General features: G+C 42.4%; 1 protein-coding gene across 4 annotated transcripts; it reads right to left on the reverse strand.

The window, feature by feature from the left end:
- Window positions 1–5,448: 5,448 nt before the first annotated feature.
- On the reverse strand, window positions 5,449–50,121 carry LOC117243532 (netrin receptor UNC5C-like). 4 transcript variants are annotated; one of them, XM_033511102.1, is made up of 12 exons: window positions 49,603–50,121; window positions 34,327–34,529; window positions 19,113–19,523; window positions 17,772–18,053; window positions 17,139–17,306; window positions 16,259–16,291; window positions 15,609–15,773; window positions 15,021–15,062; window positions 10,101–10,241; window positions 9,018–9,515; window positions 7,582–8,539; window positions 5,449–6,632 (listed from the first exon to the last, which is right to left on the reverse strand). In XM_033511102.1, the coding sequence occupies exons 2-12, from the start codon at window positions 34,406–34,408 to the stop codon at window positions 6,461–6,463; spliced, it is 2,952 nt and encodes a 983-aa protein (XP_033366993.1). In that variant the 5' UTR covers window positions 34,409–34,529; window positions 49,603–50,121; the 3' UTR covers window positions 5,449–6,460. The 4 variants fall into 4 exon arrangements, with proteins under 4 accessions (XP_033366993.1, XP_033366992.1, XP_033366995.1 ...); XM_033511101.1 differs by having other exon boundaries at window positions 19,113–19,526; XM_033511104.1 differs by lacking the exon at window positions 16,259–16,291 and having other exon boundaries at window positions 19,113–19,526; window positions 49,603–50,120.
- Window positions 50,122–72,089: the final 21,968 nt, after the last annotated feature.

Consider the following 72,089-nt stretch of genomic DNA (forward strand, 5'->3'; position numbering starts at 1 on the left):
AGATACCTAAAGGAGTTTCGTAGAAAATTCCTGCGGTGTACCGAGAAAAACGTGGTTCGAGATTGGACAGACAGGATTGCAATCGTCCGTCATCCCGTATCGCCAGGGCTTTCTCGCGTTACCATGTCACGCGTGTCTACTCCAACGCCCAGAGACAAGAAAACCCGTGACAAGAACACGGAACGTGACCGCGCAACAAAAATTCACGACACCTTGTCGGCGAAAGAAATGAACTGGACCGGACGCGGCCCTTAATGACGATTCGACATGCCAATAAGCGGATGACGCGAAACAGCAAACGGAGACTCGCGAAAGCGTAACCTTCACGCCACGTTATTATAATTTACACCCGTGTCGTGTCCATGGACAACGAGCGTTGCATCGGCAATTGCCAGCGAACGATGGAGAGATCGGGGCTTTAGATTGTTACGTGGAGACTGATTCGCGTGGTTCTTGGATCTAAACGGAATAAAAGTAGTGGAATTAACACGTTACGTATGCTTTATTGGCTGTCTTATATTGTTAGGTAAGACTGGACGTGTAGTAACAAGACGAGGAATGCATTTAAAAGAGGATAAAAAGGATTTGATCTTAGAGGTAAATAAGATTTTATTTTCATTGGATCGTTTAATAGGATTTTAATTGGAATTAACAAATATCGAGGAGAGGAAATGTGAATTTGGATAATATTTATTACTTTCGCTAGAAGTATAAAAAATGGAGGTAATAAATGAAATATAACGGGCTACCGTGTAATTTCCTAGTGCGCATACAAATATGTTGTGAAACCTTTTAACATAAGACAGTTATTTATTGTATAACACATATATATGTACATATAACACGGTAATTAAGATTTACGGTAATAAAGTTTAATCTTGTTGAAAAATAGAGTTTATTATATACTTCTCACCAGAAAGCTAGTAAAAATTTTACGAGCTCTGCTTGTTAATTAAAACTTGAAATTACTTTCTTTCCAAACTCGACCAGTTTCCATTTACTTCTTGCCATGGACAATAAAATCGAATCGAAAGGAACGAATCATTGGATCCGTGATAAAGATTGAACGTGTGGCGGTCGATCCAGATATCGTGGCGAATTGTCGAGCTGTGTCTCAAGTAGTCACATAAAATTCGCTCTCGGAACGACTCTACTTTTCGTCGATTCGAAACCAGTCTGTGCAGCTGGTTGATCAACCATTCGGTGAACATTTCGTTTGAACCAGGTAAGCTCTCTTGACTGCCTCGGAGCGAAACGAACCTATTTTCGTACGATGATCGTTGGAAGATCCGCGTGATCCAGCTTGGCATGTAATGACGGGTATTTAGAAAATCTGACCGTCTAATGGCTGCACATTCTTGATCAGCGGTTGCCAATGTTAAAATATGGTAGAAAAGAATCTGTACAAGGTACAAGTTAGGAGATTTTCTAATTAGAATTTTGAGAAAAGTTCATTTCTTTGAAATTTATTATTAAAGTTTGATTCGAGCCTAATCTTTTCGCTGTTCTAAGCTTTCGAAAAATTTGACAACGAAATATTTCAATCAGCCTTACTACATTATACGATTGTTCGTTAAGACAAATATTCAAACTTCTTCCAGTAGCGATGGAAATCGGAAGAAACGAAAGTCAAGAGTGAAATCTCGCTTAAGTTCCCTATGGAACTTTGATATATTCTTAACAAATATTGTACTACCTAAATGCACATTGAAAGAAATCCTTGAAAGGATCTAAACTATCCTCTATTCCTAATTCAAACTCTTCCCTCTTCCATCAAACGTTCGTAACAAAGAGAAAAGCGAAGAAGAACCAAATCTGTCAGAGAATAAAAACTACAGGATCGACAGCAAGGAGCAAGATCTGTTATCTAACGAGGAAGCATTGGGAACCTCTGATGGAAGGGCGTAATCGAGACACGTCTACCGGCAGACGCATATCAATGAGTGTTCGACATACCGAAGTGTCCAGTACGTTGCGATCACGCGAATAGTAAAAGCGGCATTGGCGGCTCATCTCTCGGCGACGCGACGGTTCGCAAAAGAGTAGAGGGAGAAGTAACCGTTCCTCTGTCGAGCTATTTTTATGACACTTAGACTTTCCTCCGTGCGGCAACATGCTGGAGCACTTGAAGAACACTTGTGCGCATTCCGTTACGTTTACGCAACGTGTTCGGACAGCGCGCCGCAATGAGTAGAAGAGGATCGAGTCTCTACGTTCCGCGAACGGAGATCAAGTGGAGGGCTTTTTAATTTTCTAGTAGGCGCGGCTTTCCACTCCAGGGCCCGAGTCGGACCCCTTTTTTCGAAGGCCCGCCGTAATAGTTCTCCTCCAGAGATCCTTCAGACGAGGCCGACCGCCACGCCGTGAGAAACTCGCTCACGTTTTCGTGCCTCTTCTTCTTTTTTCCCCATCCTTCCCACTTCCTTTTACTTCCTTTCTCCGTCGCTCTTTTTTCCATGTTTTCTGTATGAAGCTACCTATGAGGCATGACCGGTGAGTCACACAGATGGACGCTCTTTTCCTCGCAGGAATTTAAATTAAATATCGCGCCACTCACTCAGAGATTCCTATGATGGTCCAGGCATTTCGACGCGCTTTATAACGATATGCGTTTCGTACTAGGAAATGAGAGACCACTCCCTTTGACGTTTTCATTTTTAACCAATGTAAAGTTTTTATGCCAATATAAAGTTTGTACACCAATATAAAGCTTCCATCCGTTTGACAGATGAATATATTTTCGTATGACTTTTTCTTTTTTTTTTTTTTTGTTGAGTCGAGGATACTTCGCGGATCTTTCTGATACGTTCTGTGAGATGATACGAGCAGTTCGTCTAGCGGAACGTCGAGCTCCAATCGAGCTGTCATCGACAGATAGCTTTCACAGACGATTGTCTTATCTTTAGATGCTGGGTTATCGTACAGAGTTGTGTTTGGAGTTCGAAATCTACTGATTGGCTACAAATGACAGGTTCATCTTGTTGTCTGAGTAGAGTCGTTCATAAAAACGATACTTTGTGGCCTATCGAAATTTGTTTCATTCATAGGAAGTGCTTTATTCTCTTGCTAGATAGGTAAGGTTATCGGCGTTGACTCTGGTAATACAAGATTTCATAAACAACAGTCGTAAAACATCTCTGGTTATCAAGGAAAGTAGTAAGCATTGGGAACATATTTTTTGCCCCTGCAATGCTACATTTATGCATAATGTCGTTAAAACTATATAATAGAATTTTAAGCTGTCAATATTTGCGATTATAACATTGGCAAAAATTCAAAGAAAATTAATTATTACTTAAAAAGGAAGTCCTCTTTCTACAGAGTCATTGATGATTTTGACTCGCAATTGAATGGTTTCGATTTTTCCAGATCAGAAAATTGCAATGCTCTTTAAAAAATAACGAAACCAAAATAAATGAAATGTACAGTAACATAATACAATATCTCAAAATGAATAGAAAGGATCGATTGAAAATTGTATCAGAACGTTTGAAAAAAATTCCATGTGGCTAAACAACGACGTACCGATATTTATGAAGAAAAAAGTGCGTGTCCCATCGAGAAGACGAGAAAATGGCAGATTATAGGATGGAAAGGTAGGAGACAGCGCTCGCAGCTAGGCTGGCAAAAGCCGTGGAAAAGCTGTACGCGTGACTGGTATCGACATTTCAAAATTGCTACGTTCGACGTCCATTGTCGCGGGTTCTCTTTCCACGGCGTACGTACCAACACAGACAGAGAAATGGTTGGGTGGTGTGAAAAGTCGAGGAATATTCTTTGGTAGTGATTCTCGGGCTCGTTCGACTAAGAACGTACAGCTCGAGGAGGACAAAACGTTTCGTCTTCGTCGAATCATAGGCTCGGGGACGAGGAAACACGGAATTGAAGTGAAGTGTCTGTGTCGTCGATGTTGGAAGCAGTGGCTGGTCGGAGAATGGAAGAAAGAGAGAAAAAGAGCGCGAGAAAAAAAAGAGTGTTTCGCTGGAAATTATCGACGATACGTCGATAAAATGCATTTGCGGCAGCCATTGTGTCTTTCGTGAAAGACCGTGACAGACGGTGTTCCGTGTCCGATAGATCGCCTAGCTGAATCGCGTCTCGACGTCGTCTAGTTTGATTGAGCCGCGTTGCGTGCTCCTCTAACGGACATGAAACTGTATTTACTTAGATTTATGTGGCACGCAGACGTGCAACAAATCGTGTTCTGTGAAGCTATTACCGAAAGAAATGCAATTTTCTTTCAGCGTGCTTCGTTGAAATATGGAGTTTGCGCCTACGAATATCCTTTAGAAACGTCGATTCTCGAACGTGTTCATTGAAAGACTCGGTTATACGTCTATTCGAAAGTCTACATTTATAAATATATATGTTCAGGGTAGATTGATATTCTTTCATGAAAAATTTCATAAAATTGAAATATTATTTCACGTCAGAATTTAACGAGATATTTATTTACTTTGTTTTCGATAAATTTCATTAAATCGTGCAAAGTGATTCGTGGGATTTATTTTAGATTCGTCGAATCAGTGGAATAGAAAATGGTAATTTTCAAGCGAATGGCAAAGTAGTGCACGAATGTTCCTTGGTTAGCCGGTTTGTTGCTCCATTTTCGAGGCGTTTTACGCGAGCACGTTCGTAATTCTGGGAACGATGGCATCGAGGTAAAAGGTTTGAAACTAATTCGCGGTCGTATTAAGTGCACGCATGGCGCGCTGGAAACGGTTATTCGATATCACGGAATCGAAACTTGGTAATGGAGGAACGTGATGGTCGCCGTTGAAACTTTGCAACGATTACTCGTCAGAAATGTGGGAGTCCGCGCGATCGATGCTGACTCACTGGACCAGTGAAAGCAGCATTCTTTCGGCGTCTCTTTGGGTATTAGATGTGTTCGTATCGTGTTACTCGTTTCACCTCGACAGGGTTTCTTATTTAGGAAAGTTTTTCGCGTGAATATTAACCGAACCTTCCCCTCGTAATTATGATCCTATTACGCAGAAATTTAATACTAATTTGTTAGAGATACGTCAAGTCTATAGGGCTTCTATTTATGAGAGACGTTTATTAAATTAGGGACTTGAATATTTTACAAATCCTACCACATGAGAATATTTCTATTTGTTCAGCTTTCAATTACTTACCTCAGGATGTAGTTATACGGAATTCATTTCTCGTGTTTGTAGACCTAATCCAGTTCAGCCTCTATTTATTCTAACATACGGCACACCTAATCCACACTTATGTCGAATCGAAATTAAATTCGGCTCGTGTTAAATCCGACAGTTTCCTTTCTCCTTTAATCGTGGATTCGTGTTTTGACAATATCGAAAATTTCATTTATCTTAATTATTTCAACTTTCGTGAAAGTGGCGAAAAATTGGAAAATTGGAAATTTTTTTACGAAGGTAGAAGGAGCAAAAGAGGGATGAAAAATGAATGAACAACCACTCGAGGTATACAAGAATATTTTATTCGTCGAAAGTAACAAATATACAATTCTTCCAAATAAACTTCGATTTAAAAATTATCCGATTTTTACCGCGAATAGAGGTCGTTTTCTACGCGATCGAACTTCCGCCCCGTTCAGGTGTGCACGCGCGAGCGTGCATTATCCCTCGCCGTGTTGTTCGAGGGTTGAACGGGCCACGGGACAACGGTATTGTCGATGTGCACGAAAGAAACCACAGACGCATAGTTTTTAACAAACATCTGAATACAAACTTCAACGGAAACGGGTTCGTGGGTTTCGAAACCGAGAGTGAGAATTTTGGCACGATCATCCTTCCAGGAAACCGGTGGCCACTCGCGTGTGTGCTCGTGCATCCGTATATAACAAATCGATAAAAACATCTTCCATTTTTCCCTCCTTACCTTATGTTGTTCGTTTCTTTTTTTTCGTTTTACTTCTTTCACCGCGTTGGAACGATTTTTCTTTTCTTCGTTTTCGTAGTTCGTTCCATACTCGATGTTTCTCTATCTATCTAACTATATATATATTTTTATATATATTTATTTATATATATATATAAACATCCGTCTAAATGGATATATCCATTTGCATTTGCTCGCCAGTCCTTAGCACGATATGTACACATATATAACCATCTAAACGTATAGTCTCTAGTTTACTTCGTTTCACGATTATTACAATACGATCCTCGTATAGATCCGACGATGTCACCTCGAACAACGTTCATCTTACAAAAGAAACAAAATAGAAAATAAGGGAAAAGAAAGAGACGAAAATTTCTATGTACAAAAGGGGTAAGCGGGAGAGAGTCAGTTTCGACCCGCGCAAAATTAAGGCAGTGTTTCGATAAGTCCGTCCCGAAGAACCGGCTTCTCCACTCCAAAACAATGTTCGGTTCACCACTTTTCGTTTCTTTTTTTGTTCACTCGGTTCGTTCATGGACTTTCACTCACCACAGGGAACGTCACGTGGCGTCGAGATTCCGTTCGTTCAGAGCCACGGACCCAGTTGGGCCTCCAGGATCGTGGCCGCGTCGGTTCTGCCCATCACTCGAAGATGGTTCAGGAGGTCGGTCACCGCGGTTGGCTCGTGGTGTTTCGCTTCCCACAGGTCCAGGATATGCTCCGTGGGACTGGACTTGGTGGCGAAGTAGTTGATGTACCTGCAAGTCAAGGAAATCCACGCGTCTTTCGTTAGAATAGAAGAAAAGCTATCGGTGATAGATGGAAAAGTAGAAGCTGTTATTAGATGAATTGTACTGATCTTTCACGTGATCTTTGACTCATAGTCCTGTTTTCCTATGGTCAACAAATTTGTTGTTTTTTTTTCAGAAACAGAATCAGTTTTTGTGTTTGTCAAACAGAAATTGAAATATAGAAATTCATAGAGTAATATAATTAAGATAAATGTTCCCCGATTTATCGATCAAGAAAATTCGATAAAAATCAGAAATAGATACTATTCTACACTTGATATGGATATTACAGTACTGCTTCTCTCATTGATCTTGAAATTCTATCACAAACTTTTTAAATATAGTAGAATTATGTATGAACAAGTCGATCCTAAGTTTCAAGTATACGCATAGGCTATAAAGCTGAGTTCTTATTATCCAAAGTACGATTGAGGAGAACTCCAATCACATAAACGTATCTTCTTATGATAAATTAAGTATAAAATTACTTGTTTACGTGCATAATTACGTATGTAGCGGACAAGCTGAACATTCGACTTCGATTTTCTGAACGTTAGCTCTTACTATCAAAACTGATAAGAACGAGTGAAGAGGTTAACAAACAAACCTCGATAATCGAAACTATCAGTCTCCCGATATATTCAGATAAACATAATTCTACCGTAGTCTAAAACATTTGCAAATCCCTCGTATTGATTTCTGCATCGAAAATGGCCATACGATCCTTACAAATCACCGGCTGTCAAGAACAATCAACTCCTATGGGACGCGGAGCCTTGAAAGAGATACCCAGTAACGGTAGCATATAAAGAAACTATCAGTGTCCCCGGAGGATATATCCCGTCAGTCGATCGAATTACCAAAGTAACAGACAAGCATCTATCGAAGCAAATATGGAAATCTCAAGATTACCAACCTGTCAACTTGAAGCCTCTGCGCCAGCATCCTCCAGTCGTTGCCAAGAGCGTTCGGCGGGTCCAGGCATTGGCATAGCTGTTTCCTTAGGGACCTGGTAAACCGAAACGGTCTGAGGGTGGTGGAGTCGGTGGTCGCGTTATTAGCATGCCCGCTGCTGACCACAGTCACCTCTCTGAGCGGTCTAGTCACGCTTCCGGATGAGATCAATTGCTTCACGCCGTCGTACACGATCCTGAACACCTGCCTGGTGTCCGAGTTCCCTTGCGATACTTGGAGTTTGTAGCTTCTGCTGCTGGTAGGTCCGAACGCGGTGTCCAACCCAAAAGTTACGTGTTTCGTGTTCTCCTGGCAGTTCCACATGTCCCTGAACGAAATCTCCTGCCGTTCCGTGGGCGACTTGCTCTGCCACTCGTTGCCAACTTCTTCGAGGCTGACGCAGAGCGATTCACCGTTGTCTTGGAACAGCAGGGTTCTTGGCTTATCCAGCAAGTAACCTCTAATTTGAGATTCTCTGTCGACGATAGCCTTCATGGCAGCCTTCGTGTCTTCCACGGTATACACTCGGACGCAACATTGGCCTGCCTGGCTGGCGAACAACGCTAGCCGCAGTCTCTTCGTGGCGATCACGTTTTCGCAACTTTGGCCAGCTAGAACGTAGCCTCTCAGTTGTTCCGTCACGATGAAGGCTTCCGCGTGATCCAGCTGCGTGAACAGCGGTGTATTGATCGTCTCGTTGCCTAACGTTAACACTCTTGTCCACGTGATCGATTGATGATCCTTGGAAGAGGCAATCGCTGTACCGTCCTCGACGCTTAGACCATCGCTAGCCCAGACACTCAACTCCCACGTTGCTGGATGAAGCATCGCGCAGTGCTCGAACTGGAGGATTACTGGCTTGTTGAAAGTCGCCGACGAAGGGCCGGAAGTCACCACCGCGGATAGTTGCGTGATACCGTCTGGGGGAAACACAAAAATCTCTAGCTATTGCTTCCATGCGTGTCATAAGGGATAGAGGAGCAGAAAAGAACAGAATTATGAAAGTTTAAAAACGCGGAAATCTAAATATTCTCTTCGAGACAATCTTTCTTTTTTTTTATCGCGATCAAATTTCTAGTCAAACAATCGAACCTCTAGTCAGTCGCGCGGAATATAGAATTGTCTGTTTGCGAATATCTGCAAGAAACTGAATCTAATCTCTTGAGAAGCGATCTCACGTCTTTCCACGAGGATACACATCTATTACACGCGCCACAATTTGCAATTAGACGGAGCAACATCAGAGCTGGAAGCGTTCTCGCCTCAAAGACACCCAGACCGTTCCATCGAGACCGTCCGCGTCAATTGAATCGCAATCGAGTCGGATCGATGAGGTGTTCGTTCCGGCGGAACCGTCACGGACAGCGCTTGGCAATTAATAATGCACGCACCACTTACCGGGTAATCGAGGCCTAAAGCGATCCTCGTTCAGCACCGCCAAGTAGAGTTCCTCCCTGAGTGGCTTCGGCACGGCTCCCTCGGGCACCGACATCGATATGCCCGCGTCCGGAATCACCAAAAGCGCGCCACGTGTGTTTACCGCCGCTCCAGCAACGTTTCCGGTCTCAAGCTTCGGTAAACGGACGCTCTCCGAGGCGACGTTGTACGTCGAGTCGGATGACGGGTACGAGCTAGTGATGCTGTTCTCGCAATCGGAATGGATCTGTTTGTCGCTGCACGATTCCTGCGTCGACGTGCTTGGCGTTGGTGACATTGGCGACGGTTGTGGAGCGATCGATAGGTGGGGCACGTCGTAATGGTGCTCGGAGAGGGATCTCGACATCGACAGCTTCGGGTCGAAAGGATACTCGTAACAGGCCGGAACGCTCGTCGCTGTTACGTCCGGCTGTAGGCTCAACTTCTTGTCCTGGTCCGGGAAGAACTCCGGCTGGAATTCTGAAACGCACACCGCCGAGCCACGGCTCGTGGGTATCTCTGCGCGCTGCGGACAGACGCCGCTGTGATACTATTCCGATTTCAAGGGCTAACCACGTCCGCCACTTTCATCAGGTTTTTAGAATATTTGATGTTTACATTGCGATGCGTTCTGGCTAGGCGAGTTGAGTGTGTACACAAGAATCTGAGAAGTTTTCTTCGTTTCACCGATAAATTTTTCTTACGATGCGTGACGTTTATTCTTCATCGCTGGATATCAAATGATCGAACGACGATGAAGCATTCCATCCGAGAACTACGATTCTTCTATATTTAACTCACATAGTCAGAGCTATCGTCTCAAATTTTCTTGATACGTGGATGAAAGTAGCGAACACGTGGCGTCGATCACATTTCGAAATAGTATCATTTCGATCGAGCGTAGCGTGACGAAGGAACGAGAACGAGTTCAGCTTTCTTGAAAGACGACACAAACGCGAGATATAATTACACACAGCCGCGGAACGTCATGTTTCGCTCCTTCGTTCGCGAACAGCCAACGCGGTTGGCTTTCTTTCTTTTTTCTTCCATTTGTGAAATGCTTACCGTTACGGGCCATGGAGTAAAGAGAATGGTCCCGACCTTTGCGCCTCAGCACCTTCGTTACGAAAAATGCCACGCCGCCGACTAGTGCACACGCGATAGTCACGCCGCCGTACAGAGCCAGGTCGTCCATCCGTCGGTTCGCTGTGAACATCAAACGACGCGTTTCTTTCTTATTCCTGTCTCACGAACCGGTCACAGACACGTACGACATGGTAGTACAAGAATTGTAGAATGTTAATTACTTTATCATCGAAACTGATTTTTATTGTATTTTCTTCGCAACCTCTTGAGGGATACTAACTCATATGTGTACGTTTATATGTTGTATGTTGCTCTATAATTAAAGTCTAGTTTTAGAAGGTGACTAATTGACAATATTATTGCGAATAAATATTTCTAAGTGCATGGAATATTTTCATGAATATTTAATCTTAGCCATCCAACCTACGAAACTTACAGCTATCAAATCGTTCGTCTTCGTAATTATTAAAAAAATGTAGACACTTTCGACGAAGTTATCATTTGCGCGTAGTGTGTTAATGAATTCGTCCCTCAAGAGATTAAACACTGAAAATTTCCCACATCGAAGAGCCCATTATAGCATACTAAATTTTCTCTTTTTAAGCTAGTGAACATCCATCGGCACAACTAATTAGTGCCCAATTAAGTTCCACCACTTAACACTCGCGAATCGACTAGATCTCCAAGATACCGTATCTCTCGAGACTTTCTTTGAAACATGAGTCAACGCGAAATCATGCACGCGGCCGACCACTCACTGTCCAAACTCTGGCAGGTTTGTTTCCGGGGAACACGCTACAGAAGCGAGAAAGCATAGCCGCTAATTCGAGACTTTGTTACGGCATGGCGTTAAGCCGCGCGTCGAAAGATTATCGCCCGGTCGGAGATTACAGTAACCAGCGGGCGTTAATTCCTCGTTTTAAGGGGCCACTCCGCGATACGATCTCTCCGCCGCCGTTTAAGACGTAGCGTGCAAATGGCGCCGGTAATTCTCGCGTATCCGCGAAGTGTGCTCATCGTGGACGAGCAGAGCCGACCACCATTCATGAATAATTTACGCGGCAACTTTTATACGCTCTTCTTCTTTCTCCTCCTTCTTTCCCTCTTCCTTTTCCTTTTTTACGACGAAACGTGTTCGCGTGGACCAATGGTACGCACAGAGTTGACGACGAGAAGGAGACAGGCAGACAGAAGAAGACGAAGACGAGTTTTTAAACGTTTCCCGCGTACCGCTAAATATTACGAGCATCGTCTAAGGAAAGTTTCAAGCTCGGTTCCTCTCCATTTACGCCAAGGGAACACAACCTTCGCTCGTCTCCCTTCGTGTCTCCTGTTTTATCGTTTTACATCGTGGCACGTTTATTCCGCGCTTTCGACGATAAACATTCGGATCATTATTATCGTGGCCGTTAAACGGCCCGTAATAAAAACCACCACGGCAAGCGTGCAGAGAACTCGAACGGAATAATAATTTTAAGTGGTGTCGTGTCGCTCGACGGTCAGTGAACACAGGATGGCAACAAAGACGACGTGGGACGCGATTAAAACCGCGAAAAACGTAGTAGGAGGAGGTAAAGAGGACAGGAAAGAGAGATTACGTCATCGTACACCACAATATTCTTATCGTCCGTGTAAAATCGGGATTGAATTACGCTGTATGCAAAGTTTCACCGAGATTCGAATGGCATTTTATGAATTATGTAACGCAGGAATTCATCGGTGCTTCTTGCCCCGGTGAGCCGCGAATGGATCGCTTGTGAACGCTTCATTCGACAGGCGACGTGCCGTCGTAAATCGCGAAAGTTCGCGGATATCACTTTACGAAACGAGAGGAGAGTAAAGCAATTACTCGTGCAACTTTTCTCCTAGCGAATGTTGCTCAAAAGTCTCGAGACGGTTGTTATGTTTGATTAAAAAATGAAGAAGCTTAACGTGATATTTTATGTAACAATGGAGATATAAAGTACTGACATATTAATCGATTTACTAAGACAAACGTGCAATTCGAAGTTCGTGATATAGAATAAAGCAATGAAGTTTCATTAGACATAAAGAAAGTACGGAAAAGTTGAAACGATATTTTCCCTGTGAAATAAATTATTATTTGTACTATAGAGATTCCTCGTAAAAATGTCTAACATGAAACCAAGTTCAGCCTTTAAATTCACAGAGGTCCGTATTACCGTCGTTGAAAACAAGAGTAATCTTATTGCTTCATTACAAAAGTTCTTTATCAAAAATCTTGCAATATGAAACTTCGCTGAGAACTAGAACTAGCTTTAAGCAGTTGCCCCACAGTCTGCGAAAACTTTTAAATAAATTCTACAAACTATCACCTAATCGCCTATCAGCGAAGTTACTCGCTCTAAAACGTAAGAAAGAAAAAGGGGAAAATAATTCTTTCCACGGTGTCTAGCCTTCATCGTCTCATTGCCACGTTCAAGGTATCCGTGTCTGGTTCAGGAGATTTTCGACAAATACCATCAGATCTCCGACGCGGCGAGAAAGCGGCGGCTGACGTTCCTAAGCTTCTTCCAATTTTAGAATGTCAAAGCCATTCCCGGTTGTAACCCCGGTACGTGACTCTCGGAGGAGAGCCGGCTTCTTGTTCGCAGGATCATGTGCGTCTGCTTGGCGCACGCTGGTCCCGGGACACGTGCTTCGAACATCAATATACGCCGCGACGAAAACGCATACGAAGATCCAGAAAATAAGGGGGAGAAAGGAGAAAGAGGATCTATTCCCTGAAACGCAATAGTTCCACGTCGTTAGTCGGGTTACGCAGGCTCTCTCCTCCATTCGCCTGGATCGTTCGCGTGCTTCACCCTCCGCAAACTGAAAAGTGGAGCTAGTGCAGGGGGTCGCAGAGATTTATTTCCTTAACGGCAATTGATAACGCTTCATAACCTCGACCTAACGTATCTGAAGCCTATAATTCATTCGGAACCCCTTGAAAGAATTCTGGCTTCGATTGCCTTTTTCTTTTGTTATCTCACTTTCGTGAATCTTTCCTCGAAAGAGACGTAACTACTTTGAAACGCCGTAGGCAATAAAACACTGTAGGCATTTTTATAAAATACACATGTATTTTTATGAAAAAGAATTGGAAAAGATTCGCGAAAGAGAAAGAGAGAAAGAAAATTCGTATGTAAACTCGAAGTACGTGTATTCCACTTTACTTTAACTCTGGTACAGCTATTGGATATTCTATATTCCTTTCACTAACATTTTATTTTCGGCTTCTCTTTTCTCGTCGAAGTCTATGGAAAACTTTCAAATATCGTACCCGCAAACATACCTACACGTTCGTTGAATAATTTTAGAATCTTGGTTTTCTACCTTAGAGTTAACCATTTCGGCGAAAACTATCCTAAAACCTCTCACCAACCACCGGGGTGTAATTCGCAACAGTTTTCGCGTCTTATCGTGGCTTTCGACGAAAATCGAAGTTCCAAAGGGTGGTGGTTGCTACCCTCTCTCTTCCCTCTGTTCGACCATCCATATACTCACGTTCAGAGTTTCGCCACGGGATAATGGCACTTTATTTGCATGCACGATCAATTTCCCCTGTTGGAAGGGGCGCGGGAGGCGTAACGGCTACCGATTACATAATTTTCTTCGATATTAAAGCGAACCCACCCCCGTCGACGCGAGGTGGAATGGGGAGAGAATACAGCCTACGTCGAACGGTATCGCGTGCAACTTTGATGTGGTTCGGTCGATAGAATCGTCCAGCTAACGGGGGTTGTGTCTGGATCTATACGGACCAGTGGGCCACCCTTGACTAGCAGCAGCCGCCACCTCATTGTTGCGACTGTTTGGACCGCGAATCGGCCCTTCGACGATCGTCCTGCGGAGCGTCAATAATTAACCGGTCGCGTAATTAAAAGTAAATACGCGGAGGGGCTGTGGACCTTCGTCATTGGCGTGGAAAACTTGCTGGGTAAATAGCGGAGGGATGACGAGGGAATGAGGAGGCATTTTTCCTCGGGCTGGAAAACGATTATTAAACCGATGGCAAGCGACTGGAATTGTACAAGAGGTGGATGGTAAATTGGGTAAGAAGAAGAGAAGGTATTTGAGCGTGAGTTGCGAGAATCGAAGATCGCAATCCTCTTCTATAATAATTTATCGATTGTTATTCGTGAATTGACAGGTTGTAGATTACAGAATTGCATTGTACAAAATAGCTTTTAGAATTTTAGAATTTTAAACGAAGTAAAATTTGTTTTGTAAAACTTCACTGATAATTTTAGTTTATTCGTTTGAGAATTAAATTCTTTGACCGTTTTTTTTCTCTTAATATCAATAGTTTATTGGTTATTCTTCTTCATCGTTTCTGCATAAATATGGGTATACTCATTCGCTATTGGAATTATTTTACTCTACATCAATTGTTCGACGACGCGCAACCGTTTAAAGGCTCGTGACGCCTTCGACATTCGCATTAATATACCTGAATCGATGAATATCGTTCTTAGAGCGGCGCTCAGCGCACGATCGCTCTGTTCTATTTTCCCAACATGGGACGAACGATTTGAATGGTATCTGATCGCGAACCGAGCTCTACGGCGGATATAAACGGCGCTCACAAACCGTGAAGAATCCATCTAAGAATGTCGCGCGACGAGTTAGGCGCGTTTTCTTCGCGGCTGGTCGTGCCTTACGCCTACTCGCCATATTTTATTTCGATTTTCGCACGTCGCCACCGCGGAACGGATCGGGGGTGGGTCTCGAACGTTTGGCGAATCGCTATTGTCCAATCGTGACGTCGAATTCTTTGTGCCACAAACATGCCACGTACAAACATAGAATTATAACATTTTCTCAAGACTATACCAAGTTTTATTAAAAGAACTAAGTATCAAGGAAAAAGTGAATTTTTAAGTTTGAACTTACCATGCTCGGTCAAGTGTGCGCCGCCCATCTTCGTGTTACCATCTGGAAAAGAAACAAGAGGCTGGTAGAATGGCACGATTATCAAAGCGTTTGCGGCGAATGGTGAGTAAAGATTAATTTATGATAAGTATATTCTCTATGCGAGGCAAGAAGCAGTAGTCATAAAGATAATTATAGTCTATAATTATTCAAGAATGATCGACTTCATAAAACAGAAAACATAAAACTACTTGAATATTCATTTTACTCGGTCGTTAATCAACTCTAATTACACACTGATCACCTTCAACTCACACTATAGAAAAATCCAGAACTCTGAATCCCCAAACAGACTTTCCAAACACCACAAAGTTTCACTTTACCGATAAAATGGAGTCCAGTTAAACTCGAATCACCGAACATTTATTATTCCTTATCCGATCTACGAAAAAAGCTTCTACTATCTTCTAAGCCATTCAGCCTACCCTCGATCCACCTTAAAGGTGATTAGCTTGTGTATTCTCGCGAACAAGGTATCTTTTTCACGTGGATGAGCCGATGTGGCGCCGAAGCGAGTCGTGACAAGTGGGAAAGGATCTCGTGACTTACTGTTGCACATGCCGCCGGTGCAATTCGCCACGCTGATGTCCCTCCCTTGACAAGGTCGTCCACCGTGGCTGGGTGGTGGCTCGTCACAGGATCTTCTTCTTGTATGCGTACAGTCGGTGCCGCACACCGACCATGCCGACCATCTGGACCATCCTCCGTCCACCACTGTGTGTCCCCGGGAAAAGAAAAAAGAGGCGAACGGTTCGAAGGATCGTCTTTCTTTCGTGAGGTCGTTAAGGGGAACTCGGATCGCCGTTAAAGCGATGGGTAAAAAGCTACGTGGAAACGGGACAGCAAGACTCGTAACTCGTCCGTATCCCCACGAGCCTTTTTCGAAAGCCATACTCGTCAATTCGGTCGTGAGGACTTCGCTTCCTTTCCGTTTAATTGACTCGTACCGGCCCCGTGGAAAAAAGCAGTCTCTGTTCCGTATGCGTTCGATCTTTGGCTATGATTCGAGTAGTTCCGACGCGATACTTACAAATGATTCTTTTCCTCGAGGGAAATCTTTTTCCCTTTTCTAGCGTTTGCTTTGGAATAGGAATATTATGTGGATATTATACGTGGACGTTTTCTGTCTTTCTTTCTTTCTTTTTTGTTTTTTAATTTAATGGTTGGCTTTTGAAGCGGATTTACGAGTATACACTTACCTAGAGCGTTGGTAAACTCCTCCAGAGTGCCGGCTATTCCGAAGCGAGCGTTAGACAGAAAGACGTATAGGTGCATTATCGAAAGCAGGACAGACAGTTAGTGAGAAACACGTGCGCACACATAAGCGACAGTCAATAGTATCAATAGACTTTCTAATTAACTCCCTGTCTCGCCATTCTCGCCTTTACCAAACAGAAAATACATATATGCATATCCATCTTCATTTTCCAATTACCTGCCATTTACATTCAAGAGCTCGACTCTTGTTCGAGGATAACACTCAAAACGAGTAACCATATCAAAATTCTGCCAGTGCAGCGTGTCAGCGCGAACCACGAGACAAGGGGTTAATATTTCACTCGTCGATCCTCCGCGACTCCCCGCCACGTTTCCCGTGGACGTTGCCCCCGACGATTTTCAATAGCACTCGGCGCATGGCCGATCGTGCGTGCAGGTTTCTCCTTCGGGATGTCGCGAAGCATTTTCGAAAGGTGAATACAATTTAAGAGAGCTGAGAACCGCCTCCTGTTGAGACATCGGCGACATTCGAAGAGGGAAAGAGGGAAGCTCGTAAATCAAACGAGAGAGCCTCTCCTCTCCCTTGGCATCGGTAATATCGGTTTGTCGTGGTAGAACCTGCTTGCCCGACCGTCGCGTCGTTCCCGCGCAACACGACTCACAATCGAACGAAGAGAAGACGATGATCTCTTGCTCGCTCGTTCGCCACCGGATAGAAATAGACGCGTGGTAGGGACAACGTCGGCAAGAAATCTCTGTTCAGTCACGGAACCGAACGGCGCATCGACGTTAACGAACCGTGATGCTTCCTTGAAAATCTCATTCTGTCCCGGCTGGATAATGAATTCACGGGACACTTACCGGGACAGGCGATGTTGCAGTCCATCTTCTGTTGAGACGGACCCATGCAAGGTTGACCCCCGTTCATGGGGGCGGGATTCGTACATGTTCGAGTTCGTTTCTGGCCACCTTTCGCGCATCTCGAGTGACATTCGGACCATGCGGACCACGAGGACCATCCACCCTTCACTATAACCAAATTTTTATGGATATTTTAATTATTGGTTTCGTTTAGTATCTTGGAAAGAGTAGAAAATGCAGATATACATTCCTGATCCATTGAGTTGAAACTCCGATTTTTGTATCTATTATATATTATAGTATTATAGTAAAAATAGCTATTTTGCTTTGTTACTTCAACAGACGAACAGGTTCGTCAGCAATCTGTGTTTCATCGTCAAATTTCTTCGAGAAGAGTTTTTATTTTTACAATGAAATAATTATAAAAATAAATATTCAGGAGACAATTTTCAAAAATCAAGAATACTAAAATGTTTTATCTACCGAAAATTAAAAAATACATTTCGCCTATAGAGAGTTAATAGAAGTTCAAAGTCATTTACGTCTAATTACATCACGTATTCCTTTGAAATGGAATATGGAAACAAATCACGAGAAGTAACGTGCAATTATATGCCATCAAAGCAAACTTACCATAAACTGTCAGGCTGACAGGCTCGCTAAGCCTCTTGGCCGCGATATTCTCCGCGACACAAGTGTAATTCGCCTGATGGCTTAGCTTCGCTTGGCCAACCAGAAGGTGTCCCTCGCTAGACACTAAAAGCGTGTCCGACTCCGTGTCGACGGGGACGTTATTTCTTAGCCAGTACACCCTCGGTGGTGGCACTCCCACAGGAGGAAGACACCTGAGTTCGGTGCTCTGGCCTGCTTCCACCGATACCGAGTACGGCGGAGATTCAAATTGCTTCTTCAGGTCTGAGAAAATGGGATTTATGGCTGTTAGAAACATGATACAAACGGAGGTTCTTTGAGAAAAAGTAATAGTAGATATTTGGTGGATTCGACACATGGAAATAGAAAGAAAAATTATTACATTAAAGACAGTACATAACGATAAAGAGATCTTGGAAATTAAAGAAAATATATATACAATCTGTTGAAGAAAAAACTATGAAATTCGATGCTATGAAATTTGAAAGTGACTAGAAGTGGAAAGAAAAGTTATCATAAAGATTATAATGATAAAACAATGCTGTAAGTTAAAGGAAACTTTTGTGCAAGTCGTTGAATGTATCGACGAATTCGAAAGATAAAAATAGCAAAGAAGACCGTTAAATTAGCCATAAAGAAATATTGGGAATTTACAGAAAATTTCCGTGCAACGCTTTACCTACAAAACACGAGTATTGATAAATGTGTGCAATTGTCCTTAATCACGCTGATAACAAGACTAGTGGGTCGAGGAGGAGCTCTAGTGATTTATCTACGGCATTTTCGCGGAGCAAAAGTTTTTGTCCGAACGACAGTTACGTAAGCGCAAAGTACCGAACAAACGGTCCTTTCCTAAATTGATTCTCTTAGAAACTTCATGGTTGCCGGTCATTGTGTTGCCTCGCATTAAGGGTCGGAATTAAATAATGACCTCGCTTAGGAGAATCAAGATAATTACGAGGGGCCAGAAGTAAGACGAAAGTCGTGGCTGTCCCGACAGCGGAGCAAACAACTGTCCACAGCCGAATATTTATCGGCGAAGTTCTTGGAAGAATTGAGATGTCTCGCGTTACATTAAACCTTCTGTGCAACTCAAACTAACTAGTCTACGCTCGACTAATTTTATAATTCATTGGTATATTCAATAACCAGAATGCCAGAAATTGTTTTAAATTGCCGAGAAAGCTGTCTTTCAATTCGTGACTTACAAAAACACAGAAAGTCAATCTTACGAGACGTTTGAAAAATTAATATTATTCCAATTAATATTGAACTAATATTCATTTTGACAATACGATCGGACAATATTATTTTTGCACTTACAAGCAACATCGACAGTCGCAGGCTGACTTTTAATCTGTCCGGAACCAGACCATGCGATACATTCGCATTTGAACTTGTCTCTGCCAAAATATTCCTCGATGTGGTCTCTGGTTACGTTCAATTCGCAGTCGACTATTCTAGTACCGGTGTGAGGGTCTACGAAATCCTGTTGCTGCGAATCTTCCGCCCTCGCGTCGTTGCACCGGAAGTAGATCTGCAACGCGTGTGCGGCCTTGCAATGTAACGTGGCCGGTTTGTTCTTCACCACAAACGAATCGACTGGTTCGGTGAGAAAGACGGGCAGATGGCCTCCTGCCTCGGAAATTAGTTCCGTGTCGGTGGCTATTGTCGCTGAAGGTACGTCGTCTTCTTCCAGGAGATAGGAATCTTCGTCTTCCGCGGCGTCCTCGCCTTCTGGAACAAAATCAAACTTGTATTAAATAATCTTTGCATTTTTTCTTCGGCAAATATTGCATTAGACAAAGTTTTAGGACATATATATGTGCCAAAAATGATCTTCGACTATTGCTTACAATTTTGTGTGTATTTAATGTTTCTGTATTGTACTTTATAATACGGTTTCATCGAAGCCACGTTTTTTTCGAAAGAAGAAATTGTCGAACTATCGATGAACCTTAACATCCTTGTCGGCATATGACTCTGAAAATCGAACTTCCTCATCGTAATACCGCTTTTGCTCGTATTACTGAAGCAATAAGCGCCTATCGCAATGCGATAATAAATATAATATGCACATATATAGTACAATCTTCGCATGATTTCACATCAAATTAAAACCAGCCGGACGATAATCTCGAATCTGGTGGACAAATCAAAACGAACGTCGCTGGTTATTATCAGTTCCTGATAAATTCATAGAATTGGATTATCGTCATTAACATGTGGCAGAAATCGGAGCGCGGATGGGGGTACCGGCAATCAGGCAGGATCAGGCTGGGAGCGCAGTCAGTCATTTGAATTCTAAATACACGAACCCATCCCTTCTCTACCCTCCGTAATCGTAATTTACGATCGAGTTATTAATTCGCACGGACGTTATTCATCGCCCCCGGGGATTGTTCCATCGGAATCGTGAAAATTCTATATTTGCTTGTCAACAATAGCCAACGCTGGTTACCATCCCCTTGTAAATCCTGACGCCGGCCCATTACTGCCAGGCGTCTCGCTCGCCGGAACGTCCTGTTCGCGAACAATCGGCCCGTTTTGCACGCTCGCTCGCTCGCGAGAGGCTGCAGTAATGAATTTTCGGATTTACGCGGTGCACCGGTGCACAAGTCCGATGCATTTCCCGCCAACCAGCGGTTAGACCTTTATCCCCGTGCGACATTTGGCCGAGGGCCACAATTTTCATCGCGATAATCGTCCTCGTTCTCGTATATCGACTTCTCCGTCTCGCACCGCTTCCCAAAAGAAGGGGAAACGGAAAAATGAAATTGCCACTCGTGCAGCGGGATTGTGATGGAAACCGATATTGCAAAAACTTGTGTGCCTTTCTTCGGAGAAGAGCTTTATATCGGGCGTATTTCGTTTTATTAAGGAAATGTTCTGGAAGTGTAAAACTGCATCGAATACGTTTAGGACACACAATTAATAAAATATTCAAGAGTGACTACTTGTTACGGTTTTTATTAGGTGAAAGGAATTTCCATGTTCCATTTCTTGATTTGATAAAAATATAAATTTGCGTAAACATGCACTATTTAAAAAAGTAGATCTTGAAATGTCCAAGAAGTTCTCACGAGTCATAAAAATGTTGTTACTCAGATATACAATGTAATTCTCTTTGGGCTATATATTTTATAGGAATAAAGTATTTTCATATCTCTAAAAATGACGGTGGTAATCAAAGCGGTCACAGTTATCAACTCACTTTCTTTTATCTTATTTACGCTGTCTATAACGATTCGTATTATCTTCCCGAGGATTCTACAAGTATATCAGCGTCAATCATGCGAAACTTGAATATCAGCGACAAGATCCGCGTGCACATCGGATGGACATCGTGATCGACAGACTTTACAATCGGACGTCGCAGCCTTTTATCGTTGTCCTTGCTCGTTATTTTTCACGCGTTTCACGGAAAGCAGCCGGTCATCCGAATGAATTGGGAAAATACGAGGAAACAAAAATTCGCCTCTCACGCTGAAAAAAATTGTCAGAATTTATATTCGATGGCGGGCAGATACCTTCGATATCCGGCCCGCGGAGATGGGAATCGCACAACGAGCAAATGAGAAGCGTCGGCGGACGAATGAACGAACGAACTAAAAGAGGAAAAAAGACACGCTGACACGCATATGTATATATCGGTGAGAGAACGAGAAATGGTGGAGGAGGGGCAAGCAAAAATTTTCGGCGACGTGACGTACCGTGGTGAATCGAAGCGCAACTAAAAGAGAATTTTCATCGGTTTTCGATAATGGATCTCGATCGATTGGCCGATAGGGTAGAATCGTAGTGCGGCCAGTTTTTCCCCGAATCAGTTCGTACAAGAGTCGTCGTTAGCCACTTTGGACGACCACGACCGTGCCATATCGACACCACGCTGGCAACGTCGATTTTCTGTGGGTTTAGGTCGATTAAAACGAATATCCTGCACCATGGGATTCGTCCATCCACGATGTTTTCTTTTCACGCCTGCGCTTCCTTCTCTATTATCCCCTTTTTCGCCTTTTACGAATACACCAGGTTGTCGAACGTGGACATTGTGTCGATAAAAGTACGGATCGAGAATTTCCTAATCACAAAGTATCACGGATCATCATAAGAAAATTGAACATCTACGACATTTTTATATCATTTCATAAGATTTTCATTGTGATTGTTCGTAGTATAATAGGGAATCACGTTCAGATAAGTAGATTCAATCGGCATTTAATCAAACACTAAGTAAGGCTTCGTTCGAATAAGTGGATTTCGTTTAAACAGAATTTTTTATTCTAATTATGGAAGACGTAAAAGTTTACTTCGTCTACCTGAATTGTTATAAGCCATGTGCTTTCGTGTAATGCTATTTCCTATAACGCTAGACGTATTATACGAGCATCCATTGTATCGCATTCACTAAAAAATGTGCTTCGCTTCGTTCTCTTCCTTTCATTATTACAGTACTCTGATGAAGCGGCGATTTCCACGGAGTCGATTAAAACAAACGACCATCTACACGACTATCCATCAATCCACGGTGTTTTCTTTTCGCGCCTTCGGCTTCCTCTCTCTTTTCAGTTAGCTCAGTCAAAGCCCCGTTCTCTTTGTGTGCACACGTTCGCAAACACGCGATCCGTGGAATCGAGTGTAGTACCAACGAGAAAAAGAGAAAGAAAGAGAAACATGGAAGGAAAAGAAGACCCAGAGGACTCAATCGAGCGAGGCCAAGAGGAGACACGAACAGTCGGCGAAAGAGGATTTCCATCGATTTCCGATAATTCCGCTGATCGGTTGGCCGATAAAGTTCCGCGGAATCGTTTCCCCGTCTAATTCCTCGGGACGAGTTCGTATAAATTCCGACTGGCCATTTTCGCGCACAACCGGATCTCTTTTCCCTCTTCAATGTGTCTTTGATTGCTCGTGCACGCTCACCCAGTACCACGCTAATTCACGCGCGCCACCCCTCCCCTCTTTTCGTTGCAACCCCCGCGGCTGATTTTTTTTTCTCCTCGACATCGCGAGAGGCTACGAGAGAGGAAAAAATAGAGTAACCGGATGAGCGCTTAATCGAGCGATATAACGCGCGCACGAGCTCGAGAAAAAGAGAAACTCGGCTCGATCGAGGGACCGAACGGGGTGAAACAGAGCTGTTTTGCGCGTTTTGCTTCCTTTGTGTGGATTATTCCTACAGTCCCCCTTGGTTATTTAGCCGCGGATAGTAATTCTTTGATAGATGAGGTTTTAAGCTTCCGACGTGGATTCAAAGGAGAGTCGGGATAAGCTTCTGCAATTTAAATTACCGATCTAGACGTGAAACTCTTTTCGCGGGTACGATTCAGAGGCTGTTCCTGCTAGAAAGTTAACGAAGCCTCGTGTTTCGGAGACTGTAATGAATTTTCCGAATGTGGGACGATATCTCTTCTATAATTGTCCACATTAAGTTGCTATATGCGCGTGTTATCTAATTTCATCGCTAGGGAACTGAGATTACTGGAAGACGTTTAGAAGATTCTTGTAATTATTCACAGAAGATAACATTCAACGCGCGTTTGATTTTCTTTTATCAATTTCCTAAATCTTTCTTCGTCGACGAACATTTCTTAAAGATGAGAATTCTCTGTTCCATAAATGACTTTGATTCTTTAACCTATCCTTTTTAAGGACCTATGGTTTCATATATTGCAACCTAATATCTCGATCGTCTCTACGATATGCATAAACGTTAACGTAACCCGACACACACCAACCTAAAAACGTTATCCCATAGGATCTACAGCAAGGAGAACAAGGTTTCGAACACCTACCCCGAAACCTCCAACATCGACCCTGCCTCCACCACCGAGGCTGGAACCTGGGTTAATCTCCGATCTATCACCGAATCAGCCGCACCTCCCGAACAAGCCGACCTCCGTCGAAATCTCTTTCCATCGCGCCACGGTAATTGCTTGTGGCAAATACCCCCTAAACAACCCACCCCCGCATCTACGAGGGAACAACAGGGACGAAAAAGGAGCAAGAGTTCCGGGGTTGCGAACTTAATTGAGCAACGTCACGCGACACGCGAGCCGTGCGTTCTACGGAAAAACCGAGCTCATCGGTTTCCGATAATTCGGAACGGAACGGTGTAATCCGGTCCCGCCATCGAATAGCCACCACGAGATCTGCACGAGGCCCCTCGTTAGCCAGTGTAGCTGGATAGTTAGTCGTGTCCCTTGCCTGGATACAAGAGCTCCCTCTGTGCTTACAGGGTGATTCTAAAATTGCGATACACACAGCTGAAAACGACGTGGTTCGTCACGTAGAAATACAGAATAAATATGATTTATTAATATAACGATATATATATATAATGTTGCACATAAAATCTAATCAAAATTTAACTATATTAAATGATATAAAGATTTAATAATAATTTAACGACATGAAATAATATAAACATTTAATAATGACATAATAAAATATCGTATAATTTGCTTATTCTGTATAACATTTTTAATATTGACTGCATTTCAACATTCACGATATATTGACGCATTTCAACAAAAGTTTGTTCATGCAATGACTCGTTTTCGAGAAAGTAGAATTTGAACATATTTAGTTTATCCGTATATTTGAGAAATCTTTAAACATCCAAATGAGACGAACATGACACTTGCAAACGAATTTCTACTAACATCATACACGACACATTTCAAAACCCAATTTTCCTACAAACGAAGCGTCGTACGAATACATTTTATCCGATATCTTTTTCAATCTATTGGGTTGGCAACTAAGTGATTGCGGATCTTGTCATTAGGTGGTATTGACAAGATCCGCAATCACTTAGTTGCCAACCCAATACTTTTACGTAAAGAATCACATCCTTCAGATTTTCACGTACCACGATTTCAAAATCACCCTGTATATGTGTTTCTGTGTGTATGCATCTACACATGCATATATATAGGGGAAGTCTCGCGTGGTCACTATATGGGTTGACCACGTATTACGCCGGGCAGACACACGAACGCTAGCGTGTACAGTTTCAACGTGTACCTACGGCTGAGGGGCCACACATGACGCCTCTTAATTAACAAAGGTACCTGCAACACGGTTGGCTCTTGCCGGCTATGCGAGTCAATGGAACATACGCGCTATTGGGGGAGAGGCGGACGATGTAGATTAGAGAACGTGCTTCGCCAGAGATGGGGAAGATTCGAAGGAAGTGGAGACCGATGGGGAGAGAGATTCTGGATGGGACGCGATACGGCGCGGGAGATTTTGAGATGTGTATTTTTGTTTCAACTACGGATATGGAGAATAGATTTGTGGTTAGGTGAGGCGAGAGGTGTATGCAGGGTGTTAGGACTAGGTTATTTATGGCGGTGAAAGTGGCGAACAATGAGAACTTGAACGACGACGACTCTATTTCGAGTCGGCGGCTGGTCAATGTCTTCCGTCCTTGGAAACGAGTTCCATTCATATGGCGCTTGGTACTTTGGAAAAGAATATTCCCTAGGCTTTCAGGCAGTTCATTAATTGTTAATATATCCTCTTATGCTCGAGTTAAAGCCGTTGAAAAATGGAGAGATACAACAGAGAAACGGGGCTGAGAAACTTCTTAAAAGAGTGGGCTGGTGTAAGGATATTGATTTATGAGTATGGATTATATGACTGTCATGACGGTTACTAAACAGCGACATTAAATTTTATAATGACGGCTATAAAAGCGATCGGTGACCAATGATACCAGGATTAAAGAATTTCAATTACATAAACAAATAATACCGGTCACACTACCAGTATCAGTGTACTAAATGCACTAAAATGTACTAAATGCACTAAAATGTACTAAATGCAATATACAAAACGCGCCTGAACAACTTTACTTCTTAATACGTTGTATGTTATATATACCTTACTAATGCGTCAGTACTTCAACACACTGAATTTAGTAAACTTCTAAAACCAGAGTTTTATTTGCTTATGAGATAGGACCATGATTCATAATTTTCTGTAACCCGAAGACATATAGGCATGTGACTTCCAATTTACATGACATTAAGAAGAATCAACAAGAACGTGAACATCTTGAGAAGATTCGGTAAAATCTTCCTTAATCTCCTACGCGATACCAAAATACACAAATCGAATGGGAAGATGAAATAGGTGAGAGGGGAAAGATTGGAAGAGAAGCAAAATGGAAAGAACGAAGGTCAGTTGAAGCGAGAAGAGAAGAAAGACGGACGAAGGAAGAGACAAGAGCTTCCTTGTTTTCTCGCGTCACGTGCCTTGTTATTTTAGCAGGCCGAACGTCGGCCAAAGAGTAACGCTTCGTGCTCCGGGCTTCATTGACCCCGCCGCTTGACTCTTCCGCCTCTTCCGTAGCTACGCGTATATACAGCATATCTCCCGTGAGCCGCGCATCTAACGATGCCTCGAAATCAAGGTGCTCGCCCTGGCGACCCTCGTTGACACCTTGACACCGCGTCACCGCTGAAGGGTGCTAATTTGCGGGGAAGAAGGCCGAGGGAGAGAATTGAATTTCCAGGAAGTCCGATTCCGTAGAAGTACCCGATCCTCGCGTGATCGGCGTTATTACACGTTGAATGTAACAGGCTAGACTCTTTGTTACCTCGTTTTTCTTTTCTGAATAGTGAGAGAAAGGGGAAATTGTCGCGATGAATTTTGTAATGTGGCGATAATCGTAACGCTGTTGATTTTACGTGATTGTTGTTTTACGTTGTAGGGGGTTGTTGAATACGTTATGATTTTAGATTTTACTTATTTAAGTCTGGAATTATTAATCTGTCTGCTATATAATTTTGTTTAAAATAATATAATGAATAGGCATGAATGGTAACGGGCGTGTAAATAGAGAAATGCTCATTCATAAATTCAATTTAGTGTATTCCTTTATGTATAATATAGGCTTCAAAATTACATGATATTCCATCAGAAACACGATACAACATGGATACAGTTACGATAATAAATGCAATATTAATGTATCAAAATATGAAAAAATCATGCAATGAGGGAATCGCGTAGATGTGCCAGTGCCCTGGCAATATAAAAAGGTATTACAAAACAACAGGTCATACTATTCAACTCCATGTAAGTGAATGTTATTGTACTTTGATATCCCGATACATCAGAAGAATTTCAGTCATGAAAGACAGTATATCTCGACGTCTCACGTTATAAAAATTAATCGATTAATACGAACTTTCATATTGTCGAAAAAAACATTCAGATAAACAAAATGCTGCTCCTTCAATAAGTGAATGTTTTCATTAGTCACTCTAGGGTGGACGATTGAAAAGGGAAACTTTTTCAAGAGCGACTTCTATTCCCGGATTATCCGAAACGACACTTATTCCAGTCTAGAGAAGTCAACGCCAGGTGCGAGCCAAATATTTTGAGCGACTTTCGGCGAAAGGTGGCGAAAGGTAGTCGTTGAAGAATTAACGTTTCCCATGAATCGGTCCCTTGGAGAAAAAAGGACTACTTCCGGCCTGGAGGGTGTACTGAAATATACAATAAGACGGCGCCTGACCGCCTCGAGTTGCTATTGTGTTCCAGGCCATTCACGGTTCACGACCTTCGGGTCCAAATAATGCCAGTCAAGTCTCTACGAGTCGGGTTCCCTGCTCCCAGGGAATTTATTCTATCGTCATTCCGGTTAACGAGAGATATACATACGTCAACCACGAGTGGTCCTCTCGTCTGTTTCGTATCTCGATCGATCTTTATCGTAACGGACAAGCTGGTACGTAGATCGATACCAGGCCAAATGGAAGACAGAGAAACAAACGAAGGAGGAACCGATAAAGAGGAGGAGGATCTTTCTCTTTGATCGTTGGAGAACGATCGACACCGAGATGAAATCAGGTTGAACCTTCCTCGATTCGTTCCATTTGGACAGCCGCGCATTATCTTTGAACGGTGCGCGACAACAGCCCCGCATTGTATTCGGAATCAGAAGTCAGAGGTCAGAGTTAAAGGGCGGTCAGTGTACCCGGAGGATAGAGACTTCTCAGGTGGCTGGACGATCCAGAGCGACGACAGTGTCTTTCCGACTGTTGCGAAAAACGTTTTACATGAAAATGGAGATTAGGAAATCTTAGCTAACACGTATCTTATAATACCTGAAATTTATTAATTAAAAGCTTTACAAACGGCGACTTAGGAATTACATTCCACAGATACGTGATACGTCAAATTTCATCTCCTATTATCGTACAATTTACATCTTCATTCTGCACATAATCCTGGTTATAAAATTTTAACTATGATTTACAAACTAAATTCCACACCAATGTAATATATAAAATTTTGTTTCTTATTACAATTTATATCTTATAGTATTTCTCGTTACATAATAATTACATAGCATGGTTCAGTAAACAAAATTAACTATCTCTAAAATATAAGCTAAGGATTACAAGTGTAATATACAAAATTTAATTCCCCGTTACGATTTATCCCCCTGCTCCAGTGAACATTACCCACAGTTCGATCCCACGCTGTAACAAACCTACATCCTGCGAATCAACCTATTAACGATGCGCGTGATCGCTTAACTCAATCCGTTATCGAGTTTCATCCATCACGCGTATACCGATTGTTTTAAGCGGCACGAAACTTGTCGTCGCGGATCGGCCTGCTCGCGAACGACAGAAAATTAAACGAATGGAACGGGTGGAAAAACGCGCGAACGCTGACGAAAGGGTGAATATTAAACGGAGGCCTCCGGAAGAGGCGGCGAATCGTAAAAAGCGTAGGGCGATGATGCGCGTTACACGAGTCGATTGCAGCCACGGCAGCAAGGCTCACGTTAAGGCGTGTAATTAACCGAGTAACAGAATCAGATACGACTGCTTGGTTGCGTGAACGCCTCCCGCGGTGCCTTCTTTCCTCCTGCTATCGATAACCACCGCCCTCAAAACGACGTCACGTCGATTCTCGCCCGTTGCCCATTGTACTTCATCCGTGATACCCGTCGAACTGGAACAAAATTTCACGTCCCGCGCTTTTTGCGGATTCATCGTTCCATTTGCCAGACACAATGGAGCTCGTGTACCGATTTGCATTGAAATTGCGAGCCACGAAGATTCGAATCTCTGACGAGGCGGGACCGAACGCAGGAAAACTAGCGCGCGCCGTGCCTCCCCTCGATATCGTTCGATTCTGGTTGGCGACTCTTCGTACCTTGTTTCAAAAATTCGTTGCGTTTGATTTATCTTTCTTCCTTTTTCGCTGGATGGTAATCGCAACGAGTTACTTTAGATTAAAATGATTAAAATGAGATTGGAAGTATGGGAGAATTTTCAAGTTAATAAATAGCAATGATTGGCATATTCAAGAACCTAGTACGAAGACTCATTATTGGATTGTATAGAATTGTATTTTGAGACGAAGATGTACGAAAAAACAAGTATGGCAAATTGATATGATTAAAGTTATCGGGAATTTGGTGAACGAAGATAATGACGACTTTGGCAACTTTGGTATGAAAATTGATTACATAATTTGACCTTATGGTATATACATATAATTTGCTCTTCGCGAATCTATTATTGGAATTATATAATACAATCAAAGATACAATTAAGAAAAGTTAAATGAAAATACATATGGAATTTTCGAACTGAAGCGACTAGAAACATAAACAAATAATAATATGAACTTTCCAAAGACTTCTTCAGAAAGCGGATTTACAATTCGAACCTCCACAAGTATATTTCACACACACAAAAAAAAAAAGAAAAAGAAAAACGCCCATAGGCCAGTGTCGAAAGATGCAATTAAGAAACAACGAACATATCCGGTTTTCGAACCGATGTGTCCGAGAGCATCGAGAAATTTCGCAACGCGACTGCCGGACCAACACTTGACTAACCACCTTCGAAGATATCGAGAGTTCACGGGACGAGGGAACGCGCGAAAATATCGTCGTGTTGTAATTCGATCGGCCGATATTTCACGATCTGCCGGTCCGTAGTTTGCGTTTTACCCAGGCCACTCTTTTACCCGGCGGTTCTCCGCGATTTCAACAATAATCGCGGCGCTCGTGCTTGCACAACTGCCGGGGCCTCCTCTCGGCGCACCACTCTCTCGTTTGATTTACGATAATTAAAGCTGACCCGACCTTTCGTCGCTGCGAGTAAAAGAATGACAGAAACGGAGAAAGGCATACACCACGAGCGCAAGAAAGACCGCGGTATATACTCGGTCGGGCAGTGTGCCGATGAGAGACCACGAGAGATTAAAGAGTTTTTCTCCCTTCTCTCTCGCCTAACTAACTTCACCGTGTATTTTTTTATTCTCTTTCGCATTCGACTCTACCACTCTTCCCCTTCCCCTTCATCTTCCTCCTCTGCGGCTGCGAGGCCGAGAACGGGCCCCATTCCGACGTGGAACCAACCGGGTAATTGCTCGGTCGAGCCAACCCGCCAACCAGCATTCGCGTTGGCTTTTGCATTTTTGCTCCGGGCGATTTCGCGAGATCCACACGACCTCCCACTATCTTCAAACAGTTTACAGTTTCCTCTCTTTATCTTTCCTCCTCTCGTTCTCCATCTATCCATCTCTGTTTTTGTGGTCAGCTACGTGATCGAAGGTCGTATCGCGGGACCTGATCGCGATTTACTTATGATACTTATCGCTCGGAAACGGGCCCACGCCAGCACGAGGATGAGTAATAGGTTCTCACGAAGGGCGAAATCCCGCGGATGGTACTGTTACCCAGAGGTGAACCCGTGCTAGATAGAATGGGGTCGAAGAATCCGAAATCAGCAGCGTGACGTGACCTTTACGAGAGCACAGAAAGAGCATCGGCGTATGGAGAATTTATTAGTCGTAAATCTGAAGATTCGTCGACGCGGTCTGCTCTCGCCTTCCGCTTTCTCGCGCGCCGGAATAAACATTTTTCCAAGGCAGGGAAGCTTCGTATTTTCTCCGCTCGTAATTCTTCTTTCGCTACCGGATACGAGCGAAACCTGGCTGGCTTCGCGAGCTCGAAAACCAGACACGTTCGATAGCTTTTACCGGGGTCTCGGTGGATATCTATCTTCTGGAAAACGGTACTCGTTATTTTGATGCATGTTATCTGCAGGCTGGACGACAAGCTTAGTGAACTTGTTACGGGGATAATGCAGTGGAAACGATCGATTCTTTTTATTTATTCCCTTCGTACGAACTGATTATTATTACAAACGTCAATGTATAGGAAATAATTATTTTTCCAAATGTTTTGTAGTAACAATTAATCAATTAGCTCTTCTTCTTTTTTATTGAATTTTGTTTCTCATTTTGTTGATACGAACAAATAATTGCGATATCATTTATTAAAAGAGTTTTTAAATGTTTCCTAAGTATTCACTTATTAGTATTCACTTTGTGTTACTAGTATACGCTAGTATCATCTTCGTCTTCTTTTCTTCTCCTTTGATTCTTCTATTGCTTTTTCCCAGGTTTCTTCTAATATTTACACCGCTAATTTCCATCACAGTACAACTCTTTCATGTTATGCTAACGAAGCTCATTTCCACGCCGTTAAGTAGAATTTTAACCTACTAATTACCAGCTTACTTCCCCTGAACCTTTTTCATTTCTCTAAGCAAACTTCTAGTCTTTATCGTGCCAATTCATATTGCAAAGAATATAAAATATCTACACTGTATCGACAAATTCAATCCTACTGACTGACTTACTTCCTGTGTTTTGTTATTCCTTCAAGCAAATTTCCAACATTCATCACGCCAATTTGTACCACAGACGGTATAAATTTTCTACGATTTATGAAAGCTCATTTAGTCAATTCCACTGTGTTAGACTAATCATATGACTCATCTGAAACCAAGAAACTTCCCGCCTTATTCTCGACTATTCGAACCATTTAAATTCTCAAAGTTCGCAGGAGGCTGAAAAATTGAAGACGCCACGAAATAGACGCGACACGAAGTTACAAACAAAGTGATTTGCGGTCTTAAACGTGAGAACGACGCACGGCGTCGACCTGCCCGCGGCCCGTTAATTATTAACGCGGCTAATATTTTCCTCGGCGCGCCGGAACGTCGGCCAGCCGAGTCGTTGGAATTATGACACGATATCACATCGCGATAAATCGTCGGAGCTATTATTCACACGCGGGTTTCTACGCACGTAAGAACCTCTCTCTTTCTCCCTCTTTCTTTATCGACTGAACAGTCAACAGTTCACCTGGCAACGTAAGAACAGAGAACGATTTTCTTAGGCGCCGTTTCCTCTCCACGGTGTCGCCGACGATGCGCTGGCTTCGCGGGAAAGTCGCACGCGTGCACACACAATCGAAGTCGTTAAATGTCGACGCGTGCAATTTGCATGGCGGTGCCTCTCCCGCGGCTTGGGGAAAAAATGAACGACCGTGCCAGCTGTCGGAAAGCGTAATTACTCCGAGCGTTAGAAAAGTCTGGCTGGTGTTGTTTGCGTCGGTGAAGCGTGGCTGTGGCTTTGCCTATTGATGAGTTTGCGTTGTTGGAAGAGTTTGCCGGTATCCGCGAATGAGTCACTGCGAGCGAGGTGGAAACGGTGAAATTCACTCGTTAAACGATTTTGTAGGTTCCACTGGTATGTTCGTTAACGCATTAATAATTGAGTCGCGTGAACTTGATTAAAGTATTGTTTTTAAAAGCGTTAAATGTCAGTCACACTCCGTAGTGTTGAAATCGGAATATTAGTGGCAGCTAGAATTGATTAGTTTAACGTGTCGAAAAGTTAAAACGATGGGTTTCACAGAGACACAATTGCACATATCTGTACATTTTTATCTTCTCACTCTAATTCCAATTATCCATATATTGTAGTTAAACGGGTCTCTATTTTCTCACACACGATAACCGCTATCTCTTTTCAACCAATTCTATAACACAATATCGTTAAGCAGATACGATGACCTTTCTCATAAACCGCATGTTATTCATAACCCCTTGTACAATTCTTTTTATCAGAAATTGTTGAGGCATAACGCGTACTATTGCCAATGTGTTAATTTGAAATACGACCAACGTAGCGAACACCGGCGCAACTTCCTCGAAAGAAGGTTTAAAGAACGCAATAATTCTTCTACTGCATACATTTTCGAATGGTTCTTGCTTCGAGATACGCGCAGTTAAGGCGTATAAATCCGTGAACTTTCTATCGTTATGTGTAACGATTCTTTCGTTTTTTTCTTTTTTTCTTTTTTTGCTTGCCGTGTGCCATTCATCATCCCTATGTGCCGCGATGACGAGGCCGGTGGATGTCGGGGACGCTAATTAGTCGGCCACGTGGTCTCGCGAGTCTCGCGCGAAGAAACCGAGAAAGACCAAAAGCCCCCCTCTTCGCGTAAAGTCGCTTTAAAACTAGCTCCAGGGGATCGTAATCCATCATCGAAAACGGCTGGTGTAACGTAACCGGCCGGTTATGCCCACCACTAATCAACGACGCTGACTTGCCGTATAATTAGATCTGCCTGGGCCCCTCTCCGTTCACCCTTTCCCTTTCCCAAGCCAAAGACCGTGCTCGTGACTAGCCCCGTGCACATAGAACACGACCAGGTTCTTTCTCGGCTAGGGAATCGCAAAAAGCATGTCCGTGTTCGGCTTCCTCCCTCGTGAGCGTCGAACGTTGATTACTGACGTACCCTTGGATCAGGATCGGGGAACAATAAAGCTTCGCTGTGGGGATTGGGAATCGAATCTTGAGCGATCGTAGGAAAATGATGGATAAATGGAAGTTTTTTTTGGAGGCTTGTTCAAGGAATTTAGGGGATTAACGCACATTAGTTGTTGGGCACGGTGGTTTCATTCGATTATTATGCTCCTGCATGTTAGCTTTTCTGTTTTAAAATTATTTTAAAATAGAGTAATTTATCATCAGAGAAAGAAACGAATCAATGGACGATACGTTGGAATAAATATTATAAACCTAAAATAATGATATTGCCTGGGTTGTAACATTTTTATCAAATTAAATTTTGGTACGAAAGAATAAAAGGAAGCGGCTAAAGGTAAAAGAAATGGCATGATATACAGTGATGACTACAGTTCGACTACGAAAGGTTCAGATCAAGAATGGAAATAAACAATCTCAGGACCTAAACAAACAATATCAATAATACAAATAAACAAATCAGAATCTCTGAAGTAAATTTCTGGAAAATTGAAATATCAAGTGCATAGTATGATTTCGAAGGTCCGAGGAGTTTATGCAGAATTTTACGATATACATTAGAAACTTTTTATCTTCGAACTAATTGTCCCTGTGAAATGAGCAAAAAATAACAAAATGGCGGCTGTTTCTCAGAACAAGTCCGCCCGTTTTCCAACTTATCGAACGATCTACGAGGCCGTGAGCATTCGTTTCCCGTTTCCGTGGTGAAAGAACTCGTACGAAGTGCACTCGATCACTTCAGTCATCGACTGTCGCAGTCGGGTTCTTGAATCGATAGAAAGCGAGATTCTAACTGGAGAGTCTCTGTTCCCTCTCTGACGACTGCATTTTGTCGTCATGAGAGACTCTGGGATGGAAGTTTGCTCACCTTCGCCGGATGTGAAGGGGCGCACCAGTCCCGGCAACAGCACGCAGAACAACAGGAACAGGGAACACGATTTCGGCCTCATCGCGTACGTGTCACCGTCGTTCGTCGATCATTCGTTCATCTTACGTCGAAGAAAATTGAATTAAGGAAAATGGTGGCGATGCACTTTCACCGTGAAACCTCTTGGTGGTTGTGGACTGCACCTGAAATAGAAAAATGAGTAATCCGATTAAAATTAAAAGCTGTAGGATTTTCAAACGTGGTAGATGATAATGTAGTTGAACTTCGTTTACTCGAACTCATTGATGGGCAAATTGTTCATGGATATAGCCAGGATTCATTGATTCTGTCCACGAGTTACGATTCTCTGTTCTTATGAAAGAAAACTTTGAATCAGAAGTAATAAATATATAGGATGTCAAATTATAGGTTGCAGCGTAAAGATTTCTCTTTCTATCATTTTACAATCATGTTGAATTATAGGAAGATATCCATTAAAATTTTATTCCAAGAAATGCAATTCAAATATAAATGACTCTACTATAGTTCTATCTCCATCATAGATTGAAACTGGTAAGTGAACGCATGCGTTGTAATATGGCGTGTCTAAGGTTGAAAATGTACGAAGAGTATTCTTTGTAGCTAGCAGAGAAACAGCATCGTGATATATCTACTTGACGAGGCTAATGCAATTGTTTCCAAGTGAATGAATAAAGCAGCGTGCAGCTATTATCCGTTTCTACGGAATGTTTTAGAAGCGTGCACCGGCATATACGAGGGAATAGATTAACGTTGCATGAACTAGCCTGGGTATACATCGTAGTTCGTCAGTCATGATTAATTAAGATAAATGAAGCAGTAAGTTTTTCAGAGATACATATGTATATACGAAGAATGTATGGAAAGCGACTTCTGGGGTCACGAGCACGCTCTTCAACTTACATTTACACAAATTCACCGTAAAATCGACTAAAGACTTGTCATTTTGAGTAGTCAGTGGAAACTTGTGTGTTGCTAGATTATCAGATATACTTTGAATACGACTTCTTTATATACTGTCAATCGGTACTATACATATAAATATAATTTTCCTTTTCGTACTATTCTCCAATAATATCGTTCTGAGACTTGAAATCGCAGTGAAAAATTCAGATTAAATTCCACATTCAAAGATATTTCATTTCTAGAGGTAAAAGTGGACTCTTGATCCCTCTCGACTCGAAATCCACTGACATAACGTTCCTCCAACCATGTCCTCGTATATTCAATCTCATCTTAAAATACATATCCACTCTTGAAACGTGAAAACAAAAAATAGAAAGAAAATAGAAAAAGGTCTCAGAAAAAAAATTAACAGTTTCTATAGGAACCGCGTTCGAGCTATGGTTGCCGCTTGGAAGGGTGCGTTTTCATCGAAAATATAAGCCAGCAGCGGCTTTTTCTCAAAAAAAGAAAAAAAATGGAAACTTCTTGGTGGCACGCGATGGAGGGCGGAAGCGACATCGACGCTGGGACGCGGATTGAACGTTTCTCCTGGGTTCGCTTGCTCGTTCCGTTGTTTCCACCGGAAAACGTAAAAGACGGTTAGGAGTGGTGAGAGTGCCACTTAGGTGCCGGCTGGCAACCCTTGCCATTTAAATATTCCACCGGTACCGCGCACTTTCCCGCACGCGAAATTTCCTCGTGGTGCCTTCGTTCGAACCTAGAGAGGCAGAGAGAGAGAGAGAGAGAGAGGTAGATTGGTAATTCCACCCCCTTTCTCGCTCCCTTCGTTTCGTTTCCCTCGAATCAACCTCGCGCCGGTTCTTCGTGGCCAATCCAGTCCGATAACCGGGAATCGTTAATTATTAACGGCGATCCGTCTAGTGGAAATGGATCGCCAGACGCGAAAAATTCGTTTCGTCCTTGGGATAATTGGAAGCTCGAAGGGGGTAGCTCGCTCCTCTGGATTAATAAGATTCTTCGATTACTTGATAAATATAAGAAACAGTTATAGAGAAAATTAATCAGCTATGTAAATATAAGCGGAGGAATTTTATTTTTCAGGTAATCAAGCTTTTCCTCTGTTACATGATAGAAGAATGAAAAAAGAAAGGAATTTCTAGAGGAAGCCAGAGAATCAAGATTCGATTGCTCCGGTTATACAGGCTCATTCTATGCAAAATATCGGCGTCTGAGTAGTATCGAGAGAGGTTCCCGGGTTTAATTAAAGTCCAGATGAAACTTTACGAGCGGCGATAAAGCGCTACACACACGGCGAACGTATTTGCTTGGAACAGTTCGGTGTGTACTCGCGGGGAACTAGTTTCGCGAGCTCGTGTTTCGTTGGACAAGACTCGAAGGAAATTCATGGGAACAAACGCGCGCTACAGAAAGAGAGAGAAAAAGAGAGAGAAAGAGTGAGAGGGAGAAACAGAAAACGCTGGTAGACTTGTAAGAGCTCCTATCGGCGGATTGAAACGCGACAGGAGGATCGTTTGTCAATGTCGTCCTTCGTGGGTCCTTTGTTAGCCTCGCGAACTCGCGCTTGTAGGCGGCGCAAACTATTTCGTTCGAGATCGAAAGTGGTTTCGAGTGCACGTGCTCTGTCAGCGCTCGAAGTAATTATCTTTGATGAATTTCACCATCCTTTAAGAAATTCCTTCCAGCCTCCGACAGGGTAAAATTAGATCAAAGATCGGTTGAATCGCGGTTTAAGGGAGTAAAATGATAATTCCACGACGACACCACAGATCCTGACGCATCAAAATTCCGTGTTGACGCGTGGTACGATATCTCTCTAATTGAAACGCAAACGAAGTTAACAGGGACGAGCGTGGATCACGATGATGAAATCGCGTCGAATCAATAGTCAGGCCGCTATCCGGTGGAAAGTCGATGAAACCACGCGAGGAACACAGGAGCTACAGGGACGAGACCGCGTGTTAGGGAAGGTAGACACGGGGCGAGGATGGTCTCGAAGATTCATGACGCGGAATAATCCACAGGACGAGTAGAGAGGCCGTGGAACGCGCATTATGCGAGCGTATCGGACGTCCCTACACAGATTTCCCATCGACGAGAATAGAAAGAGAGAGAGAGATGTCGGGGTCTAATCCTCCAGGACGAGGACTCAATTTATAAACGTGCCCGGTATTACCACTCAAAGGCTTAAAACACTCGACACCGAGCAGACGTCGTGGTGCCGCGCGCGGATGAACACATGGCATTTCACACTGCAATTGCCACGAATGCCTGGCTCTCTCACCCTGGCGCGCGCTAGTCGGGGATAAACGCGAGAAACTCGAGTGCTATTCACCCGCTTCGCTGCTCTACGAAAGGTCTTTTCTTTTCATGAGACCTGTTTTCCAGGGGTCTTCCTCGCCACTTTACAAGCGGCACAATCTGTCCGTCTGTTTCGAAACCGACGCATCGTGCGCGCTTCGTGTTGTCCATTTCCTCTTCATCTTCCTCTTCTTTTGCTTTTTCACTTTCTCTTTTTCCCCATTGTCCCTTTTCTTCTTCTTCTTCTTTTTCTTCTTCTTCTTCTTGGTTCCTCTCGTCTGGATCAGTGAGGTTCAGAGAGATGTTATATGTTGAGAGATGAGAGACCGCGACTGAAAAGCGGCTTAAAGCTTCGAAGGGCAACCTGAGTATCGCGTGACAACAGGTAGGGGGGAATCAACGGGGCTGGATTCCCCGGAGTATTCAGCGGCTACCGGTTTGCGAAGCCGCCTCCCTTCGATGTTTCTATTCCACCTCGGCTACGGAACAGAAGCGGGCCCCCGAGGAACGAGAAACGATCCACGCGTGCTTACGCGCTCACCAATATACCGGGGAATCCTTTATGCACGAGGAACGAAGAAATGGCTGGATGTTTTTTCGCGAGAGACTTCCAATCGAGAATTCGTTATTGATTGTTCGTGTCTCGCGAGAGCGCGCGAAATTTCGCTGATCCTCTGGGGAGGACGGATTCTATTAGGGTTGCTAGCTCGATGGCAACGAAAGTAGTCGGGAAATGTAGTTTTCTTGTACCGTTGGGGAGAAAAGTGATATGTGGGTTGGATATATGTGATACTGAAAATATGTGAAGTTATCGATGTTGTTAGATTTATATAACAGGCGAAACAGTTTTTCATTTTGGCGAAAGAATAATTCATTCTTTCCTAGTAAATTCACACGATCAGAGCAAAATTCTACTATCCTCGTGTTTGAAAAACAATGTTTATCTTTGGTATAGGCAATTCGGAAGTTTTCCAATTTTCTTAAAAGCTTACAATAGCCAAAAACTGGCTCGGATATGGAATACCCTGCCTATAGAATTAATTATCTTCTGGCATAAAATCACTGACGTTGGAACAAGTCATACTTATAAATAAAATGCGTAATACAATGATAGAATATGACAGTGCTTATAGCTTTCATCCAGCAAACGTGAAATCAATATCTACACATATTTGTTCCGGCGAACTTTCCCATTCTTCTACAAAGAAGGATCTTCTACGAATCAATGCCGATGCTTTCTGATATTTCGACGATACTTTCATTGTATTCCGTTATTCGTCAGCATCTTAGCTGTATGTTTGCGTGTCAGGGTCGACACGGATCGATAGTCGCTCTCGAAAGAAGCTACAACCCCTGGAAGATCGCAGGGGTTTCGTGAAACAGCGGGCAATTACGACATTGTCTCTCCTCCTGCTTCTCTCTTTCTTTCGACTTACCGTGAAAACCGTGCATCGTGTTATTTAGAAACTTGCCGGCCGATCTCGTCTTCTCTCCGCCGTGTAATCTCGAAGCGTTCTATAGCTCGCCGTAACATTTCTAATACCCAGGGATATTACGCATTTTATCTTACAGCGTTGTAAATTGCGACGCACGCATGCGCCTCTGGTTGTAATAAATTTGCATGCATTTACGTAACGTGTCACGAATTTTGCGTTTCGCAGCCACGAACTTGATCGTGTTCTCCAGGCTTTCCCCCGCAAGGGATTGAGTATACACTGGGTGGTTGGAGAAATTGGCCTGCGATATATCTATATTGTACGGAGTATTCCGTGAATGAAGACGGAGAAACCCAAAAGGTTGAGTCGAATGGCTTAATCAAAGGTGGCTTCTTGTAATCTGTGTTCCTTTCTGGCAAAGAACACCGTTACATTGATCATGAAATGATATCAATTTTTTCTTTATGTAGTTCAAGAGGCTAGATTACAGAGGTAACAAAAATTTTTTTAAAAGATCCGCCTTAACTAATTAGCTACGTTTATTTTTCTGAAGAGTTCCATCCATTAAATAGCATTTTGATTTAGATATATATATATTGTGAGATACGATATACAGATTGTTATACCTTTTCTAAAACATGTGTTTGTCGAACAAAATGATTTACGAGGAATGTAAAAAAATGACAAGAATAAAGTAGTATAAAAAATGATAATTTATGGAGGATTCTTTTTGAAGAATAAAGAAGAGTATGTATTAAGATGATAAAGTTCCTGCTACAGACTAAATGTACACAAAGATCGATCTACCGTACTTTTCATCCTGGTATCTTCCCGGCGAATCTCAAAGCGCCATAAAAAAGACATTTCTCACTAAATCATCCCTTGACCAATTTTCTTGCCCGCGTGTATCCATCTCTAGATCATTCTGCGCTCACAACACGCGATCGTGGGGAGTCGTAAATTTCACATGGAACAGCTTCTTTCCTGTGGAAACATGCAAGCGCATTTCCACTATTATCTCTCATTGTGGTGTTTGGAACTAATCCGTAATAGTCGTTGAAGAAAAGGAAATTATTGGGTACACGACTCGGATGTGTTACAAATCTGAGTTTATTCCCATTCTATCTACATACAATTGATTACTTAATTATTTAATTCCCACAGACAAATGACGGGGTCATTCAAAAACTACCAAAACGAAATTTGTTTTCATTCAATATTTATTTTTATTTCAGAGAAGTTTTGGAAGCCTGTAACAGTAAAAAAATGAACTATTATATAATAATAAATAGAAATAATCTATCTACGAAGGTTGAAATCCAATAAAAATTAATTGTGCAACAAATAAATTCTTCATTTTTCTCAAAATATTCTGCAACTTATTACATTTGATTCTGTCTTCGATAAAATAATTTGCTGCTATTGAATCGATAAAATTGTGACATCTTTCAGATTCAACTATAGCATCAGTGAATCTTGTTCTACGCAGAGGTAGCACAGTGTGCGTAACACGAACGTACCACGAGTCGATTGCAGTCACTGCGTTTAAGGGTCCGTTTTGTGTACAAGATTTCAAGAGGCCTCTTCTCGAGAGGCACACGTGTGACGCCAGGTATGCGCTTCGTGTCTCCGCCCCTGGCTATCTTTTCTTTCTCGGTTCCCTTTCTTTTTATTCTCCACCCTCTCTTCGACAAACGTCTCTCTTTCCCTCCCCTCTTCACCCTGTTCCGTGGGCAAAACGTAATCCGAGAAGATTACGGAGCGAAATAAACATGTCAACCCCCCTGCAGAGGAAGGGATGTGGGTTTGCGGAGCATCTTTATACAGCGCGCCTAGAATATTTCCTCTCTATGCTCCTCGATCTCGTTCACTTCTGCTTATCTTCCACGTAGGTAGTCTTCGAATGAAGATCCTTGGAGATAGTTCTTCTGACTAGCTGTGGGTCCGTTAGTTAAAGACTCGTTTAGACTTACAGACAGTTACAGACACTATTTCTTCTTTTTCATTTCAGTGAAGCACCGATGATTATTCAATAGTCGGACAAGTACCTATAAGTGCATTATTTTCTAAAAATATTATTCTCCAAAAGTAGGTAATATTTGTAATTTATATTCAAAGGACTTTATTATAAATGTTCTAAGCTTTGTGAATTCGTACAAATTTTTCTACTAAAGTTTAATTGTATTAAAGTTTCTCAAACTAAGTTTCATGCTTAGAAGAAGTTTAATACATCACACAGAATTCTTTATCCACAAAAATTTTATCTACTTCAAGATTTTTTCATTCATACCGATTTTCCTCTTCTTTATACAAACTACCTTTGGATTTCTACTTTATGCCACTTTCTGCGAATTATCTACGTGTCTGCGAACAATCGTCTGTAAATGTAGACGGTCCTCAAGCCAGATGCGTGCCTACAAGCAGTAAATTTGCACGCGTAACCACAATACAACCGCGTGCCCTATCTTCCTAAGATCTGAACCGATCTCAAAGATACAAGCTTTCATACGACCAAGGTTATGTCCTCTTTTGTCGTTTCTCCTTCGTATCTTTGAAAGATACACGAACTTTTTGTGGTATACAGGGTGGCTAACGGAGGATGACGACGAAACCTCGACGCAATGTGTACAAATTTGCGGCTACCTACGAGAACGAGGATTCAATTCGTTGAGACGTGACCTGCGCGGACGATTTATGGGTATCCAGTGCATCGTGGCCACCGCTGCGAGCTTGTAACGTCGTCCATTACGATCCTTGATCCATCGATTTTCCGTAGCGTCGAAAGGAAGCCTGGAACCCTCGTGCGAATGTTTGTTCCTTTGCCACGGTGACACGGCGGTGAAAGGAACGGGGTTGAAACAGCCACGTCAAAGTGGCACGAAGAGGGTTTAACCCGTGACTTTGAGCCTTTTAAAATTGTCAAGGGGAAACGACGAAATTTCACGGGAGCTCGAGAAGACCCGGCTTCAACCGTGACTTCTCTAGTGAAATCGTAACACGAAAGATGACTTGTAGTATTTCCGCGAAAAATCAAGAAAACATTTTCGTTCACGGAAAATCTGTACTTTCCTATGATTTTGTATACAATAGTTCTCGGTTAAATTTCAACAAATTGGTGGCTTATGTTGCAACTCTCGTGAAACAGGTAACGATTTTATTGTTGAAATCCAATTCTACCGACGAGGAGAAAGATTTGATGAGATTTGACGAGAATAAACGATAATACTCTCATGGCATCTGTTCATTGCCTTTTGCAATTGGTATTATGAGCTCAGAACACTAAGTAGCGAAGAATCAAATCTGAATCATCTGAATTTAAGTATTACTAAAATTCAAAAAAATCGATATCGTCGGTAATACAAGCTATTAAGTAGATTCTAGTTTCTCTATTTTCAAAGTCTAAATTCGATGCACACCTTCGTAACTTCTTTGATCGCTTCGTTAAAGCGGCGCCGCTGCGTTGCGCGAATAAGAGCGACTGGATGCCGCGTGTCGCTGAAAATACATCGAGTGAGCCACGTGTGCGTTAGTCAACGACGCCATCGAGTTGAGCGTCCAGAGGATCAAACGTTCGTCTTCTATGCCATGATTCGAGTCGCGGAATTATTTGACGTTTTTCCATGAATACATGAAACACAATATACAGTGCTAGACTAGGGAAAATTCAGGATGCAGACTGGCTTTTTTCCTTCGATCACGTTTTTCCCGACTAGTCGTATCTGTCGCGCGATCTTGACGTGGTGGACCTAGCGCCAGAAGAAACTCGTTTCCACGATACGCTTTCCCTCTAATCTCGCGTGTCGATCGTTCGCCGCCATGCATACCAAACGTACACACACCACGTATACACACATGTACCAGCACTTTTGGGACGTTTCGTGATGAATGTCTCGCAGCGGTTGTCTCTTTTTCTATCTCTTGTTCGCCTCGTTTTACTATCCTGCCTGACACCCGCTCAATTTGCTTTCCTTTATCTTGTTTCGCTAGATTTCGACATCGATAGACTCGTTTGTTTGTTCAGGGGTTTGTTTAAGTATCGTTTAAATTGAATATTTTGAAGCTTCGTAATATACGAACAACGTTACATTAACAGTAAAAAAAAGTTTCTATCTCAAAGTTTATTTCTATCTGAAATTTCTATCTTATAGTAACCGACATCAAAGAGTGGATGCACACAAACCAAAACATAGAATGTCTTATAAACGATGCATCTGTAATTACGAGTCAAAAATTTACACCGCATCTATAAAAATTAAACCATAATCGAAAAAAAAAACCCAAGAGAATACGATTTAACAAATCTACCTTCTATTCTCACCGTCCTTCCATTCACCAAACCATCCCTCCCCATAATCGTGTCTTCCCATATCTCTTTATCGACGCGTTAGCTTTTCCGGGCGTCGGATTTCCGCATTATTAGCCACAAATTCTACCCTCGCGGCCTCCCTTATCTAACCTTGTATCTCCTTATCCTGCGAATCTCTGTTCGATTCGATTTGTATCCATTATGTTCGACGTCCCTCAGACCTCAGGAAGTCTCTATAACCTAACAAGAAAATTCTCGGGGTCCTTCATCTTCATCGGTCGTTCGTAACCCACCAACCCAGAATCACTGTAGAAATTCGTCGAAGCGTGAACATGGTGTTTGCCGCGCACGCTCGCGTGCACGCCGAGGTTTCGAACAGGAGGCAGGTAGAAAAGAAGGACGAAGCCCGTGAGAACGCAGATGGAGGGGCAACGCGTGCCAGGTGGGCCCCGGTTCAGCCTCCTGCAAGGCGCAACGTTGTTTCCTGCGAGCCGATCGAGACCGCGATACCGAAAATCGATCCGTCGACCGAGATAACAGGCCGCATCGGCGAGTTTTTAATGGCCTCGCGACGGAAAACGGGCTAGGGGAACGAAACGCGCCTTCGACCGGCCTTACGCACTCCCATCACGTGCCTCTCGTTTCCTGCCTCCTGTCCATAGTAACCACTGATGTTTTTCTTCGACGTTTCTTGCCTTGGGAGGATTCTTTCGGTTTCAGTTTGTTAAAGTACCAGAGGAATAATGATTATTAATGATGGGTATCGCGTTATATCGCGAGAAAGCTGCGAGTTTATCGATGGATCTAGAGGATTCTTATGCGTCTACGAAAAACGTAGAAGCATAGAGTTATCGAGGATATGCATGATAATGTAGAAGTATAAAATGTTTAAAATAAGGCGATCATTATAATATTCGATAGATGAAACAAGTCTCTGTTTAGATTCCATGTGTTTAATTGGACTATAAAAGTATGATTGTGCAGAAATATCTGTAATATGCTCATCAGCGTGAGACGTCTGATTCGATTGCATATCGTATTCGCATAGAGAGATATTCTATCAGTGTGCAAAACGCTTGTAGATATAATGATACATCGAAGAAGCGTATTTTTAAATGATGCTCAACTGACGCATTCGCATCAGGTTCAGCTGTCTGACACTTGTAGGAAATAGCTCCTTTAAGAAGGGAATGGAGATTAAGGCGTAGATTCAATTGCCATTTAGAGATACAAAAGACATTGTTAAGAGATTTACACGCTATCAATACTATTGTTAATGTGGACAAGTACAGAAAATTTAGATACACATTATCATCAATGTTATCGATCATGTGCGCGCCCCGTTGCGGTACAAGTTTCCCGTGAATCGAATACGGTATATGCATATAATTTACAGCGGAGTCGCGTCGACTTACCTCGACGGTTCTCGATTACCCGCGGGTAATCATGGAAATCTCTACCGATATCCATGCAAAAACGGCACCGTTCGATAATTACGGGATACTCACGAAGCTCGTGCGCAGATCGAACACGCGAGCTCATAACATGGATGCAAAAAACGTTCGTTGAAGATTAACGATCCTTACGACGAAAAAGCGGCGCGAGAATCGGGACTATCGACTCTAGATTATTCGCCGACAATCTACGATCTTTCACTTGCGTCTAGGCTCTGTGACTTATCGCGTTACGACTTACTCAACCCTTTTCTTATCGAGCCGACGTCAAACGGAATTTTCAATATCAAAGAAACTTTCCGTATGAAAACGTCAATTGGCGATTGGATAACGCGGAACGTTCGAGCGCCACATGAACTCATTCCGCCAGATAATAAACGTCCTGCGAGAGGGGAGAGAAAAATTGAAAAAGCCTCGATTACCCGCAGCATGAGATTACACGGAGCATGAGATTACGCTGACTAAACGTCACGAATCGGGAGGAATGGGACCTGTTATTTGACTTTGACAGACATTATTAACGACCAACCATTCTGCGCGAAGCTGCTGCCCGCGTAATGATCTCCGGCGAAGCGTGGCTGGATAAAGAAAGACGCTGCTGAAACTCTCTCTTCCTTCTCTTTTTCAGCCTGTCCGACCGGAAAATAAAGAAAGTCGAGCGGGGACCCGCGAGCGGTGCCAATGGATCCTCTTATTTCTGCTGCGTCGTCTCGTTCCCGTGAACGCGACACGCGCCCCTTTGAATGTTCCCGTCAACGCTTTTCAGTTTTCTCGTGCTGTTCGCTTTCGTCTCGCCGCTTCCGCCGACTTCTTTCATCGTCGACGAGTCGCGTCGATGGAATTCGCGAGCCGAGCGCGCGATATCGCCGCGATTTCGAGCTGTTTTGCTCGTTGCGAGAGCAGTTTCACGCCGCAGGAGAATTTTAGAGAGTTAAAGAGCGGCGGGAAGTGAAGTTACTCGCGTGGGCGGCGGCCATTTTCGAGCATTAGGCTCAGACACGAGGGGGGACCCGCTTGTGAGAGCCGCTACTTGATGGTTCAATTTGGAAAAAAGTAAAACGTAGTCTTTTTTTATTTGACGCGTTTTTATATTTGGCTTATAGTTTAGGAAGTGTTTGCAGGGTTGAAGGTGGAGGTGTTTGTACGGTCGATACGACGCGAGATAAGAATTGAGGAAAGTGTCGAAAAAGATCCATTTCTCGTTTGTTCATTGATAAGTAGAATCTAGGAGTCTAGGAATCGGGGATTTCAAGGGAACGTAGAAAAGAATTTTCCTGCAGGTATTATTGATAACCAAGGACTGTAAAGAAATGTAGAAATTTTTAAAAATTTAACTCTGCTGTTCTCCTCGCTTCCTCTTCGTATTTGTATCTCATTAGATACCTTTCTTTTTTGGAAGACGTTGTTCATAAAAGACGTGAAATGTTCAAAACCTTGTAACTAAAATCAAGTATTCTAAACCTATATTTTAATATGATAGTCCCAAAGAAAGCTACAGTTGATCGTAACATTCTTATAAAATTCCATTGACGAAGACGGCAACCACTCGATCCACTGACACAGAACACGCGAACGTTCCATTACCAACGAACATTCATTCAACGCAGAATCTTGTTAAAGAAATGCCTCCCAGAAAGCGAACTTTTTCTGTGCAAAACAAGTCGAGGACTCGGGGGAATCGTTTCCGCGGACATCGTTCTCGTGAAAAGAGACAAAGGCGTAATTATTGCAACGGTATCGCGGCGACGATTAATGCCCGCTATCAATGGCGGCCCGACGAGAGAGATACGCGGCTTATTAATTAATTGCATTCACAGTGCACGCATGAGCGAACGATGGGAGAGAGGGAGACAGAGTGTGCAAAATCGAAGGCCGATTATTGTAGTCGCGTCTCCCGCGATAGATCCTCGTTAGCGGCGTCTATGATCGGGCGTCAGTTCGATCGGAAGGTTAACAGGCCGTCGCAAACAACGCCGTCGAACGTTCCGCAATTTCAAGCGTTTATCGATCCGACGTCGTGGAAATCGCAGCAATTCCCTCGTCCCTCTACTCCCAACGAGGAACTAGACCAGACAAAATACGAAAGGGATCGCACGAGGTTGACAATCGTGCCACTATTCACGAATAGATAGAACAGGTCGATTTGCCTGTGACCGTGAATTATCGATCATTCTTCGTCTACGACCGCGAAATGGGGAATATCAGCAGATTCTTGGGCTTTCATGATATTCTGTTGGAGATTCTCGCTGTTTATGGGTGTTGCGCATGGAGGATAGTTTATGGAGGTGGTGGGAAGCAGTTGGGTGGAAAAGATAAACATGTTAGGGATGATGGAATGCATTTGGTCACTAGACGACTTTGCGTGTTTAATCTTTTAGGGTAGGCGAGAGCCGGAATTTTTATCTTGCTGTTACAATTTTGTGAAGTTTAAAATGGTACGTTATATTCTAGAATTTCTATAACATATCATTTAACAGATAAGATTATTCTGTAATTAAAGAGTCTATGGTACCAGCAAAATTACAAACGTGTATAGTTAAATATTAATCGTTCAAGGATAAAATTGCTACTAAAAGTACTATTAACATTTCTATGAAAAACTCTACTAAAAAGATTTCTACAATTTTCTACTGAAAGTTGCATTTTTGTTAAAACAAATGTCTACTGATAGTTGGAAGGTTTAATCCAAAAATTGAAGTCGTTTAATCTAAACGATCAAATAAACGAACCAAAATTTTTATCAATTAAAAAAATGTATTTCACAGAGGATTACAGAAATAACCTTGTTTCGAGCTGCACTTTTATTCATCCGCATTCATTATTTTCTTTTCTGCACGTGAATGAATGGCTCCAATATTATATGTTTTATTTACGAAGATAATTCCATGAATTAACTTCTGTCTCTCAACGGTGATCAATGAACTCGAACACCCTCGCCTTTTAACCAAACACATTCTCAACCTTACCCTATCTACAAGTCGAAAAGCCTGAACACGACCGTTTCAAGGAGGAAAGCTAAGAAACTGCTGAGCCCCTCTGCATATTTCGTGTATTTACGAGGAAACTCGTTTCCCTCTTTGCACGCGTTTCGCGTAAATCCGTGAAAACATACTGCTCCCGGTTTCTATAGCGAACGACGTCGATTCGGGCCACGTAATTCTGGTAAGTGGAGCCGAATGTTTGTGAATCTTCGTTCGATGCCGCATATGGACGGCCACTTTACGATTATGCTATCCGCCGGAGGTCGAGAGTCGTTCGTTCGCGACCACCGGCGAGTACCCGCTTCCTTTCGGGTATTTTTCCAAACCGGAGCATTCTCCGTACACGCTTGTTCCCTGGGGAGCTGGCAGCTTTATTCGACATGCGTATTTCGTAAACTTAGCGGTTCCCCATTTCATAGAATTTATGGAGTCCGCCGGTCGAACGTTAAGATTCAGACGTTATGTGTCTGGGATCGCGTGCTGCGACGACACAAACTGCTTACGCACGGTGTTTTTAGCGAAACTTTAAAGGTTGTTGGTTCATTTTGGATCGTTCGGTAGATTTACGATTGAGTAATTGTACGGTGGTGAAAATGCGAATTTTGGAGATTGTTTTTAGAGTTTGACGTTTATAGCAGCCGTAAGCGACAAAGAACGATTTCTTGAAATGCAATTGTCTTGAAACATATGAAATCTTAAATCGAATGATAACTTGTTAATTATTTGATCAATAGTTAGATGAAAAATTTTCCACGTGATAGAAATAGCGTAATATTCCGTTTATCGGACTATGATGCAGCACAAAATAATAGTTTCAAACCTCAAATACATGTAATTAAGCAAAATAATCGTATTAGATAAATCTTTACAATACAATGATTTAATAAATAAAGTACCAACTAATCGAAGAAAGAATAAATAGGAAAAACACGAGTGTTTGTAATTAAAAAATGAATTTTTGTCGATTGATGAATCCGCTTATCTGACTTGAAATTTCCATTATATGAACGACAAAATCATAGTCCGTGGAAAGAATCAATCAGGAAATCAATGAATCCTACTACATAAACTATTCGTCCATTCAATAGTCATAAAAATGGTTTTTATTATAACAAATACTCAGAACCACTGCAACAAGTCTCCATTTATTTCCAACATGATTTTGAATCTACACTTGTCAAGCAATACGCCGCCTTCGATTCGAGCAATTTTTCCAATTCCGAGTTCGCGGACGATAAAACTCGCTGCAAGCAACAAGTAAATCGTTCGTGTGGCCCGAGCACTTTCGCGGAATTTTTCCAATTCCGAATACCGAGAACGCTCGACTCGGATAAGCAGGCACACGGGAATCGCTTTATTCGCGGGCCACGGTGGCTTAATTTGAATAGCAATAACCAGAGACTGCTGCGAGGCAAGCGAAGCGTAAGAGCAGGGAAAACACAGTTTCACTGGATGCCGCGGCTTTTTAAATAGTTTTTCCAGGGGACCTTTAAGCCGTGGCCCAGCGGGAGTTCGCCTTGCCAGATAAGCGACCGCCTCCTAATTTCGTAGGAGCTTTTCGAGACGCTCGCTCGACCGTGACTACATTTCAATATATTAAAAGAAATACTAGTTCAGAAAAAGAAAAAAAGAAAAAAGGAACCAGAAATATATAAAAGTTCTCGTCGACCAAATAGAAAATATCGAAAGAAGCGGAAGGGTACTCGAACCGGCAAGTCGCTCGTTAAAATTCTTCGACGACCTCCTCGAGGATACTCGTCCAATTTCCACGTACCTCGTTCAATTTTAATTAAACCCCGCCTAGATACGTTCTACGTAATCTACAAGAAACTCACTTGTAACTGTTGGAATCCCAGAATTAACAGCTTTCTCTAAGGAAATCCACCTTGCACCCCAACGAGCAACACACGGTTCAATGTTTCCGAAAACCACTTTTTCTTGTTTATCCACACTCGAGAAGCCCACTGCACTGACACTGGTTCAGGTTCACCTAAAGCTGACCCGGCGTTTACGTAAAACTCGGTCCTTCACCCTTCTCACGATTCAATCTCTTTTACACTATTTCGAATTTTTTTTTTTTTACCCTTGATTCGATTTTTTTTACGATTCGAGAAACTATCTGCCGCCGTCACTTTCGACGAACGTGTTTTCAAACGTGTTATTCGATTGGAATGGGTCGCGAGTAGCGTAGTTTTGCTGATCCGCGGACATCTCACGGGACAGTGGTGCACGCCACCGGTCGCGTTGCCACCCTTAACGAGCGAACAGACACCGAGAGCCCCAACGCGCGCGGCTCATGTCGGCCAACTGACTCCGAGCGCAGAAACCTCGGGGCCCTTCGGCTCTTGAGCGCCGCTGCTGCTCGCTCGCCGTGTGGTGGTGGAGACGCCGTCGACCCTGGTGGTGGTGGAGACGTGTCTGGTGGTGGTGGCAGTAGCGGCGGAGACGAGCTGAACCCGCTGTGTTCGAGCTGCCACGCTGGTGGGAGCACGGATGCTGGAGCTCTCGATGGTTAGCTCGTGAACACCGCTTCAGAGTGCCGCGCGAGCTGCCGAGAGAAACGCATCGACGCTGCTGCTACGAGTATCTTCGTTGTCTCGTATGAGTTTTATAGAAACATTGGAAGGGATGAGGAGGTTTTTTGAAGGTTTTTGGGAGGAGTATTTGAGAAGAGAAGAACTTGCCGGGGAAGTCTGTGGTTTACGATTTTTGGGCGGAGTCCTTATGGTGGAGTTGATGTGTTGAATAGCTCGATGTTTCGATATATCGGATGATCGTTGTACCGTGGCTTCGAAAGATATTCGTATACGTAATCGTATTTGTTGTAACATTTGTATATATATACTAATGAAACCAGTATTAAAACATGCTGATTCGATAGAATCGTTTTATGGCTATAAAATTGCTAGTACTTATCTTGATCAATTTTAAGATTGTTTAAATCTTTAGAACATATCGATATCATAGTATTTATAATACACACAAAGTTAGAGAAATGAAATACTTATGTAATGAAATGAAGAAATGAATAAAAAGTGAAATCGATTAGTTTGGCTTCGGAGAGTCTCGTATAACGGCAGGATAAAAACACGGTTAGATTCTTCTATTAAAAAGAACATACATACGAAGCCATTGATTTTTATGATACAATTCTGATTCTTCTCATCAGTATACGCAAAGCTACCAAAACATCTGCGCCAAATTACATTACATTTACATAAGCCCAATCCCACGTTACGCGAACCTTTATGCAACCAAACCGATAAAGAAAGAAAGAAAGCAAAACTAACGGAAAAAATGCCCAACAAACAGCCTGCAGAGTTTCATCGGATCCCATTAAAAGGCAACCCTTAAAAGGTGAACACTCGGCGTTCGTTTCCTGTTGGACGTCGTGGGGTCACCGGTTCACAGCCGACGTGGAGCCTTAATAAAAAAGGGTTCAGGAAATCAGAGACGTTCTTCCTGCTTCTTAGCATTGCCGCGTTTTTTCAACCGGTGCATAAATTTGTTTTTTCCCCCGAATAAATACGCCGGCCATTTATTTACGATCTTGCTGTTTCACGTGACCCGCAAACTCCGACCACCCCCGCCCTCTCCGCTGCCGCAGGTCGTGGCCTATCCTCTTCGATCTCCGGTCTTTTCTCGTTCCCTCTGTTGAACGCCGAACTGGCCAGGACTTGTCGCAACGCTAACATTCGCCCGGATAAATAAATATTGACCGTCGGGGCAGGCACCGCAAACAAATCCATTAATAACAGGAATTTAACCCCGTTGCGGAGGTGAACTGGCGCTCGCGTATTTAGTCGCGGCTCGTGGTTCCCGAATCACGTGTCCTGTTGCCGGCGAAATCGGCATTGTCAGTGTCAATTTATATCTGCGGGTAGATCTACTGTTACGCTAGAATAATTTAATAACCTTCCGGCAGGGGTGAGTTCTCTGTCTTTATCAGCTAACCCGGACGCATCATTTCTACGCACGACAGAGAGGATCCTTCGTCCCTGTCGCGCTTGCTCTTTGTCCAGCTTTGTCACGTTTGAACCTAAAACCAACTGGAGGGAGCATAGTGGGCGATTGATCGTCCGATAGGGGTGAGAAAGAGAGAAGACGAGGGAGAAGAGAACAATGAACGGCGACGCGCAATTAGCAAGACTGTAATCAAATATAGCTTGATTGTTAATATCGACGGACATGGTTCCGAGACAGAGCTTCCTGTCTCGTTAGTACCGTGGCAAACACACGCTGTAACCTTTCCTTCCCTCTCGTGAGCGACGATGGGAATCGGGGAGGGGGTTGATTGATTGGGCGATGGAGGCGCGAGAGGTTAACTTCACGTATGGCTTTTTTTGGCCTCGTTTTAACCCTTTCATAGGGTGTTTGCATAGGGAACGATTTATAAAATATGCACCTTTTTATTATGCAAATTTGATTTGTTATAAATCAGCAATTTTATATCGTACGAAGAGCAGTATATCAAATCTATGGATTTAAGCTACACGTCTAGCTAAATGAAAATATATAGTTCCATTTAAGAAAGCGAAGATCGACAACTTTACTCTCAAAACATGCACCTCCATTATAAAATCTCCTTTTTGAAACAGAAAAAGCTTTATTTCCATTTCATTTTTTTCACATATTTCTCCATACAGAAGATACTCCAGACAAATTCCATAGAAACCTCGTACAGTAAATTGAAAAGTAAATACCACGTACAAAATACATCATTTACATTGGAAAATAATTAATGATTATAGTATGAAGTTCAAAAAACGTACCATACTTAATATCTCGTCAAAGAACTTTTCACAATACAAAGGACTTCAACGTCGCACGTCTTCCCCGTCAAACAAACAACAAAAAGACTAAGAAAGAACTCCAAATAATCTATCGTATTCCTAAAAAGGTAAACCGGATATATTACCGAACCGCGTGTCTAGCCTCTAGACGCATTCAACAATGGCGTATCGCACGCGACAGCGCACAAATTGATCAGCGTATAAATACAAACGTAGCAGCGATCTCGTACCCAAGACGACGGCACGTCTCCCTATCACATATCTATTAGCCGCGACTGCTCGACGTGGCGCAGACAATGGAGAAGAGGAACCGGCTCGACGAAAATTCTACCCTTTCTACCTCTCCACGACCTCGCCCCCTTCCATCCTGGAAACTCGTCCCGTGGAAGATGATCGTCTCGTAATCCTATATAAACACGGTTATTTTTATCCCATTATAGGGCGGTTCCGTAACGGCCTGTAGAACACGGGGCCTGCATAATGCCACGCTGTGCGTGTACACGGCCGCTTCTAAGGGCCGCCGACGAGTAGGGATGACCGCAGGATCCCGAGGGGTGCACCGGTGCCACACCCCCTTCTCTGCTCGCAACAGAGCACCCAGCAGGAGGGCACCCGGTGCATGATACAGCCCTTCGAGGTCTTGTCCTGGGGCCTGCACCAGTCGCATTCCTCGGGGGACCGCATTTTCCTTCGTCCATTGGTGAAAGGAACGAGTTGGGACGACGTGGTCCAGCGAGCAGGTCGAATTTTGATCGACTTTATTTTAGGGATTTTATGTATATTATATACAAGGTGCCTGAGAGAGTTGATGTTAAATTTCAGAAGCATGTAGTAAGCATTAAAGCAAACAAAAAGGCCGTAATAAACGCGTGTCCAACCATCAGATTGAGATATAAGATATACCTGTGAAAAGGATATAAGATGTACTCTCCAGAAGGTTGGTACCAATTTTCTGAAACACCTTATGTACATGTATGTATGTAGAGGTCTTTTCGTAGTGAAATTGCGTGAGAGTATAACTAAAATATAGGAAAATATATTTTGTTGTGAAAGGTTATTTATGTATGGAGAAAATGTAGTGTAAAGAAAATATGATATGGTGTGTCGTTCCAGGGATATTTATTGGTTAGGGGTTGTTTCCACTTGGATGAGAATTTTCTTTATTCAATGATACTTTGGATAAAGAGTTAGCTCTGAATTTATCAACGTTGTTGAGGTTGAGGAGTGACATGGTTCTTTATTAACAATTTTACTTCGTGATATTGCTATACAACTTTATACAATACAAGATATTCTTGAAATATTTTCAAGGAACGATGGATTCTTTGCTGTCAAGTACCAGTACCAATATTTTAGTGCATTTAACAACGTATTCGCTCTGGTTCGCATGGAGAATGCCGAACACAGCCGGTGCTCTATTTTTGTTTACCCGTAGCATGGTGATTCCGCATCGGTTTATTTTCGTGTAGTCCGCTACATTTCCTAGTTGTTTCCCCGTGCATCAATGAGGGTTTCTTTGATGTTTTCCAAGCCGACCTTTTCAAGTGTCTGTGGATCTTGAAACGATGCGGGTCCAGCAGTGAACAGCGAGCTTCGGTCAGTTCGTCGAACACGTGTCGCACAGTCGTCCACGAAATTCTATGGAGCACGTGACGCCATCGCTTTGGAACAGAAACTCATTTTCGAGTCTCCGTGATGCTAACGACATGCCTCGTCACGTTGTACTACGAGGAGACAAAGATTTCGTGAAATCTGTCCGAAAAAGAAAAAATCTGCGCGCCAGACATCGTTTGATATTGCAGGAAACGAGAACTGCTTCGTTCGTGTCTAATATTTGAAGGTTTGAATCAACTGCACCTCTGTGAAATTGTTCGAGGCACGTTTTTCCACGGGAAGATTCCCAAAGTGCTCGTTTTTATAGGTTGCTTTTCTTAAAAGGGAAATCTTGTAAGGCTGTTCCGTTTCGCCAGGACACCGATGGAACTCGAGTACGCAACCCTCCTGGTTGTCCCTCGTCCTTGAGAAACGAACTTCTGCGGTCGAATTCCAACTGGGGTGATTTTTTTATAAGAAGGAAGACAATGGGAAATCGGCAGTCGACAAATTAAATTAAAGCTGTTGGAGATGAAAGTAGAATGTTTAAAAGAATGAAAAGATGATTTCAAATTGCAAGCAATAAACGTAACTTAGTTGAATCGTTTTCTTGGTACTCGGTGAAAGGACGAATAGATTTCCTATTTTCTACGAAATCAGAAATTATTAATTTAACTTAGAAATTTTGAAAAGCGGAGAAAGAAGAGAATTTTGTGAATTATTGTCTCGAATCTTTAAGAATATATATTTGCGGAATAGGTAACTAAAATATCATCTCTGTGCTTGGAAACTGTCGATGAATTTCTTCTTTCTCTTCTACGAAGATCGTGTGGTACCACAATTAGGAAGATCCGTATTAAGAAAATGACAAATAGCTCTAAAAACATAAAAGGAGGGTCTCTGCCAACTATGAAAAAAGGAAAAAGATGCATTATCGGGAATCTAGAAAAACGAATGTTTGTCGAACAGGTAGCTCGAATATCCCCGCGTCGCTCGAAGAAACCTAAAACGCAAACACTCGACCAGATAGTCTTTTCCAATTTTCTTCGAAAGGACAGACTTATCCCAGATCGATTACTCTTCGAACCATCCATCCTTTTTTCCACGTTCTTCCCTCGAATGCACCAGAATCTGGCATCGCTCTACTTGGAGATCAAAGTGTCCGATTTTCTGCGGAGAGATAGTCCTAATTGACTGACCGCGTTAGCGATAACCTTCGTAGCCTGCTTCGAAATTCCATTGTCGAAAAATCGAGAGAACCTCCACGACTGACCATCTTTTAAAGATTCGAAGTCCACGGAACCGGTCGACGAAAACGTGGTTTCGCGTAACAGGAGACAAACGATCGATCACGCGACGTTTGGAACAGAAGAAACGAAGCGCCGAGCCACGAAGTGGAGTTCGACGGTGGGAAGGAAAAAGCGTGATGCGAGTCACCGACGAAATTGCGAGGTCGCATCGAGGAAATCGATGTATACGACGAGCGGTCGTATTTTTTTACGCGGCTTGTCAGCGGCACCATTAATTTTCCCGAGGAAAATAGACGCTGCCTGTCTAGAGTTACGACGCGAGTCTCCTCGAGAGTCCACTGGTGAAATCTGAGCCTGTCCCATTTCTCGTAAGAAAAAGGAGGAGAGGCAACGCGCGGGTGGATTAAAAGGGGAAGAAAAGAAAGAAAGGACGAAAAGTGGAGGGGAAAAATGGAAAAAAAGGACTCTGAAGGTGGAGGAGCTCGGGTGAGGAGGCTGTCTCGAGGGCTTCCTCGAGATATCAAACGGAAAGGGAAAAATGAATACTACTTGGAAATTGTTGAAAAGGAAGAAAATGTTACGCGTTTTATTATTCAAAGTGTATTAGACTCCGGTTATAAAACGTGAATTGTTGAGTTTGGCTAATTTGCTGTTATATTTGTGACTAAGGATGTGTTTGGAATGAATGTGTTGTACAGACCAAAAGCGAGTTCTAACAAGCAATTCAGAATAATGAAATATATAAGTCACAAGCCAAACTAATCGACTCCACTTAATGTCTGTATCTTCGCTTGTTATTTCTATCTCTACCTGTTATCTAAATGTAATAAAAAAGAATAAGAAAAAATAGAATTTGGTATAATAATTAAAGCGACTAACTGGTCAAATTATAAAGTTAAACATTGCATCATCGAGAAGATATTCAACGAAAACGTATTCTGTGCATATTTCGTCTCTGACGAACGTCCATTATCTTCCAAACGATAAGTCGAATGAAATCGACTGTGCCGTAAAAGATGAAAGAGCAGAGTCATCTTTCATGGAAAACAAATTCGAAATATTCGAAGATAGATCCTGAAGGCCTTCGAATCGACTCCTTTATCTCAACGCCCGAATCTCCGTCGTCCTCGTCGTTCCTAAAACAAATGAATCCACTCGAGGCGAACCGGACGAACAGGTAAGCGATGTCGAGAGCCTGTCGACCGCTCGAGGTCTGCCTCTCGATGCCAAGTTGCTTCGGCTTGCTAATAGTGCTTAATGGAATCGATAAGTTGTAGGACAAATCTGTGGCATAAAAGTCGCTCTGGTCGTAAATTCGAAAAGAGACGCAGGTTCGTCTCGAATCTCGTCCTTTAGAATCCTTGCGTTATGTAAGGGCGGAAGAGATAGCGCCCTCCGCCTAGAGTAGACTCCCTTCTTGTTTCCTTCGTCGTTTTCTCATTTTCTTTTTTTTTTTTTTTTATTTTTACGGCTACCGTCTCGTTCTTTACGATCCCTTCAAACGTTGTTTTTATGGGTAATAAGATTATTTTCGTTCGAATGGGACCGTTTTTCGACACTAAAAGCACGAAAACGCGTTACGACATTGCCTCGTTCCGATTTGTGGTCGTTAAGCGTCGCTGTGATTTCTACTTATCCCGCTCGAGTAATCGAATGAAATATTCCTGTTTAGTTTCACTTTCGAGGAATATCTTGAGTAACTAATTTTTTATAGTCCTACATCCATATTACCTGTCAATTCGAAACTTTTAGGAACTTTTTTCCTTCTCTGAATTTTGCCGAGAAACGAACAATTTCCACGAAACTACTCAAAATCAAACCGATTCCCTAAAATTGAAAAACTAAACGTAGAACCTTCGAAATAAACGCTTGGTTGACAATTAAGGATGTGTGACAGTTTTTGTTGTAGTCATTGTATGTAATTCGAGACAATCGAGTTGATCGTACACACACGGAACAAAAATCCCATGAATCTCGCGAGATATGTTGGTTTCTTCTCAAATTCGTATAGGTCGGTCGTGATTCCATTAGGGGTAGGTATCTTTGGTTGATCCGCCGGCTTCCTGTCGGTCCTGGCGATTCCCTCCCGCACAAGATTCGCCAAACTCGGGAGCACTCTTTTAAGCGCCTCGTATTTCCCGTGGGAACACGACAGGCTACGACAAAGGCATGAAAAACGTTTAATAAATAAATTGATCGGGTTTCTCTTTTCTGTCTTTCTTTTATTCGTGTTCTTTCTCTGCTCCGTCCCCTTTGCTTTCGTAACCGCGTTCCCCGGGCTTCCGTCCGAAAGGTGGTCGTCCCCTCCCGTCTTCCGGAAACGCGACACCAGAGGCTAGGCTCCAACTCACGTTTCATTAGCTCGCTAATACCCTGGCGACGTTTCTGCCTCCGGGAAATTATTTTTATTATATTGTTGTCGCATTGCACACAATGGAAAGCTACCGTTGGTGGCTCGGTTTACCCATATGGCTCGTTTCGAATGCCTGCAGTGCGTTGAATTTTCGAGTACCGCCGTTTCAACTCCCCGTTACTCGCTGCTGATTGTACTCCGGTTTTCGGGCACAGGATCTGGGTCGAGTCCCGGCCGAGTTTCGCCGTTTCGATCAGCGTGGCGATCGAAATCCGCATTGCGCGTACAGAATTTTCTAAGCTGACCTGAAAACGAACAATTGCGTATTCGCGTGGAATAAGAAATCTACTAAGGAAGATTGCAGTTGAAGTCGAATGGACGAAATGTTCGGTTGTATGGTGGAAGAAAATCCATTTAAACGTTAGTTCTAAAGATAGGACATTTCTACGGTAAAATGTATCAGAATTTAGAAATGCATAGCACTCGTCGTCATTGGATTTTCCTCAAAATCAACCAAAACCAAATCGGTCCGTTTATACAATTGAATATATTCCTTAGAAACTGTACGAAAATTCGTTTTATTCGATTCCACATTATACCATTCTGGATAAAGACAAACGCATCGATAGTCAGCGGGTAGGACTCGTTATTCCTGTTCGGTGGAATCGCGTTGAATAGCCGCGCGGGCAAAGCCTTCGGCCTATTGAAATGCGGAGGAACGTGTTCGCGGGGTTGCGGCGCATTCACGATTGCATAAGTGGCGCAACGGGCGCATAAAGCCTGTTGCACGGCCGCGTATCCCGCAGCGGGAGAGAGCGGAGATCGCAGAGTGCCTACTCGAGTTACTCGCCACTCGTTCACAATTGTGTCACCCCGCTGCCAGCTCTGTGTCGCGAGCAACGATTCGCAAACGGCCGTGTAATGAACGCGGCGACCGGCTATTTTTCTCTCTTTTTCTTTCTCAATTTTTTTTTCTTTTCTTCGAAATCGACCGGCTGTACGGTACACCCTAATTTTCCCCGGCAGTTATTGTGCTCGATACGATTCGACTCTGTCGATCGCCGCGGGGAAACCGTGTGTACCCGGCGATGGTTTAGAATTTTTCAGCATGTCGAGTGGAGCGAGCATATGGCGTGTCGCTGTTCAAGAGGAGAATCGAATCGGTTAGTTTGCGAACTGGTCGCTGTGGTTTGTGAAACGCGACAGTCTGGAAGGTGCTTTGGTACATACGGAGAGGTATCGTGGAGAGGCAAAGGCTGCTGAGAGCGTCTGTTCCATTCTTTTAATCCTCTCGATATGGAACCATTGAAAAGATCTTTGATATGTCGGTTCAAATTGATTTTGTTGACATGGGAAACATGCGGAACAATATTTATATATTTCGTGCAATTAATTTATGACGTGATTCGTATGAATGCAAATGGAAATAATTCTGTGTTGTAGAGAAAATATATACTATGCATGTAGAAACATACTACTAGAAAATGACGATTCGATGTTTGATATCTATTGTACTGTGTATGTACATGAGTAGAAATCGTAGAAGGTTCCTTGAATAAATTATTGTCCATCGTAGGTAATCTTCAGTAGCTTTAAACGACTTTTAGTCATAGATCGTTTAAAAATAAGGACAGATAAAAGAATCATACTATTCCACTTAAGAAAAAACGTTCATCTTCGTGTTTCTTCTGTACCTCTACTTCTAAGAAAATCATTAATACTAGATCTTAAAATCCCACGAAACCAGAGAAGCCAAAGAAGAGATATGATGAATTCACTGATAAAAATTCATAGAAGTATGATTCGAATGAAGTAGGATTTATTTGACTATCTACCTAGGAGTTGCATTTAAAACCACTAGACGATTAGTAATAATATTTGACTCGTTGTTTGAATATAAAACCTCATTCTCTATTTATAACAATCCTAAGATATTCATCCCTTTGCGCTTCGACATCCACCGATATATTTTTTTTTCACTCTACTATGTATCCTTGGAAACACGAGATCCTAAGTGAGGATGAAAAAAGAGACGGTTCAGAGCCTAGAAAGAGACTAGTCGATTCTTCTGTTCCGAGGAGACAGCGGTTCGCCATTAGCGCAATCTAATCGGCAGGGTCCCTTAATAACAGGTTGCTTCTCGACGTTCTGACCGGGGGAAGAAAGAAAATGAGGAACGCGGTCGTGAAAGAGAGAGCTTGGTTCGGGGGTGAAAGAAAGAAGGGAATAGGCGGGGACACACCGCGGGCAGAAATTCATTCGGTTTCTCGGATATATACCATCTCTGTGGAAGGAAGACGAAGGATTCTTTCTCTGTAATCTCACGGGCCGGGCTCAATTAATGCCTAACGACAAAACCGCGGATAGGAGAAGATGGGAAGGACCTTGAGGGGTTGCCGCGTGGAACCCAGGTCCGTAGCAAGAATGCGCTGCGCGCCATTCGGTAGATACCGCTAATTGTGAAGGCGTCCTCCAGCCGCAAAATTGCCGGGCACGCGCTCCGAGAATGCGCGTCGAATCGCCGCCACGACGTTTCCTTCCTTCCTTTCTTTTCTTCGTTCTGACTTGCGGCTGCTTGCCGCCAACTGTTCACTTTCCTGGCAGAGCCTTTCTTCTAGGAAGTCGAAAGCAACTCGTTTTCCTTCTCTTGGCTCTTTCGACAGGGAAGAAAGGATTTCTTTTTTATTGCGGGGGGAGAGATGGATTGGAGTTTTCAGTAGTCAGGAGACTCTGGTGTTCCTTTTCCTCGTTCAGGCGGAGTGTCTTCATCATCTTGGCTGTGATATCTGGATAGAGAAGAGGCTAGATATATGAGTTGTTCAGCAACTACATTGATCAACTATGTGGATTGAAAGGCAGAAAGAAGCGATGATGTTGCAAACACTATTTGTGAAATTTGCTGTTATTCTTCTTTTTCTAATAAAAATAAATGTGACAAAATTGGAGTTTACGAATGAAATTGACAAAAAACCGGAGTTGATCGGTTTGTCATCTTGGTAGATATAAAATCGCACGTGTTTCACCCTTCGACCGATCGTCGCAATAAACGTGATCTGTTTCCCGTGCTCGGAAACCCACGAAACTCTGTCATTATTCCGAAGGACCTCCCTGCCCACCGAAGACACCAATACCCACGGTGGAAATCGAGGAAGAGAGAAACGTCTGGTTTCGGAATTACAAGCGCCGCAAAAATGGCAGTGGGAAAAGGTGGAGTTCTAACTGTTCGTTCCTTCGAATACCGTATACAGATTATGAGAAGATAGAAAGAGAAAGAACGAGAAGGATAATTCGCCTTCTAGGCGGGATGCAATCTGGCAGATTGTGGGGCACCAAAATTGCCGGGTTAGAGCAGTGCCTAGGTGGACTCGTCGCCTGCTTTCAGAAAACCAACGTGCCATTAGAGGTCGAAGAAGAGCGGCATGTTCTCCCTTCGCATCAATACTCGTCTCGACTGGATATAATATCGAGTCACCGGCGAATAATGCAACGGCACACATCGCCAGGGTGTGCCCTCGTGAGACAAAGGGAAGGATACTGCCTCCTTTTGTTTCTACGGCCACTATGGAACGCGAACGCCATCATACTTCCTTGATCTTTGCCCGTACCCTCCTTTTCTCCTCTTCGTGTGTCACACAGGGACAACCTGTGTACGCTTTGAGGGATTAAAAGCGCGGCGAATGACGACGTCGCTTTGAGAGATTTAGTTGACCGATCTTGAGAACAGCTGGAGGATACTAATATTCTGAAAACCATTGATTATAATAGAAACACGTATAATGTATTATGTTCGCGTTGACTAGAAGTGTTCACGAAAAATTCACGAGTTACCTTCGTACCGACTGCGAATGAATGTACCATCGTATTTATCCTGAATGTTACGAATAACTTGCGAGTAGGAAAATAAGCAGGCTCACTGTGAATCTTTGACTTCATTCTAATTTTTTGCTTTGATCTTCATTTGATCTTCATTCCAATGTGTGAAATCTTGAGACTTGGCTTTGTGGCATCGTCTGTGACTTGAAATATTACCAACATAGATATATATGATAAAATTATGTGATCTTGATCGATCTATGTAATGAATAATGGAAATACAAGCGAATTGTTAACATTATGTGAAAGAAACGTTATTCCACGATACTATAAACCGATCAAAGCTGAATCGATCATTCCTTCAGCTAACCTTCTTCACCACTGCTTCATAAGCGAATAGTATTCGCCATTCGTTAACAATTTCATTGCCCATTACTCGGAAAAGTATCCGCACGATCTAAGAATACCTCGTGAGCAGTTTGTGATTTGCTTAAAAACGCCAATGTGAACGCAGCCTTACGATCTTCGACGAAATCCGCGATTTCTTCATTTCCTCAATAAAATACTTAACATTCTCTCGCGAGCCTGCGTTAACTGCCGCGCGTGTTGCGAAGACACGCATAAACACCTTTCGAGACAGCTACGTATGTTCTTACCGTGGCTGTTATAACCCGAACTCATCCCAAGAAATTTTCGAGCATAAAATGTGTCGAGGCGGCGATTGAATCGGTTTGGGGGCGCAAAATAAGAGGACACCCAGGTATGCGTCGTGTAGCACGCGTGTTCCACGTCCTGGCGACGCGTTATCTGCTCGTGAAGGGGCTGCAGTCGTAACTAACGAAACTCATTTAGCACGTTCCGCTCGTCGAACGGTCTCATCGACCTGGTAATTAACATAATTAATATTCTGGCGACGAGTGGCTCCCATGGTCGAAAACAAGTCGCGTAACCTTTCGGCGGCGCAGCGTGTGGCTCTACCTGAAAAATACCTGCACGAACTGTACCGTGGAAAGAACGACGTTGAACGTGTCGTGGATACCCTCCCACTGCGAACAGTCGTGATCGATAACGACCACAAAAGATCTGATTAATAGACAGATGGGGTTGCTTTCTCCATTTCGTTCTCGGCAAGATGCTTCCACGAGAGCGAGGAGAGAAAGAAAGGATAGAAAAGCTGACGATGACCATTCAACTTTCTTGGCTTGCAAGCTTTCCGACATGACGCCCGTTGTTCCAATCTGGTAGGGTTTGGGAGAGATAGCAAGACTCGAAAGCGTAGAAAGATTGAACGATTCTCTTGATCTTAATGTGTTCCAAGTACCGAATGGCTCGAATCTTTTCTTGGATAGCATGATTTTAATTGTAATCTCGAGGATGAAAGAAAAGAAAGAAGAATTTTTATATCGTTTACGATTACAAAAATAAAGTCTCAATCTGCTACACCTTCTCAATTTTGAAGTGCGTATACCATGAAATAACTGGAAGATGTAGAAGACTAAAATAATACGAGTAATTTTTACTTCGTTCGAGTATCATGGAAACGAGGAATAAAAATCTGCCAATGTAAAGATCCATCGGATTAAGTTAGATTATACACTAAGTTGATGGAAGTTGATGAAAAGATTCAAATTTCAGATGTATCCAATTTGCAACAAACGATACCGATAAATGAAAAACGAAACAATATATAGAAGTTATATCATTCAAACAATTTCATAATTTAAGACTACATATTCATAACTGCATATAAATACCTTTGTTATACGATATTTTAAGCTTTTCAATATCCAATGCCATCCTACATAAACTTGGGAGCCATTCACAAATCCATAGGTAGCGATGGACCGATACAACGGAGGGTTTCAGGAGACGCCCATCGATACTGGATGTCCCTACGGCTCACCCACGGTTACAAGGGACGTGGCTGGACCTGTGTGTTCGTTCCACAGGTGCGGATTTCGTCGATTTCGCGCATCGGCGAAGACCGCTCTATCAGGCAGCTGCAGGCCACCGGACTCCCATGTTTCACCCTCTTCCTTTCTTTCACGAACGTCTCTGTCCCTCGTTCCTTGTCCTGTCCACCTTGACGTCTTCCACGATCCACACGGTCCAGAGTAACGAACGATTCCGTGCCACCGGTTTTTTACTTCTGTCCACTTCTTTTTTCCTGACTGGAGAGGGCCAGGGACTTGCTCTCTTGACAGCCTCGTGGTTTCTCGTGTATTAGAACGTAGGGCTATTGCACAATGCGTTCAACAACACCGGGCCCTTTGTGCAATACCGACGGTAGCTTCCCTTTTTTCTTTCCTCCTTTTCTTCTTCAAAGACGTGTCCGTCTTCTCTTTCGCGCTTGTTTCCTTGCTCTCGTTTCGCAAGAGTGGAAAGATCTATCCGACCTTAATTCGTTCGCCAGTTCACAATGGCCGTCCGTTTTCCAGCTCGTCGGAGACGATGGAAAGCGTCGCTTTACGCCCGGATTTTCTTCTCGTCCGCCTTCTGTCATCGACCTTTTGTCTCTACTTTTCTTTTCTTCTCGAACCTTGTGTCATCGGTTTGCTTCTTGTTTGCGTGTCCCGTTTCTCGATTTACATTCTCTGTGGATTAAGTCTTTCTGTTTGGACTTTGAAATCTGATACTAACAGTGAGTTATTTCGGTTGTATCTTGCTTCTACATCTATCAAAGAGTCTTTAATCTGTTAGGCAAAAATGATACATCTGAAGAAATTGTGAACCAGAACAACAAATGCCGGCATCCTTAGATGTAATTACATCGAGAACCAAATGTATTTTGAAGGGACATTTTGGGATATAGAGATAATTAAACGAATTTATAACCAACAAATTCGTAACTAAGTTATTTACTGGCAAGGTAATACTGTCAATCCTTAACTGCAAATTGAATCGGAGTTTTTATTTCAATATTAACAGCTTCGACGTTATAATAAATCTTATGAAACAAATTATAATCTCTCTCAGTTTCATCTGCATGAAACATCGTATATTAAACAGAATAGTTACATTAAACTAATTCTTAAAACACAGTGATTAGCGAAACTACACGTCTGTGGCAATATTAAAGGTACGAACATCTGTAGTTAAGGGTTAATGCTCGTTATCTCGGTACTAAATCCTGAATCATCATTAGAACTTGTCTTCTTCGATTTCAATTTGTCAGTGGTAAAAACTGTAAAGGAATCGAGAAACACGCATAGATACACTGTTAATCACTGGATTCCTACCTGACCGGTCGGAAGACATGGTGTTTGCGTTCGCCATCGGGCCATCCATCGCGGACGCCGAGATTCATGTAGCAAGAGAAGATTCCGCAAACACGGGGCAATTAATATCCAGCCGGAGGATCTTCTTGTTGCGGCTCATCTTTCATCGTGCGGCATGTACGAGAGACGGGTCACGATCAACCAGCACTTTTTCATCCATCAATTCTAATTGATGCCGCTCGATTTACCTCTCGACGAAGCGGTTTTTGCGCGCGGATGATCCTACGATATTCCCCATAATTCACCTTGCATCATCCCCCTTGCTAGTTGAAAATCTTGGCAATCATCGTAATGGATCCTCGCGCACGAGAAAAATCGAACGACATCTCACGAATCCGCCGTTTCTACTTAATTTGCCATCGAGTCTCGTCTATCTTCCTTCCATGAGTTGCTGATGAAACTCTATCTCAGTGAAATCCCGTTTCTCAGTGAAATATTAATTTCAATTCGTTCGGTATTCGTGGAACGTTGAATTGGAAACGTGATCGATTAAGTTTTGATATGTGTGTAAGCGTTGGATGTTTAAGCATTGAAACAGTGATCACACGGTTTCATTTGCACATGATTATTATGAATCGGGAAGGATAATTACGATAAAGAATTTTATTTTTCAGCTTTGGATATCATTGTTCGTATTCCATATCATTCTGTTGTTTGGTTGCTTGAGGTAATAAATTAGTAACACGGAATCTTGATCGATACATTTTATATGGCGCAACTTGATTGACTCATTTTCGATAGTCATTTTCAACTCACGTAGGAAATAAAATGGGTTAAGTTTAGAAACTCTACTGTGAAATAAGTTAAGACAGATAGATATAATGCATATTATGCTTTATATTATATTATCGTTATTCGAAATTGGGAAATCTTGAGCTATAATATTGAAAAATGTGACTATTCGATTGTCAAAATCGTACTATCGAAATTTTTGCAAATATTTCGGAAAATAAAGCCAAGTGAAGGTAATATGTATCGGGAAAGATTGTTCGGATGTTGATCTTGACGACATGTTTGAGGGTCTCTGAAATTGGTGAGGTCGTCCGCTTTGTAAATAATTACTAATTTGTTTTACTGGCAAACTTGTTCTTGTCAGAGAGAATTTATTTGCACTAGTAACTTACAACTTGCGATTTGTAATATTTATTCAGTAACATTAATTCGATTCTGCAAGAAGCCCTGATAGAAAGTTGATACAACCGGTAATAATTCTCGAATATACTAAGATAAAGTACGATATCAATTTTGAGAGAAAAAGTGCAGGAAACGACCCTCGTGATGCGGTGGAAGATGCGGCGTCGCGTGAAGACGTCGCGGGAAATTGAATCGAGCAAGCGTGATCCATGATAGTCATTATCGATCGTAGCCGCGGTCTCGGTCCTGATGAATGGAAACTGGTCACGTTAACGTTAACCGTAATTTCGCGATTGATGGCGGCTGCAGTTTCTGTTATATCGCGCAATGGAAGCCAATGATTCTCTCCAACTTTTTCGTTGTTAATGATCCCAACGATGAGTCTACGTTATATACAACAAACACACGTACACATAGCAAAACACTAACACAATCTACCATAATGAAATTACTAAAATAACGAAGGAGATTGCACATTAATTACCATGCAGACATTACGTGCTGCGTTCGTTAATTCTCGCAAGTTACAATGTAACGTTCTAAGAGAAACTTTCTCGAATAAATCAACGAGAATAAATCGAAGATCCCGCTCGTGACACGACGATGAAGGAATAAAGAGAAAAACTCGACGCGATCATCGATAATTCGGTAACATCGATCGTCTCCGGATTTTACCTTATCCATGGTACATTGAACCAAAGACCAGCGGAGATACGCGGAATTAATGGAAGCCCGCCTGTGGAAAATTAATGATTTAATGGAATTTAATTGAACGTCCGGCTTTTCGTCGGGCGACACCCGGCTACGTTGATTTATTCGAAAGCGTGACGGTGTCGATCGTGACGTAATCGCTTATCTTAATCCGCGCCCGCGAGAGGATGCTTCTGCTGCGAAGGTAAATGACGTTTCTCCTTAATGACCGGGGAAACGATAATCGAGTCAGCCGCTCGACTTAACGTCGATCACTCTCTTCCTGCTATCCTTTCTTTCTTTCTCTTCGCGTACAATGGCTCACGAAAGTATTCGAACGCTTATACAAAACTTCTATGCATATATGTTATATTATGAATAAATTGTATCTTTACTTTCTATAGGAAAGCAGTTTTCAAATTCGAAATCAGTGCAATTTAAACAAAATTCTCTTTTTATTTGATATTGGGATTAAACGTAAGTTCGTCCCGTCTCTTTGGATACTTCACAGATATCGATCATAATAGATAACATAATAGGCAAGTTATTTTATTTACGCACTTGATTTTTCACGAAACATCGTGAATTAAGTACAAAATGTTTCAATTTACGGAGTCAGCATGGCTTTTCAGATCGGTTTCAAATTTTACCGACATAGTCCTGATAGTTGCATCCCGATATAGCGTTAATAACATTTTTAGAAGTTTCCTTGGACTCACGCGATTTATTCGTAGAAATTTTCTACGATAAATACTTTCATGCGCTACTGTACACATCTTCCCTGTCCAATTTATCCATCTCTATCCCATATTCCGGCTCATTCAGCACCGATCTTGCTTTCTCGACACGCTTTTATTTTGAGAACGCTCTCAACTATAAATCAGATCATTTTTCCTTTTTTACTCCATAGTGGGATTTTTTTTTTCGATGAAACGAGCGTGATCTCAGTCGCGCGCGCGCGCGCGCGCTAGCACACGTAGCCTGATTAAAACGGGTTATTAATTACGGCCTGGCGTCGACGTGAATGAATGCGATGCCATCGATAGCCACGAACACGGTGGATAGAGGTGGGTTGAGGGGGTGGCTCTTTTATTTTCGTGAAAATTTCGCATCGGTACGTTGCTGAAATATGCATCGAACACTCGCGTGCCTCGGAATCGCGGAAGGCTCCGTTGGATATCGACGAAATTTGTGGCGTTTGAGCACTGTGTATTTAATTATCCAACGCCAACGTGTGTAATTAATATCGGCTTCTTCTTTTAAGCCGATCAATTTTAATTATAAGCACATAAAGAGCCAACGAGAGAGAGCAAGAGAGAGCGAGAGAGAGAGAGAGAGAGAGAGAAAGAGAGAGGGATAGAGAAGCTGCCGAGAACGATGGGGATTAATGAAAAATTCATGCCGTGATCCACACTGATAATTCATGCGAATCCGCGATGTATCTCTCTGTTACGTTTATTTGGACAGAATTTTGGTTTCGCCGACCTCGGCAATATGAGTTACGTGATGTCGTATCAGTGTCTCTAGAATTGATATAATTTTAAACAGGATTTTAAAAAGGATCCTTGTATTAACTTTAGTAAATCGATTTTAAAAGACCTTCAAGTAATTTTGTAATGATCTTTAATAGCTTTCATACCGCTTTGGAATAACCTTGACACGGTAAGAAACAGCCTTGGAAGATCTTTACGTGACGTTCAGTGAACCTTCGCACACCTTGACCTAACCTTAAGCACCCTCACGTGACCCTTGACAAGTACGTGTAGCTTTAACACTATCTTGAACGATCTCGAATGATCCTGAATGATCTTCAAACTTCCTTGAAATATAGCTATGTCATGATTCCAATATCAATGAGCCTTTGGTGTCTCTTACATGATCTACATCGATCTTTAGATAAGTTCAATTTAGTTTCAAATGATTGTGCAGTAGTCTCGTTCCGCCATTCAAGTAACATTTGTCGCATTAACGAAATCTAGCTTTCCAATGAATTTTCCCACATAGTAACAATATTCATCGAGGGATGCTTCGTCTAACTAATGGTTCCGAAGCATCCGTTTTATAAAAGTGGCACGGATCACTCTAGAAAACACAATTGTCCCAAGCAATCAGGGCACAGAGAAGAAGAGAAACGGTGCCTTGTCGATGAACAGAGAGACATTTTCAATAGAGAAACCGTCGTTTGAATGCTGTACAGTGACGTTTGTGTCGGGTGATGGAACGACTTCATTAATCCAAATCAGACGTCGTTGAGACCGATGTGGTTGGCCTGGCTTTATACTTATTTCGAGCTCTATAACTTCACTCGTTCCCGCTTATTACTGTTCGATCGACGGCAAAAGGTAGCACGAGCGGTTAATTGACTTTTTGAACTTTCCACCCGGTGAATGAGCCAAAGGGGAGAGCTTTAAAGTTTCCGTGGAGTCGCGAAAGGGCGAAAGTCGCGATTGCACTGGTCTCCTTTTCCTCTTTTCGAGAGACCACCACTCGACGTCCAAGGAGATACTCTTCTTTACGGACGAACAGGGACAAAGATACAGACGTTCATAGGTACACCGTGCTTCTATCGAGAGGCAATTAACCACAGACACTCTTGTATCAGTTTCATCCCGGCAAAAGAAATTGGCTGTTTGAAATGCGTTTTTTTATTTTGTAGTAAACATTGAATAGTGATTAGTGTGTTTAATTTTTGGATAAATTATCGACATCTGCGGAATTGTATATGTTGAGGATGCAGTATGGTCCAATGAAACGTACGATTTTTCAGGTTAGACTGTCCTACAAGTATTTTGAAAATTAATCGATATGAGATTTTTCGTACAAATTCTATGTATAATAAAGTAGTATTTTAAGAATCAATGGCGATATTAGTTGTAATATTCAACAAATAAATACAATTCTAATAAGCAAATTTAATTTGAAGGTAATTTAATATAAATCCAGGTATTCGTTACCACTATCGAGGAATTTCACTCTCCTCGCATTTCAATCACCTTTTCACGTGCTTATCAACTTTAATGTACATTATTAACATTTTAGGAGTGGCTGGGATTTCAAAGTCTTCTTTAATCTTCACGGAAACTTCGATTACTTATTAAATCCGAATATTTTCCGCGTCTACCGCTCTGGAAGATATAAGAACTCCTTTAATAACCCAGATTCGAAGTTCTCGAAACGAAATCTTCAATCCTGACCACACGGCAAGGCATAAAATATTCTATTCGATATATTTAAAATCCTCTTAAATCGCGAAACTTGCGGGGGCCGCGACGTCGATTTAAATGTCCCATCTCGATAGAACTTTTTCAAGTATCTCGCATAAAGAAATAAGAACATTTCACGATGAAAAAGACCGACCAAGAAGTTATTCTTTTCTCGCGAGGAAATAAAGTTTCAGATCATAGCTACATACTTTCAATCAAAAAGATTCTGAACTTTTTTCCCAGAGTAATTTTACGAAGTTGCCAATCTTATTGTCCTCGATGGCAACAATCGACTCCTTCCTATCCAAGAAGCGTGCGCTCCAGCTTCGATAAATGCTTCCACAGAGGTGTTTCAACCATGTTATTGGGTCTCGATAGCACCGACCGCTCGCACGTGCAGAAACGAAACGATTCCGCGGCCGTATCACGACGTTTATGTAGTACGCCCGCGAAGTTACACTTAAGCACGTTTGTTCTGCGATGAAGTCGAGATACTACAAGTTCCTGCTACAAATCACTTGGTCTGCAAACGTAGACAGGAAGTGCCTTGATAGAAAGTAGATAGGAAGCTTTGGAGAAATACTCGGAAAATTGATAACACGGAGAGGCTTCAGAATTTTTACGAGTTTTAGTTTCGTCGATAAGAGAAAAGTGAAAATTAATGATTCGATCTGTGGATGATCTAATTTTTCTGTTTTTAACACAGCTGCTTATGTTCCTTCTACCTCGTTGTTGTTTCAAGAAACAGAAATACCATCAACGTTATAAGGAAAATTTTAATATAAAATTAACAGGAAAAATGCAACTTTGAAAGTTTTTAACGATAGAAAGATTCGTTCATAGATAATTAGGACTTTTTATTTCTTTTCTTTCCTTTGTTAGATAATGCTCGAATTTTTACGTTCCAATTTCACCCTTCTTTTAAACAAGAAAAAACTTTTAACATTTTTAGGAAAAACTTCAGCGTAGTGTTGTAACGGCAGATGAAACTTAAGAAATTGTTTAATGGTAGAAAAGCGTGATTGTGGATGAAAAATGGAGATTGTTTTGTTTGAAAGGAGTAGCGGAATTAATATTCGCCACTTATAGTAGTATTATGCAAATGTCTTGGAACTTCATAAATCAAAAGGGAGATTTCTAACCAACGATCTATTAGCAACTGATCCCGGATCTCCAGACTCGGAACTTGGTAAGCTTTTCGCATTACCTAACGGTATAAGGAAAGCCCGCGAAGCTCTGACAAAAGGGAGATATTCCAACAAAATAAATTAAATTTCCTTGAATTTTGTTCGTCGCCCAGCTAAGACACCTTTAATACTGATTCATCAGCAAACAACCGTAGTAGCCATTCAAACTTTCGGAGTTTCAGCTGGAAACGAGGATGGAGTACAGATATTTTTTCTTCGTGAACTAAACTGGCAGTTTCTAGAGAATAATAGCAGTCATTTCGCGTATAACCTTGCTGAGTCGATTCGCTCGAGCGATCTTTCTCCTGAGAATCGTCTTCTCGTATTTTAGATGGAATATGAACGAATAGAATGAATCAACGATACTGGAAAATTTCCTGATCGGTGAGTCACTTGTAGATAACCTTTAATCTTGAAGACCGACCTAATTGAAGTGGCCCTCCGTCGACTTTAGAACTGGAGTGAAAATAGGTTATTGATGATCTAAAAATACACATCTTATTGCATCGACTGGATGGACAGCATCCGCACAGAAACGATAGTTCGTGGAACCTGATAACTTCTAAATAGACATAGACCACATCGAACCTCAGTTTAAATGTTGCTTCAATGGATTGTGCGAAATCTAATTTATTCAATTCTAGAGAAAGACAGTAAGAATTTCAATACAAAATTTATCGTTCTTTTGTACTAACTGAACACGTAAAATTTCCGCAGCTATCAAAATGTACAAAGAAACATATTTTACACTTTTTCTTCAATATAAATATAAGTTTATTTAAATTAACTTTCACAACAACGTACATGATCTTCAGAACTTCAGATTTGTAACTTGTTCAAGCCTGACAAATATCACTTTACCATGCACCAATAGTATTTCAACTATTGTAATTTCGACCTTGAACTTGACAAGTTTACAATTATTACTCCACCTAGAAAATTCACAACAATAAAAAGACAGTTGTTCATTCCACTATATTCCGATATTATAGTGACTCACGATGGATAACCTTTACCCTTTCGCGCAT

This window comes from Bombus vosnesenskii, unplaced genomic scaffold, assembly GCF_011952255.1.
Source record: "Bombus vosnesenskii isolate JDL3184/JDL3185 unplaced genomic scaffold, Bvos_JDL3184-5_v1.1 scf7180000013266, whole genome shotgun sequence".
NCBI lineage: Eukaryota > Metazoa > Arthropoda > Insecta > Hymenoptera > Apidae > Bombus > Bombus vosnesenskii.

Coding starts and splice junctions, on each gene's coding strand:
- LOC117243532 (XM_033511101.1), bottom strand. CDS start 34,408: ATGAGGCCGAAATCGTGTTCCCTGTTCCTGTTGTTCTGCGTGCTGTTG. Junction 18,054..19,112: donor TGCGACTGTCGATGTTGCTT/GTAAGTGCAAAA, acceptor CCATTTTCTCAG/ACCTGAAGAAGCAATTTGAA. Junction 9,516..10,100: donor TTACTCCATGGCCCGTAACG/GTAAGCATTTCA, acceptor TGTGCGTTTCAG/AATTCCAGCCGGAGTTCTTC.